The sequence below is a fragment of the Mandrillus leucophaeus genome, unplaced genomic scaffold, assembly GCF_000951045.1.
Source record: "Mandrillus leucophaeus isolate KB7577 unplaced genomic scaffold, Mleu.le_1.0 Scaffold73, whole genome shotgun sequence".
NCBI lineage: Eukaryota > Metazoa > Chordata > Mammalia > Primates > Cercopithecidae > Mandrillus > Mandrillus leucophaeus.
This window is the reverse complement of record NW_012107919.1, coordinates 7,132,189-7,194,723: the sequence shown is the minus strand read 5'-3', so window position 1 is coordinate 7,194,723 and position 62,535 is coordinate 7,132,189. Positions and strand designations below refer to the sequence as shown.

The following is a 62,535-nucleotide window of genomic DNA, read 5'->3' as shown; positions in this document are numbered from 1 at the left end:
TTGGTAAAGCACAGTATTGGGGTGGGAGTTACCCAATTTTCCAGGTGTTGTGTGTCTCAGTTCCCCTGGCTAGGAAAAGGGATTCCCTTTCCCCTTGCACTTCCCAGGTGAGGAGATGCCTTGCCCTGCTTCAGCTTTTGCTGGTTGGGCTGCAGCAGCTGACCAGCACTGATTGTCCGGCACTCCTTAGTGAGATGAACCGGGTACCTCAGTTGAAAATGCAGAAATCACCCATCTTCTGTGTCGCTGGTGCTGGGAGCTGGAGACTGGAGCTGTTCCTATTCGGCCATCTTGCTCCGCCCATGCTAATATTAAACTTAATGGGAATAAATGGAATCATTCCCTTTGTAAGATCAGATGCATGGTAAAATTAAAACAACAGCAGCAGCAATAACAAAAGATATTGGAGGTCATAGCCAATGTAGATGAATAAATAGAAACACATAATTAAAAAATAAAACCATCTTTATTTGAAGAGTGATGGTCACTTTCATAGAATAAACTAAGAAATCTACAAATACCCATATTATACCCATATTATATACCCACTGGAGACAGACTCTGAAGAACCATTTCCTGTTGACCCCTCTACATATTCTGAGACCACACTTATGAAAATTGCATTCATTTGTGTAATTCGAAGCTCTTCTAATTCTTAGAACTAGATCTAAATAAAATCTTTGTCAGTACTTGGTTTTGTCAGTTGTTTGTTACAATTTTAGTCATTCTTGTGAGTGTGCAGTCCTATCTCATTGTGTTTTCATGTGCATTTTTGTTATTAACAATATTAAACATTTTTTCATAAACTTTATCTACTCTTTGTATGTCTTCCTTGGTAAAGTTTCTGCTAGACTCTTTTGCCTATTTTTAAAAATTAAGAGTTTGTTTTCTTAGTATTGAATTTTGAAAATTCTTTATATATTTTGGATATAGTACCTCTAGGAAATACTATTCCCATTTTGACTTTTTATACTGTAACCTTGTCAAATTTATGTATTAGTTCTAGAAGCATTTTTGTAGATTTCTTAATTTATTCTATGAAAGTGACCCTCACTCTGCAAATATAGTTTTGTTTTTTAATTATGTGTTTCTATTTTTTCATCTACATTGGCTATGACCTCCAAAATGATCTTTTGTTATTACTGCTGCTGCTGTTTTAATTTTACCATGGATCTGATCTTACAAAGGGAATGATCCCATTTATTCCCATTATGTTTAATATTAGCTATAAGTTTTTCCTAGATGAGCTTTACCAATTTAAGGACATTTCCTACTAATCCTAGTTTGAAGATTTTTGTGTGTGTGTGTGTGTGTGTGTGTGTGTGTGTGTAAAAAAATTCACTGGGTGGTGAATTTTGTTAAATAATTTTTCATATTTATTGAAATGATCATATAGATTTTTTTCTATATTGTGTTACTATGGTAATATATTCCTGTTTTCAATATGTTAGGTATTGTGTCCATGTTCATGAGTGATGCTGCTCTTTACATTTACTTTCTTGTAGTATTTTTGTTGAATTTTTTTTACAAGGGGAACCCTGATCTCATGAGTTAAGTGGGAAAGTCTTAAATTTCCTTGAGGATTTTGTTTAGAATTGGAATTACTACTTTCTTAAAGTTTTGGGAGGAGTCATTAATGAAACCATATGCACCTGGAGTTCTCTTGGCATAAAACTTTTCAACTGCAAATTCATTTTTAATATGTCTAGCTTTACTCTAATTATCTCTTTCTTCTTTAAGAAGATTTGATAGTTTGTATCTATCAAGAAACTTGTGAAATTTGTTCATTATGGTACCTTATACTGTTAACTGTAGGACCTATAGTTAAGTTCTCTATTTTGTTTCTGGTGTTAGTAATATGTTTCTTCCGTTTTGTTAATGGTTGTTTTTGTTTGTTTGTTTGTTTTTTTTTTTTTTGTTTGTTTTTTTGTTTCCTGAGACAGAGTCTTGCCCTGTTACCCAGGCTGGAGTGCAGTGGCGCCATCTCGGCTCACTGCAAGCTCCGCCTACAGGTGCCCGCCATCAAGCCCAGCTAATTTTTTGTATTTTTAGTAGAAACAGGGTTTCACCATGTTAGCCGGGATGGTTTTGGTCTCCTGAGCTTGCAATTCGCCCGCCTCAGTGTTCCAAAGTGCGGGGATTACAGGCGTGAGCCACTGCGCCTGGTCTTTTTTTTTTTTTTTTTTTTTTTTTTTTTTTTTTAATCGGACTAAAGATTTATCCATTTTATTTATCTCTTCGAAGAATCAAGTCTTGTTTTTATTGATTTTCTCTATTGTGTCTCTGTTTTCAAAAATAAATCCATTCTCCATTACTCCATTAGAGCTGGATGTTGAAGTCTCATACATTATAGTGTGATAATTCTATTTTTAGCAGCCTTATTCTAAGTGTTCTCAAATTGTTTTTCAAAAGTTGGTGGACTTTTTGTTTCCAATTAAAATGATATAGAAGAGATGCTAAAAGTAAATCAGGAAAACTAAATGTGGAATTTGAGTAGATCTACTGAGTCTTAAAGTAAGAGATAGAGAATCATAAATAATTTTGAGATAAACTTGTGTAGCTATGAATTTTTCTCCTCTGTCCTTTATCTGTATAATTTAACAAATGCTATTTTGACTGTAGAACACTATTAGAAATAGGAGAGTAGGCATAATAACTAATACCTGACCACTGCTTTAGAGGTGTTTATAATCAAGCAGGGAAAATGAAATTTAAGAAAATATCTACAATGCAAGGTAGAATGAGGTAACTCCAGTGACAATATATGGATAACCATATTAATAGAATTTAATTTTATTATTTTTGAAAACAGTTTTCCCATGGCTATAATTCACATGAGAATCAAAGAGGATTTAAATATTTTCATTAGAAACTCTAACCTGTTTTTTCTATAATAGGTTAAAAGATACTAGGATTCCAGAGATATGTCTTACTACTTACATGTAAAGAACAGAGACTGGGTGCAGAATTAAGTAAAGAACTAGAGTGTGATAAGGAGAAGCAGTGTGTTCAATGCATTATCTTGATAATGGTTACTCCACTTTGGATGATGTATCTCAGATGAGTGACGTATCAAATAATTGCCTTGCAAAAAACTCTTTTAGACAGAATATACTTATGAAAATATAGGTGGGTCCTGAATTGAAAATGAGTTTATAGTAACCAGTTTGGTTCAGAAACTGTTTTCTGGTTAGTAAATTATAAGATATTTCAGACATGATGCATATGGAATTTATTGCCTATCATTTCATTGTTTCCAAACTTCAGGGAAGGTGAGAATGAGAATCAGTCTTTATGAGATGAAAGTGCTAATATTCCACTCTTAAGAGAAAAAAAAAATCTAACAATTAGAATTTTAGAAAAGTTTATCTAGAACATGTGACCTACCCTGTGGTATCATATTGTTATCATATGATATTCTAAGTGGCAATAGCTTACTGCTATAAGAAATTGTTTGGAAATAGGTTTGCCACTTCAAAGCAATTTCTGTTGTGTTGAAACTAACCATAGCTCTATAAAAGAGACAAATTAGAAAATTAGAGAAATTTAAAAATATATTTAAATATATATTTAATGTATAAAAAAGGAGTATAATAAGTTTACAAAACAAAATAAATAGGAAGTGTGATTGAAATTTCTCTGTTAAAAGATATATATATAGAGAGAGAGTTAACGGCTGGGCGTGGTGGCTCACGCCTGTAATCCCAGCACTTCGGGAGGCCGAGGTGAGTGGATTGCTTGAGGTCGGAGTTTGAGACCAGCCTGACCAACATGGTGAAACCCCATCTCTACTAAAAATACAAAGATTAGCCAGGCAATGGTGGTGCACGTCTGTAATCCCAGCTACTTGGGAGACTGAGGCAGAGGAATCACTTGAACCTGGGAGGCGGAGGTTGCAGTGAGCAGAGATCACATCACTGCACCCCAGCTTGTGAGACACAGTGAGATTCTGTCTCAAAAGAAAAATATATTTAAAAATAGATTAAAAGTATACTTAAAATATTATCAATGCTTATCTCAGGGATGGTAAGATAAGTAATGATTTCATTACTTAGTTGAAGTTATATGTTTATATATATAATTATATATAAGAAGTTGAATTATATATATTCAGCTTCTCTCTATAGATAAACTTTCTAGATATTTAGAATTTTTCTAAAATTGTAAGTATAAAGATAGAATTTTTAAAATTAAACATTAAATAATCAGCAAATTAGTGTAGTAGATTATGTTTTAGAAAAAATTATGGTAAATTTGTCTTCTCAATTTTGAGAGGATTTCAGTATCATAAATTTTATTTACCAGGTGATAATTCTGCAGCAAAGATCTCACTTCTGAATTTATAAATTCTGCCTTCGTGTATTTTGTTCAGCTTCAAATTCTAGTGCTAATTTCACGTCTTCACCTTGATCATAAGTTCCATCTAAATTTACTGAATTTAAGCTCTCTTCAAACCATTCTGGGACATATGCAGTGTTCTATGTGGTCAGCAATGAAAAAATGTTGATCATCTAATCCTTTCCTCTTTCCCAAAAGAATCCTTTTGTCCAGTGGTGTTTCCATTTGACATGTGTACCTAACATTTCCTTCTTCTGGCAATAGCCGTAGATTGAGAAAATGACTTGGCCCAGCTGGAATCAACCAGAATGAGAGTTTGTTGGGAGCTTTCAGGCAAGCACTCTCAAGAAAGATGCAGGAATAGAGAACCTTTATTATTTTGTTTTTTGTGAGGAGTGGATGTGGATTGCAAAGGCATCATCCTCTCACCCACTTAAGAATGAAGTCAGCACACTGAGGAGGGTAGAACCAAGCAATTCGCAGGACATTGAACCAGAGCCACTTGATTAAGTCCGTTTTAACATCAGATCACTTCTCAACTTTCTGTTAAACTGGTGAAAACATTCCTAAATTTTTTAACTAGTATTATTTGAATTTCCTGTCACTTACAGCCAAAAGCCTCCTGAGCAAACAGGTAGAGCCATGCTTAGTGGGGCCCTTGCTTTATGAAGCAGGTAGTTGGATTGCCTCAGAGCCAGCCATGCTACTGACTTTCTTCCTCAATCATTGCTCTCTAAAGCTGGTCTCCTTTTCCGGTTCCCAGGTTTCTTTACTAGAATGATGAAAAAGGATGCTCTATGGGTGTTATTGAAAATACACTTTTCTCCTAGTCATACAAATTGCCAGTCTGAACAACTTTTGGTGATATATATGTGTTACACATCTATTTTATCAGCCATGGGCAATGGTTTAAATGTTTGTCTCCTCCAAAGCGCTGTAAAATGTAATGGCTATTTTAACAGTATTAAGAGTTGGAGCCTTTAAGAGGTGATTTAAGAGGCCATGAGGGCTGTATCCTCATAGGTGGTATTGCTGCCATTATAAAGAAGGATGACCTTCTCTTGCCCTCTCTTGGCCTTTCTGCCTTCTACCATGGGAGCAAGGAGGCCCCTGCCAAATGCTGGCAGCATGATACGGAACTTCCCAGCCTTTAGGATTGTAAACCAATAAATTTCTATCCATCATAAATTACCCAGTCTATATCATGCTGTTATAGCTGCACAAATGGACTAAGACAAAATATTGGTACCAGAAAAGTTGGGTGTTGCTGTGATAGATATATAAACCTGTAGAAGCAGCTTTGGAATCTGGTAATGAGTAGTGACTGAAAGAGTTTTAAAGTGAATGCTGGAAAAGACCTAGATTGCCATGAACAGATAATTAAGGGTGATTCTGGTGAGGGCTCAGAAGGAGAAAATAGTTGTAGGGAAAGCCTGAAACCTCTTAGATATTACATAAATGGTCATGATCAGAATGTTGGTAGAAATGTGGATGGCAAAGGCATTTCTGATGAGGTATCAGATGGAAAGGAAGAGCAAGGTATTGGGAACTGAACCAAAGTCCATCCTTCTCATAAAGTGGCAAAGAACTTGGCTGAATTGTGTCCATTGATTTGGTGGTTTTATACAAGGCAGAATTTAAGACTGATAAAGTAGGATTTCTGGTGAAAGAAATACCTGAGCAGCAAAACGTTCAGGGTGCTTCTTGGCTTCTTTAACCACATAGAGTAAAATATAGGAAGAGAAAAATTAAAGAGTGAATTTATAATTAAAAGGGAATCACAGTGGAATAAAGAAATACCTGAGACTAGGTAATTTGTAAAGTAAAAAGTTGTAACTGGCTGACAGTTCCACAGGCTGTACAGGAATCCTGATGCTGGCATCTGCTCAGCTTCTGGGGAGGCCTCAAGAAACTTACAATCATGGTGGAAGGTCAATGGGAAGCAGGACTTTTACATGGTTGGAGCAGAAGCAAGAGTGTGGGAAGAGGTGTTACACACTTTTAAATGACCACATCTCATGAGAACTCACTCACTATTTTGAGGACAGTACCAAGAGAGATGGTGCTCAACCATTCATATGAATCCATCCCCATGATCCAATCACCTCCCACCAGGCCCTGCTTCTAACATTGGGATTACATTTCTGTATGAGATTTGGGCAGGGACATAGATCCAAGCTATACCACACAGCATGAAGATTTAGGAGACTCTCAGTGACCATTTGATAAGATTAGTACAGATAGAAGAACAAAGCCAGAGACTATTCATCAGGATAATGGGAGAATGACCCCAAAGATGCTTCTGAGATTTCCAGTGTGGCCCCTTCCATCATAGGCCCAGAATGACAAGGCTTGAGGAAATAAACTATGCCAAAAGAGATGTCAAAAGTACACTAAGGACCTTGGGGTACATTGCTCAGAGGTACCTCAAATCTCCACTCCCTGCATTCTGGTACTCTTCATCTACCCCAGCTGTGGCTCAAGCAGGCTCAGGTGTGGCTTGAGCAGCCCTTCTGGAAGTTACAAACTGTAAACCTTGGAAATGTCCATGTGGTACTAATTTTGTGGGGTTCACAGAATCCAAGACCTGCGGGGACATGGCTTCCTCTACCTAGATTTCAATGGATGTCATGGATAGCCTGGAGATTGGGAGAGAGATTTGTGGTAGGAGGGCACTACAGACAACCTCCAATAGGACAGTGCTTACTGGAGCCATGTGGGTGAAGCTGCTCCTGAGACCCTAGAATAGTAAAGCTACCAGTGTGCAACACTAGCCAGGAAGAGCTGCAGGCACAAGAAAACTTGTGAGAACTACTCATTTTGCTGAGCCAAGCAAAGCCATGGAGACAGGGCTTTCCAAGCCCTTGGGGACCCAATCCCTACCCCAGTGAGTGTGGAAAGCTGGACATAGTGTCAAAGATTATTTTCAGGCTTTAGGATTTAGATTGTTCACCCTGTTGGGTTTTGTACATCCTGTGACCTATTTCATTTTTCTTTCCAATTTTTCCCTGGGAAATGGGAAAGTTTATTCCATGTCTGTTAACGGCATTGCGTTTTGGAAGCTCATAACTTGTTTAATTTTATAGGCTCACAACTGGAGGGAAATATGCCTCAGGATGAATTGTGCCTTGACTCTCACATATATCTGATTTGGATGAGACTCTGGACTTAGCTTTTGAGTTAATGCTGGGATGAGTTGAGACTTCTGGGACTGTTGGGATGGAAAGAATGCATTTTGTATGTCCGAAAGACATGAGTTTTGAGAGACCAGGATTGGAAAGCTACAGTTTGAATATTTATCCTCTTTAAAACTCATATTGAACTTTGATTGCCATAATAATGTTATTAACAGGTGACAGTTTAAAGAGGTGATTAGACCAGGAGGGGTCCCTTCATGTGTGGGACTGATGCCATTATAAAATGTCGGGTTTTGGCCCCCTCTTGCCTTCTCCTGGCTCTTCTGCCTTATGTCATGGGAAGGCGCATCAAGAAGTCCCTCACCAGATTCCAGCAGCTGGATATTAAACTTTTCAGCCTCCAAAACTGGGAGTCAATAAATTTCTGTTAAGTATAGGTTACCTAGTCTTTGGTATTTTGTCATAGCACAAAACAAACGAAGACACCATGTTTCCCAAAGAAGCTTTAGAAGACCAAATTGGCATTTACCAATGTTTTCCTCAGGGAGATTGAACTGTACTGTCTCTGACTGTACTGTGGTGTTTATCAATGGAAAGAGTTTATAAAGTAAACTCAAGTGAATACCAGCTCAGTCAGCTGCTAGCTATGTGCCCTGAGCAAGTTATTTTATCTTTCTATGTTTAATAATATTCTTGTAGTGATAATATTACCTATCTCACATAGTTGTTTACAAGTTTAAATGAGTAACATTAAATTTAGCTTCTCAGATTCCAGCACAGGCAATGAACTAAGTGTTTGCTTCCTTTTCTTATTTGCTTATGAGAAAAAAACCCGTGAGTAACTCATCATCTGATTATTCCTCTACCTCAGAAGTGTAAAATCCACAATTCCTACAATCCTTTCAAAATTAGAAGTTCCAACACTTTATTTCTATAATGTATTTTTTATTTTTACACATTGGTGCTCTTATAATTTTTCTGAACTTAAGGCAAATTCCTTGGCACCATCTATGAAGTTTATTTTTTTTCTTGAGGAAATTAAGCAACTCCAAAGGAGTTCTAATGCCTCACAGAGAAGTTTTTCAAGCAGTCTAATTAAACAGAGGTAATCAATAGAGAAAAACCTAATCCTATCACTGCCCTTTTCTCTAGCAATATAAATCAAATTCCCATGGCTCATCTGCATCTGCAAGGTATAAAGATATTACATTTTTTTGGTCTTGTTTTCAAGAATCTAAACCCACCCAAATACTCTGCCTTTCAAGAACATTTTGCATATTTATGTGCAAGTCCTACAGTTTCCATGACTTTGCAGTTTGCTATTAACATTTTGTGTAGACTTTGTCCTAGCTAAAGATATATGAACACATTTTCCATAGAGCCCAAATGCTAGCCAGACCTTCCGTATGCATAAAAGACAGATCTTTCCCTTGGAACTAATTTTCCCCTAAGATATATTGCAGAATGTGCTACATTTTTCCTGGCCAAGAAGAAAACCACATTCTATTCGATATCAAATGAGTAAATTGATACACTAAGAATTTTCAATAATCTTGGGTTTCCAGACCAGTAAAAAAATAGAAGCATTTTCAATTTCTAAAAATCTACTTAGGTTTTCCGTCTGATATGTGAGAAGCTTGAAAGTTCTACTCCATCCTAACAACCAGTACAAAGAAGAACAGGCTGAAAAATAAGCAACTCATTTCAGATTTGACAGAGAAGTAAGGTCATAGTGCCAACCACTGCCCTCAAAATTGGAGGGACAGAGAAGCAAATACAGAGAATCTCAACTTACCTGAGCAAAACCCACAAGCAATGATTTCTGTGTGAACCAGTGCCCAAATAAGAAAACCTAAAATGTAATTGATGAATTGCTAGAAGTTCAGCATGGACAAGTTTGAGAGTTAAAAACTCCAGGGGATCCAGTAATGGAGGGACACATTTTTTTGAGTTTTACCTCCAGGAACTTGACCAGATTCTCACTGTAAATATCAGAGAAAAATCCCTTCATGCTTCCAGCAGAGGGAAGGAACAAAGGATCATTTTAAAATACACCACAGCATTTTTTCCTTCCTCACAAGGGTTGCCCTGGGACGATACCATTTAACCAGAACCTAAACTGTTGGAGTTTTATCGAAGCCTAACTAACCTGGAGGAAAACTCAACTGTAACTCGTTCCAGCCAACATGTTCCATCTGAGGCAGGAATGAGAAGCATACTAAAGTTCACAATCTAGAGGCACAGGCTGACTAATACATTAAGTCCTAATAACAGTACTATAGAATGCTTCCTTTCCCCCATTCCTTAACACCGCATGACTAAAGGCCTATTTACTGCAGTTCCTTTTACCTAGTATATTTATCATGTCCAGCTATAAATGTTAAACGACATTAAAAGGCAAAAAGCTTAGTTTGTAAAAAAAAAATAAGCATCTAAATTAAACTCGGATAGGAGAGATATATTGATATTATCTGGGAATTAAAGAAAAACTTATGATTAATATGCTAAGGATTCCAATGGTTAAAGTAGATAGCATGTAAGAACAGATGGGCAATGTAAGCAAAAAGATGGAAATTCTCAGAGGGAAACAAAAAGAAATGCTAAAGATCAGAATCCCTGTAACAGAAATGGAGAATTTTTTGATGGGCTTATTAGTAGACTGGACAGTGCTGAGGGAAAAAAAAAATCTCTGAGCTTGAGGATATCTCTGAAAATAGAAACTGCTGAAAAATCAAAAAGAAAGAGAAAACCTGAGATAAAGAGCAGAATATCCAAGAACTGAGGGTCAACTAGAAATGGTGTAACACACACATAATGGAAAGCCTAAAAAGAGAAGAAAGAAGAAAAAAATGCAAGACATATTTGAAACAATGATTACTACTTTTTTTTTTTCTCGAAATAAGACCCCAACCTGCAAATCCAGGAAGTTCAGAGAACACCAAGCCAGATAAATGCCAGAAAACTTCATCTAGGCATAATTATTTTCAAGCTATAGAAAATCAGAGATGAAGAAAAAAAATTGTGAAAGGAGCCAGAGGGGAAAAACACCTTACTTATAGGGGCACAGAGATAAGAACTGGATCTGACTTCTTCTCAGAAGCCATGCAAGCAAGAAGAGAGTGGGGTAAAATATTTGAAGAGTTGGAAGAGAAAAACAGTAACATTTAAAAAAACAAAAACAAACAAAAAATAAAACCAAAAAAAAAAAAAAAACACCACCAACCTAGGATTCTGTAGCCTGAAAAAATATTCTTCAAAAGTGAAGAAGAAATAAAAGCTTCTCAGAAAAATAAACACTGAGGAAATGTGTTGTCAGTAGACCTGCCTTGTAAGAAATGTTAAAAGAAGTTCTTTAGGGAGAAGGAAAAATACACAGGTCAGAAACATGGAGCTGTATAAACAAAGACAAATAATCAGAAGAAATAAGTTAATGTAGAATAAAAACCAAAGAAGCAATCCATGAAAAAATGATAAGCTGTATTTTATCTTTTTAAAATATGCTCCATAAAAGACACTGTCAAGATACTAAAAAGAGGAGACACAGGCTAGGAGAAAATATTTCCAAAGCATATATATATAATAAAGTCCTGTTATACAAAATATAGAAACTCTTAAAACTCAACAATAAGAAAATCAGATTTTTAAAATGGGCCAAAAGTCTAAATAGGCACCTTATCCAATAAGACATACAATGGCAAATAAGCATATGAAAAGAGCCTCTACATCATATGCCATCAGAGAAATGTAAATTAAAGCAACATCGTGTATCACTGCATACCTATTACAATGGCCAATATCCAGAACATGGACAACAAATACGGCAAGGATGTGGAACAATAGAAGTCTCTTTCATTGCTGGAAGGAATACAAGATGGTGTAATGACTTTGGAAGACAGTATTGCAGTATCTTACAAGACTAAGCATGCTCTTACCATAAAATACAGCAATTGTGCTCCTCGATATTTACCCAAAGGCGGCAAAAACTTGTATCCACATAAAAACTTGCACATGAATGTTTATAGACCCTTTATTCATAATTGTCAAATCCGGGAAGCAACCAAGATGTCCTTAAGTTGATGAATGTATAAACAAACTGTGATATGCCCAAACAATTATTCAGTGCTTAAAGAAAGTGAGCTATCAAACCTTAAAAAGATGTGGAATAAATTTAAATGCACATTACTAAGTCAAATAAGACAAAATGGGAAGACCACATACTATATGATTTCAACTGTATGACCTTCTGCAATAGGTGAAACTATGGAGATGGTAAAAAGAACAATGATTACCAGGATTAGGGAGGAGGGAAGGATGAATAGGCAGAGCACATAAAAAATTTTTAGGGCAATGAAACTACTCTGTATGATACTATAATGGGGGATACATGTCCTTATGCATTTGTCTAAACCCATAGAATGTACAACACCATGGGTAAACATTAATGTAAGCTTTGGACTTTGGGTGATAAAGATGTGTCAATATAGGTTCATTGTTTGTAAAGACTGTAGTACACCGTTAGGAAATTTGATAATGGGGAGGCTGCTCATGTGTAGGGACAGGGGAAATATGGAAATTCTCTGTACATTCTGCTAAAGTTTGCTATGAACCTAAAACTGCTCTAAAAAATAAACTGTTTAAAAACAAATCTTATTCTGTTACTAGGGCCAGATTAGTGAAAAACAAAAACAGCAACAAAACCAATATTTGAATATCTGTTATGTGCCAGGTGTTGTACTCTGAGCTTTGTGTGCATTTTTCAATTAATCTTTAAAATATTCTGTTAAGTATGCACTATATGTTGTGCCAATCATAGAAGACAAAACTGAAGCTTAATGAGATTAAGAAATTGAACCAAGATGACTGGGCTAGAACATGGAGAAAGGAATTTAACGTACTATGACTAAAATTATATCTAATCTAGAACTAATATTGCTGATTTGGATATGATCTACCATTCCAAAAGATGGGTTGGGTTTATACTTCGGTTTTAAAACATGATCAAATAATTAGTCGATTTCGAGATGCACAAAAGAAATGGATGGTGTTTTGGTTTGGCTCCGCGTCCCCACCCAAACCTCATGTTGAATTGTAATCCCCAGTTAGGCGAGGGACCTAGTGAGAGATGATTGTATCATGGTGTCGGATACCCCCTTGCTGTTCTCATTATAGTGAGTGAGTTCTTTCAAGATCTGGTTGTTTAAAAGTGTGTTTCACTTCCCCGTTGGTGCACTCACGCTTGCGCTCTCTCTCCCCTATTGCCATGTGATGATGTGCTCGTTTCCCCTTTGCCTTCTGCCATGATTGTAAGTTTTCTGGGGAAAAGAGGCTCAAGTATTAGAATGATTATTGGCTTAGATTATCATAAAAGCTGTAAATCTTAAATAAATTGTCACAGAGAAACATCTTTAGCTCTATAAACTATTAGCCAATAATTTGAAAGAGATAGTACTACTTTTCAGGTAAAAGGGAAAGACTTATATTCTGCTTTGTTATCACCAATTCATTTATGTGTTCATATATACACATAAATATGCATTTATGTATATATATTTATAAATATATATAGCAATATTTATATATACTTATAAATATATAAAATATATAGCAATATTTATAATTATCTCTACATTTTTATGTATATATGAATGCATGAATTGGTAATATATATTGTTTCTATATATATTTTTATATAACAAAAACAGATTTATGTTTAAATATATATATTTACTTATATATAAATACATATGTATATAAAACCACTAATCCAGTAAAATCAATTTGAAACCTATCTAGTCGTGTATCTATTTTAGGCAGAGGATTATTGTCAGTCTTGATTACAGAACTATATTTTTGTAACCTATGCAAAATTGACCTTTACTAATCAATGTTATTATAAGAATTACTATGAGATCCCAAAAAACCTAGACTATCTTTTGCACTCTTTTTCTGGTATTAATGTTTTTCTATTGAATCCATAATGTAATAATCAAATAATATCATAATAGAGTCAATCAGATATTGTCTGATATGTATAAAGCATATCTGTGAAGTAAAGCCAAGATATAACTCTAACCAAGAAATATCCTCAACCAATGATTTTCCCATGAATAATACAAGGCAAATATTCTCAGCTTTGGGCTCGTCTTTACTGATAGCTTTAGCATGGCACATGGATTTATATTAGATCAATGCATAGGGACTGTGGTCAAGACCCAGAAAACCTCACTCTTATAATTAAATTTCACATTTGCAAAAAAATGAGACATCTCCAAAAAGTTAACTTCCATCCCACTGTTACATTTTACATTGAGAAAATGAGACCTCCTCCCCTCTCACAAAAGTTAACTGGTCATTCTCCATTCTTTTGCCACCAAACTAATGAATAACAGAGAAAGGGCTGTGACATTATAGGTCATTAATTTATTGGTTTATTAAATAATTTTCAATGAAACAGGTGAAAGCAAGGTTTTAAGAAAATTATGCATATGTTTTAATAGGGGAGGTAAATGTTTTTATAATGTAAATCTAGCCATTATATTACAAATACCATTTCAGAAGAGGGATGTAACTATCTTCCCATGATAAATGAAGATAAAATTTCAATAGAAATAAATACCCCAACCAAATGTTCTCCAACCTGCTAATCCCATACCTATGCTTTCTATTGGCTGCACTCAACCAGAAGCTAGGTGACAAATAAGTTAACTGAAGCAGTCCCTGAGAATTATTCCTCTGGAATAACCCCTCCTGAGGTATGCAGCATGGAGAGGAAGCATGGAATATGGAAGGCAAAGATCAAAACTAGGCATATCCAACGAAAGATCATACTAGAACTGATGAGGTTGTGATATTATCTTATTTCTTACACAAATGTATTTATATTCTTCAATTTATCCTTGAATTTCATGCCTAAGGTGGTACTACTACTTTTCCACAAGCCAGTTTGTCTCCTCTTAAAAAAATGAATATATAATTTTGCATAAAATAGATCCTGATAGAATTCCAGGGGAAGACCATTGCAGTTAGAAAAAGGAATGCTTACTAGCTCTCTTTCCCTTTTCTGCCAATAAGATGGTGGGAACATAGTTTTAACAAAAGATTGCTAAATGAAGAGTACAGTTTTGAAAACCTTACCATGGATTTGGAAAGAGAATGAGCTAGCGGTTAACATTTGGCACATATTCTGAACAATTGTGTCAAAACTGGAATGAGTAGAATGAAAACAGCATCTGCTGCTGCTGATTTGCCTTTCCCCAGAGACTGGGCAACATTTGAACCTGTGATGAAAAGACAACAGGTGTGTCACACAGAATAAATCCCCCAAGCTCTCTGTTAGCCTTTAGGAAAACTACCAGCAAAAATAATAGAGAACCATGTATGAACTATAGGCATATATTGTAAAAACAAACAAAAAATGTATTCACTCGGTTGGCAATGGGCTACCACCTAGATAATTAAGAATGGGTTTAAAGTCAGGAAGGACAATATGTTTTAGTTCTGAGCTTAAGTTGCAAAGCACTAAAATAAAATATATTCCCATGTGGGACTAAAGACTGTGAAAAGTCAAGATGGTAGGAAAAAGAGAAGTGAATTTGCTCACATGAAAATCAACACAGACTTAGACAGTAGTGCACTCTTTCTTGTATAATCTTACGCAGAACTGGAAAACACACCACCATTGCCTTGGCATTTTTCTCTGTTTATTTCAGCTTTTATTTTAGGTTCAAGGGGTACACATGCAAGTTTGTTGCATGGGTACCTTGCATGATGCTGAAGTTTGGGGTATGGATGATCTCATTATCCAGTTAGTGAGGATAGTACCCAATAGGTAGTTTTTCAACCCTTGCACTCTCTCTCCCTCTCCACTCTAACGGTCTGCAGTGTCTGTAATTCCCATCTTTATGTCCATGTGTACTAAATGTTTAGCTGTAACTTACAAATGAGAATATGTGGTATTTGGTTTTCTATTCATGCATTAATTTGCTTAGGATTATGGCCTCCAGATACATCCCTGTTGCTACAAAGGACGTTATTTCATTATTTTTTATGGCTGTGTAGTATTCCATAGTTTATATGTACCACATTTTCTTTATCCAGTCCACCATTAATATGCATCTAGGTTGATTCCATTTCTTTACTATTGGGAATAATACTGTGATTGAGTACAGGTGTCTTTATGGTAGAACAATTTATTTTTCTTTAGGTATATGCCCAGTAATGGCTCTGCTAGGTTGAATGGTAGTTCTGTTTTCAGTTCTTTTGAGAAATCTCCAAAATGCTTTCCACAGTGGCTAAACTAATTTACATTCCACCAGCAATATATAAGTGTTTCCTTTTCTCCCCAACCTCAACATCTGTTATTTTTTTAGTGGGAGGTGGTGTCTCATTGTGGTTTTGATATGCATTTTTCTAATGATTAATTATTTTGAACACGTTTTCAAATGTCTGCTGGCCATATCTATGTCTTCTTTTCAGAAATGTCTGTTTATGTCTTTTGCCCCCTTTTAAATGAGGTCAGCTTTTTTGTTATGTTTGTTTGTTTTTTGCTTCTTGAATTAAGTCCATTATATTAAATAGATTCTGGATATTAGATTTTTGTTGGATGCATAGTTTGTGAATATTTTCCCCCATTATTTAGGTTGTCTTATTACACTGTTGATTGTTTAGTTGTGCAGAAAGGAGCTCTTAAGTTTAATTAGGTTTCACTTTTATTTCAGGTACTTGTTTTGATTGCTTTTGGGGACTTAGTCATAAATTCCTGTCAAGGCTGATGTCCAGAAGGGTATTTTCTACATTTTCTCCTAGTACTTTTATAGTTTTAGCTGTTGCATTTAAATTTTTAATCCACCTTGAATTAATTTTTTGTTGAATTTGCCGAAGATCAGATGGTTGTAGGTGTGTGGCTTTATTTCTGGGTTCTCTATCCTATTCTATTGGTCTATGGGTCTGTTTTTGTACTAATAACATGCTGTTCTAGTTACTGTAGCCTTGTGGTATAGTTTGAAGTTGGGTAGTGTGATACTTCCAGCTTTGTTCTTTTTGCATAGGATTGCTTTGGTTATTCAGGCTCTTTTTTGGTTCCATATGAATTTTAAAATAGTTGTTTCTAATTCTGTGAAAAATGGCATTGGGGATTTGATAGAAATAGCATTGAATCTATAGATTGCTTTGGGCAGTATGGCCATTTAAACAATATTGATTCTTCCAATTCATGAACATAAAATATTGTTCCATTTGTTTGTGTCATCTATGCTTTCTTAGCAGTGTTTTGTAATTGTCATTGCAGATATCTTTCTCCTCATTGGTTAGACGTGTTCCTAGGTGTTTTCTTTCATGGGGGCTATTGAAAATGAGATGGTGTTCTTGATTTGGCTCTCAGCTTAAACATTGTTGGTGAATAGAAATGCTACTGATATTTGCATATTGATTTTGTATCCTGAAACTTTACTGACATTGTTTATCAGTTCCAGGAGCCTTTGGTTCTTTTAGGTATAAAATTATATCATCAGTAAGAAGAGATAATTTGACTTATTTTCCTTTTTGGATACCTTTTGTCTCCTTCTTTTGCCTGATTGTTTGCTCTAAGACTTCCAGTACTATGTTGAACAGGATAAATGAGGGTGGCACACTTTGCTTGTTCCAATTCTGAAGGGGAATGTTTCCAGCTTTTGCCTATTCAGTATGATGTTGGCTGTGAGTTTGTCGTAGATGGCATTTATTGTTTTTAGGTGTTTCCTCAATGCCTAGTTTGTTGACTTTTTTATCATGAAGGATGTTGAATTTTATTGAATGCTTTTTCTGTGTCTGTTGAAATTATCATATGGTTTTTTTTAATTGTTTATGTGGTGAATCACATATATTGATTTCCATATGTTGAACCAACTTTGCATCTCAGGAATAAAGCCTGCTTGATCATGGTGAATTAATTTTTTATGTGGTGCTGCATTCAGTTTGCAAGTATTTTGTTGAGGATTTTTGTGTTTATGTTATCAGGCACATTGGTCTGTAGTGTTCTTTTCTTGTTATGTCTTTGTCAGATTTTGGTATCACATTGATGCTGGCTTTATATAATGAGTTAAAGAGTAGTATCTCCTCATCAAGTTTTTGAAATATTTTCAGTGGATTGGTGCCCACTCTTCTTTGTATGTCTGGTAGAATTCGGTTGTGAATCCATCTGTTCTAGGGCTCTTTTTGGTTGGTAGTGTTTTTGTTTGTTTGTTTTTTGTTTTTATCAAACTCAATATTAGTCTGTTCAGGGTTTCAATTTCTTCCTGATTCAGTCGTAGGAAGCTGTGTGTTTCTAGGCATTTATCCATTTCTTCTATGTCTTTTAGTTTGTGTGCATAAAGTTATTCATAATAATCTCTGAGGATCTTTTGTATTTCTATGCGATAAGGTGTAATGTCTCATTTATCATTTTTTATTGCATTTATATGATTCTTCCCTTTTTTGTTGTTAATCTACCTGGCAATCTATAGATGTTGTTTGTCATTTCAAAGAACCAGCTTTTAGTTCATTGATCCTTTGAATGGAGTTATGGGTCTCAGCTTTATTCAGTTCTGATTTTAATTTAGTTATTTCTTCTATTAGCTTTGAGGTTAGTTCTCATTTTTTCTAGTTCCTCTAAGGATGATGGGGTGATGTTAGATTAATTTGAGATGTTTCTAACTTCTTGATGTAGATGTTTAGTACTATGAATGTTCCTCTTAACACAGCTTTTGGTGCATCCCAGAGATTTTGATACGTTGTGTTTCTGTTTTCCTTTATTTCAAAAAAAAATTATTTCTGCCTTAATTTTGTTCTTCACCCCAAAGTCTTTCAGGAGGAAGTTGTCTAATTTCTATGTATTTATATGTTTTGAGAGATCTTAGTGCTGATTTTTATTTTTATTCTACTGTGATCCAAAAGTATGGTTGATATGATTTTGATTTTTTTGCATTTTATAGATACTTGCCTTTATGATTAGAGCATATGATCCATCATATAGTATGTCCTGTGTACAGATGAGAATAATGCATATTCTGTGGTTGATGAATGGGGCATTCTGTAAATGTCTATGAGGTCCAATTGGTCAAGTGTCAAGTTTAAGTCCAGAATTTCTTTGTTGTCTGTTTCAATGATCTAATTCTGTCAGTAAGGTGTTGAAGTTTCTCGCTATTATTGTGTGACTGTCTAAGCCTTTTTGTGGGTCTAGAAGTACTACTTTTATAAATCACAGTGCTCCAATATTGGGTGTGTATATATTTAGGATAATTAAGTCTTCTTGTAGTATTGAATTGTTTATCATTGGGTAGTGCCTTTCTTTGTCCTTTTTTACCACTGTTGGTTTAAAGTCTGTTTTATCTAGTAGCAAGCCCTGTCCTTTTTATTTTTCTGTTTGTGTGATAGATCTTTCTCCAATTCTTTACTTTGAGCTATGGGCAGTGTTATTTGTGAGATAGTTCTCTTAAAGACAGCAGATGGATGGATTTTTTTTTTTTAATCTGGGCTTGACCATCTTTGCCTGTTAAGTGGGTCATTAAAACTGTTCACATTCTATGTTCTGGGCGATGGACTTTGCATCCCAGAACCATGGCCCAATTTGTCCGTAACCTTGTGGAGAAGACCCCGGCTTTGGTGAACGCTGCTGTGACTTACTCAAAGCCTCGATTGGCCACATTTTGGTACTACGCCAAGGTTGAGCTGGTTCCTCCCACCCCTGCTGAGATCCCTAGAGCTATTCAGAGCCTGAAAAAAATAGTCAATAGTGCTCAGACTGGTAGCTTCAAACAGCTCACAGTTAAGGAAGCTGTGCTGAATGGTTTGGTGGCCACTGAGGTGTTGATGTGGTTTTATGTTGGAGAGATCATAGGCAAGCACGGCATCATTGGCTATGATGTTTGAAGAACAATCTTTAACATCTGGTCATATTTGATTTATTATTTGAGTGTTGTTGGACCATGTGTGATCAGACTGCTATCTGAATAAAATAAGATGTCAAAAAAAAAAAAAAAACTGTTCACATTCCAAGTTAATATTGATATGTGAAATTTTGGTCCTATGATGTTGTTAGCTAGTCATTCTGCAGTCTCTGTTGTATAGTTGCTTTACAGGATCTGAGGGCTATGTACTTAAGTGTCATTTTGTGGTGGCACATACTGTTCTTTCATTTCCATGTTTTAAGAGATCTCTTAAAGATCTCTTGTAGGGCTGGTCTAGTGATAGTAAAGTCTTTTAGCAATTGCTTGTCTGAAAAGGATTTTATTTCTTTTTTACTTAAGAAAGTTAGTTTGGCGGGATATGAAATTATTGGCTGGAATTTAAATCCTGAATCTCTTCTGGCTTATAAGGTCTCTGCTGAGGAGGCAATCGTTAGTCTGACGAGGTTTCCTTTTTCTACCTCTCTATCAAGATTAGAAACATTTTCCTGAACTATTGTTTTGTATAATTTATCCTTCTTTCTCAGGAATGCCAATAATTTGTAGGTTTGCTGGCTTTGCATAATCCCATATTTCTTGGTGATTTAGTTCATTTGTTAAGTTATTTTTCCTGAATTTAGTCTGACTGGGTCAATTTAAAAGACCAGTCTTAAATATCTGAAATTCTTTCTTCTCCTCAGTCCAGCCTATTAATAAAAATTTCAATGTATTTTGAAATTCCTTAAGTGAGTTGTCTATATCCAGTAGCTCTAATTCATTTCTTTTTAAGATGTTTATCTCTTCCTTCATTTTCTGAATTGCTTTAGAAATATCTTTGTGTTGATTTTCAACCTTGTCTTGAATCTCACTGAGCTTCTTTGCAATCTGTGCTTTGAACTCTTGATCTGTCATTTCTGAGTTTCCATTTTTTGTTAGGGACCACTGCTGGAGATCTAGAATGGTCCTTTGGTGGTGTTATAATGATCAGATTTTTTATGGTGCCAGAATTCTTATGCTGGTTCCTTATCACGTGAAGAGGAGTGTATTGGATAGAGTCTTTTGGTTTTACTTCTATAGCCCTATGTACTTTCTGTTGGCAGGTTTTATATTGGGCTGTGTGCTTCAACCTACAGGCCAATAGATGAATCTTGTGACTAAGAGCTAGCTGTGACACTAGCAGATAGGTATGTGCCTCAGCTTTGTTCACTGTGAGTAATTTTCTGTTGTTTCAGGTCAAGGGCTGGACAGTGGAGTGCCTAGTGCCCTGAGCTTCCTGTTCTGTGGGGTTGGGAAGACACCACTGGGCAAATCTGAAGCTCCTGTCTTGCCCATGAATGCCCTAATGTCAAGTGCAGGAACCAGTCCTGATGAGGATGGCTAGGAGAAGCTTCTGTGGAAATGTGCTAAGGTCTTTGCAGGAAGGTCAGGGGGCTGCAATAGCTCCCTGTCCTAGATAGGCAGGAGCTTGATCTGTTTCTCTATCACACCCCTGTTCCAGGGCTTGTGACTCCCAGTTCAGACACACACTGTAGTCTATCTCCAAACCACAGTGTGGCTGAAAACCACAGGAAACACCGGTTTGGTGATTCTATGGGAGTAGATTCAGGGCATAACTTCATCACACAACATGATACAGATTGCTTTATGGTCCACCTCTTCTCCAATGCAATAGTTCTCTTGAAAAGGAGCAGGCTCTATCTTTGGGCACATTGAGTGGGTGTTAGTTGTGGTGGTATTAGCTGGTTGGGTCAGTCTGAATTCAGGCACTGGAGAAAGCGGTCAGGTGCCAGTAGAGTTGCAATGGGGTAAGTGGTTTCCCAGTTTTCAGGCCCCTAGTTGGCCTACTGGACAGTGTGTATAAGTCCTGAAGGGCTGGGCTGGAGTCAGGCTACCCCAGAGTTTGGATGCTGGCTCTGATTGGAAGGGTGGACTGATCTCTGGGTCACCAGATGAACTTTTAGGCTGAAGTCAGGTGGAATGCATAGGTGGTGAGAGCCTGAGAGAATGTCACAGGCAGGTGGGGATTGAGTTTTCAGAAGCGCTCTGGACTGCAGGTGAAACTTTCAGACAGGGGCAGGGCATTCCTTGACTTTCTTTCTGATGATTTTCATGCATTTTGTCAACTTTATGGCAATGCTTACTAAACTATGCATCATTTTCAACATGTCTGCTCTCCTTATTTCAGTGTTACATCTCTAATACCTGCATGCCTAAGTACTGCTCTAAACCAAATCAATCCCTCTCCATCATAATTTGTTAACTTATACTATGCTAATTGTTAAGAATGGCTCAAATATCTCTTATAATATTTATATTGAATATTTATATTGAATATAATATATTGAATATATTATATTATTCCAAAGTCTAAAATCATAAGAAATACATATCTACTTTTATCATTCTTGGCAGCCAGGGAATAACTGACTGTTAGAAGGACTTATATTTTGTATATCTTAGACAACTGTGCTTCTTGATGATACTAATTTTGATACTTCTTTTATTGGTCCTGTCTTAAGGCATGTGGATAATCAAAAAGAATGCTGTTCCTGATTTCTGATTTTTTTATGCTGAATTCTTGCCAGCAAAATTTGACGTGTCATATACTTACCCATCTTTACCCGTTAACTGTAATGTCTTCTCAAAAATTATGTGAAATGGTTTTGTTCCCTTAGTAGATGTGAAGGGGTTAAGCTGACACTATAGAGCCAGCATACCCTCTCAATATTCCCCCAGCATTTGGGTGAAAAAAAGCATTAAATCCAAGTCACAGATTGAAAGCCAATGTACATAAAGGTTCCCCATTGTAATCTTCACATATTGCTAAAAATTAGAAATGAAAAAGAGATGTGAGGTGCAAGGTTTTTTAAGTGAAAATACTTAGATGAATTTGCCATTTTAGCCCACTCAGCCAGCCAAGAGTGAGGGTACTTTTTAGATGTTTATACATTTGTTTGCTCATTTGCTTGTTTGTTCACTTTAAAATATGCTAGATATTTGGATACACAGACACAATAAACTTCTCTCAAGAAACCTGTAGTAATTTAGACTCGTGATTCCAGACTTAAGTTCAAATCCAAACTCTGTCATCAAAATGTATGAGCATTTGGGCAAACACTGGCCTCTCTGGATGGTTCCCATATACGGAAGATCACATTAGATCATCTTAATAAAGTTCCTAGCAGTGGTATCTGGCACATTTTGAGGTTTGTTGATGAGAATTATGATTTTGTGGTAAAGAGTATAAAATCTGAAATGAGGTCATCTCTACCCCTTGTTCTTTAACAAGACAGTTTTCTGCTTTGTGTCTTCAGTTTTTTTCTGTATAAAATGAAGATGATAGTAATATCAATCCCACAGGAAAGTTATGATTACTGAATGAGTTAATATATGCAAAGGACTTAAAATAGTGCTTGACTTGTAATTAATGCTGGTTGAGTGTTTTCTATCTCTGTTAAAAATAAGAATAGTCATTCTCATTATTGTTATTACATATGATCTGTATATAAATGACTATAATACAAAACAGAAAATAGTGATTCCATTAGAGATCTCTAAATAACTATAGGATTTTTAAAAGTAATATTTTAGGCTGAGAAGTGGTAAAAAATTTCCAGGAACTATGATAGTATTAGGCATGCTAAGTTGAGAGGTCAAGAGAAAAACCTATGGATAAATAAAAGCATGTAAACAAAATGATGTGTAAACTGTGGATAGTTCCTTTACTGTACATGGGAAGACATTATGAGTGATGTGGTTACAAACATAGGTTAAAGCAGATCATGAAAGAACTTGAATGCAAGCCATAGGCTATCAATTAATTTGGTCAGCAATGGGAAATCTCTGAGGGCCTGTGGCAAGACCTATCTTGTAGAATAATTTGTAGAGCAAAGAAACAAGAAATAGAAACGCCAGATAGGAGATTTCTGCATATTTCAAGCTAAATGTACAGGAGAACTTCACTAGGTTAGAATCAAAGGGAGATGGAAAGAATGTATGTGTTGAAGTGAATTCCTAAACAAAAGAGTTTGAGTAAGGGTTAGATTGGATTTTTTAAAAATAAAGCAGAAATCAAAATTGGACTTCTCTCATGTCTTCCCTTCTCCACTACCACTTTCCGTTTTTGAGAAAAAGATACAGCTTCTATCTGAGGCATTTGAAAACTTAGATGCTTACACAAAACAGGCAGGTAACCTGGATAAATAAGGAGTGCCAGCCAGAATGAGACTATGGAGAACCTGGGGTCTCATGATCCATCTCAACTGTGAGGTGGTAGTCTTGGGGCTCCAGGCAACTATTGCTATGGAGAAACATTGCCCAGCACTGCCAGTTATTCTGAGTTTTCCAAGAGAACTGGGAAATCTGGATCTTCAAAATGTGAAAACTACCAATTTTTACATGTTGGCAACTACTTTGAAAATTTTAAAAAAGCCTCTCTAGGCCAAACAAAACATGCCTGTGGCCAAATGTAGCATGTGGGTCACCAGTTTGTAAAATCTGACTCTTGTTATCTGGCAAGGTAATGAAGCATTCTGGTTAGTCAACATTCTGACTGAGTTTCCACATACGTTATATAAGGCTTTTGAGCCTTCCAAGAATAGGAATACATCAGCTATGCTGAACATGAAAGTTCTACTTAACATTTACCAAACTTTCCCCTGTTGATTCAAACACTTATTCACTCAACAAGTAATTATTATTTAGCTATGTTTCATATGCAATGATAATAATTTAGGAATATATAAATATGAATGAGATAACCTTGACCTTAAGTAGCTCAGTTTGATGAGGGTATAAACATAGGTCACAGATAGTGAGAGTACAATCAGTTTGACAACTCGGAATCATTTAGTATCTCAATATCATCAGTAGTCATGTAAAAATATGGAGAATGGCATAGTGTTTATCAACTGATAGATATTCTAGAGGTTCTGTTCTAGAACTCTAACTTTCAATACTTGACATTTTCTCAGAAAGACCATGTCAGACTCAAGCTTCTGTACTAGCTCCTGTCATTTCTCAAAATGCTTTTTCTTAAGATACCTCTTTCAAAAATTTGGGAATGGGATCAGTCTTCCAAAGATAAATAATCCCATTCTAAGATTTCTGGCCTTGTGATTTAAATTCCATAGGTCAAAAGTAGGAAGAGGAATCACTCTGGATGGTTTATGGGGAACACTCTATTTCCATTTAATTCATGTCAACAATTTCCCTCCTAAAGCAACCCTGCCTTGCTACCCTGAAGAACAAGGAACACAGAATATTCCCCTGCTAAGGTTAATATTGTTCAGCAACTTGAGAGAAATGATTAAAGAAGTAACTATTAAAATAAGTACGGTATTATTCTGTCTCCTCTAGCATACAATTTCTTTGGCTACATGATGATTTTTAAAAAAATATCAAATTAGTGGCTTAAATGCATTTCTTCTTAGGTACTAGAAGGGAAGACATACATTTAAATATTAAATTTTAGACAAATATTTGGGGAAAAGCTGTAATTGTTTCCCTCTTACTGCAAACTCAGAGACTCTCAACCCTTTCCTCTCAACTACCATCATTTGGTGTCACTAAAACACTGTTCCGAAAGGTCACATTTCAAAAAGAAATCATTACTTTGTTTTTATAACTGATATATCCAAAGATATGGGCAGAACTTTTACAAAGGGATTTATAAGTAAAAAAAAAAAAAAAAGAGTTAAAAGTGTAAAATACTTAGTTCCACTGTATATCAAATAACTATTTTTCTCTTTAGGTGCAGTAGTATACATAACATCATGTACTTTGAGTAGCACAGAGAATAGGAACTGAATGATACAAGATTAATTACTACACTATTGTCATCTCTAGCTAATAACATAGAGATTAACCTTGCTGTTAAAGTCTCTCTGGATGTATTTGTTTGGCTGTGGCATAATTAGGGAGGCATGCAAGTAGAAAAAAAACACACAAAATAAAATTTGTGCCTTGGGAGGAACAGAATTTGTTTATTACTTTGTCACTGCAGGCAACAGGGTGTGAAACCAGCAAGAAATCAAGCCCGTTCTTGACGTCAGTTATTTCTAATTTGGAGCAATTGAGTGCATCTTTGACTTATGTGCCGGGGCTGATCATTGATTAAGCTGCAGGGGTGTTTCCTACAGTGTTCCTTTGGCCTTATTACTGTGACTAGCAATGCGTTGTCAGGTTGCTTTTTGTTTTGTTTTTGTTTTGTTATTTTCCTTCTCCAGAAGACTCTGAATTTAAAATATTCCTGAAATTAGTTACAAGTAAACTTAGTAATTTCCTAAGTATTAAGTACATATTTTCCCTTGATTTTGATCTTTACCTTTGGAGAACCAAATGTCACATTTTAGACGTTTCATAGATACAGAAAACTTTTTTAACATTGTGTGTTCAAGTTTGGATAAATGGTACCAAAGCAATCCTTTGGACAAGCAAAATGAACTTCTCAATCATTACACATTAATCATTAGACTGTTTGTATTTAAATGAAATATTGCTTGAAAGAAAGCAAAAGTGATTCACATCTTTCTTTCACAGTTTAGAGAAGTTAAAGGCCATTTTAATGCTTGATAAAAATGAACAGCCATTATAAAACTTTAAGGAAATGGCCAACATCCTGAGGTTGCCATCCAGAAAAAATTGAAAGAATCTACCTCTCCAATGACCTAATGGAACTCCTGAATTAAAACTCTGTCACTACAGACTCTAATCATATTTGTTATGAGATTATTTTGCTTTAAAGAACAAATTTTCTATTTTAAAAACTTATCAAGAGACCAGACATGGTGGGTCATGGCTGTAATCCCAGCACTTTGGGAGGCCAAGGCAGGAGGATAGCTTGAGCCCAAGACTTTGAGACCAGCTTGGGCAACATGGAGAGATCCCATCTCTACAAATACTTTACAAATCACCTGGGCATGGTGGTGCACCTGTAGTCCCAGATACTGGGGAGGCTGATGCGGGAGGATCGTTTGAGCCCAGGAATTTGAGGCAGCAGTGAGCTATGATAATGCCACTGCACACCAACCTGGGCGACCAAGTAAGACTGCATGTCTAAAACACACACACACACACACACACCCCATCCCAAAGAATTGTATCTGTATTCTAGATGCCAGGTACGGTCTTTCTGACTTTTCAGTATTTAATTAAAATGGCTTGGAGACCCCATTTCACTTTATCTGAGAAGTCTAATATCTTCAAGATTTCTCAGAATATTTTCTTGTTTTGAGATACTAACCCTGCTGGATTCTGTCAGTTGCATGAGACAGCTCTTTCTTCTTTCTGGTTAGTGCCAGCTCAGATGTGAATATTGGCCTCTTTTTGACATTTGTGTAAATCATAGAAAAAAGGTACAGGATGCGTAGAAGATTCTGCTGGGGCTCTGAGATATAGAGTGTTTTCCTTGAGCAGTAAAGAGAACGTAAAATTAAATGTTTATTTTTCATATAATGACTTCCATAATTCTACCACCAGAAATTAATCTACCACAAGAAAGAAATTGCTCTGTAGAAAATTTACCTGTCGGATTTATACTGTACCCTCTCCCATCCTTGCTCCTCTTTTAACAACTTCTATCTAAATTTTATGTATACTTTTTATATGTAGTACTTTAAATATATTATTTAAACTTAAACTCACCTAGCCAGGCAATCCTTTTACTAAAGACGTTTCCCTCCACAAATGCGGCATTGTGCCAGTTGATGTGTATATGGTATATATGTGTGTGTGTGTGTATGTATACATATATAGTGCCAGTTGATATGTTTAATCTGCTATTCATGTCTGGAAATTTCTCTACTGTTTTTGTGAGTTGTGGTATGGGAATTGAAAAATATAGTATTTACATCTTCACTTAGGGCAAGCAACTACACCAATGTAGATAGATAATAAAATGTTAAGATATATAACCTGAAAATAAATAACCTGAGTTGCTAATTCCTTAACTCTTACACACTTAGGTGACTTACCATTCTCTTTCTCAATTCCTCAGGGACCAGCTCCACTACCATTGAGATATAAATATTTTTGGATTCACAAAATAAGTTGATCATTTATTATTGGACAAAGCAAATACAGTTTTTGGTTTTTTTTTTTTTTTTTTTTTTTTTTTTTTTAATTTAGCATCTGATCTTCCATAAGTATAAGACAACTCTACTTACATTCATTCTTTTAATTCATTATAATGAAATTTGGAGAAAGGAAGTATTGCTACAAGATGACCAACTCTTAGGTGGGCTAATAAAATTGCTTAAATATCACAGCAATTAAGTATTAAATCCAGGATTTCAAACCAGCTCTGTTGGACTTTAAGCTCACATAATTCCATTTGGTGATTCTGAGCACAGTCATCCTTACTCCATCTCATTTCCATTGTATTTTAATAAGAGGGCAGAGGTGGAAAATGAGATTTTGCTGAGGCCCTGTTCTTTAACATAAATGTGTTGGGTTAATAAACTAAGTTATTTTTAGGACAGAAAAAAATTGTAAAAACTGCTTTACACGTCACAAGATTAAAGGAGAACAGGAAAACAATGAACAAAGGGTAGGCAGAGTGACAGATGCTGGGACAGATTGTGTATCTTCTCCCCAGCCTCAATCTAGCAAAGAAGTGGGGGAGGGAGAAAATGAAAAGGGGAATGAGAAAAATCAACTCGGATCCAGTTATACATGGGTATTTGAGGTCTCTTCTGGCATAGTTGATGTGCACCTCTCCTAAAAGTACATGGCAAATGTTCCATTATCTGTTGTACAACAGAATATAACAACTGGCTCCTCGCTGGCTCTCTCAACTTTTTTTGTTTTTGTTTTTGAGACAGAGTCTCGCTCTGTCGCCCAGGCTGGAGGGCAGTGGCGCGATCTCTGCTCACTGCAAGCTCCGCCTCCCAGGTTCACGCCATTCTCCTGCCTCAGCCTCCCCAGTAGCTGGGACTATAGGCGCCCGCCACCACGCCCGGCTAATTTTTTTGGTATTTTTAGTAGAGATAGGGTTTCACCGTGTTAGAAAGGATGGTCTCGATCTAGTGACCTCGTGATCTGCCCACCTCAGCCTCCCAAAGTGCTGGGATTACAAGTGTGAGCCACCGTGCCCGGCCAATGTGCTGTTACAATTATCTAAAACAAATTCCATGTTTTCCTTTGTGTCTGCATAAAATGGGCTTAAGATGCGCAGGAAATACAATGTAAACACTTAAAAGCCTTCCCCCATATTCTCACTTCCACATTTGTGAGGTATTTTGAATTTTTCTGCCATTCTTCATGCGGGATACCCCGTAGTTTATATGTGGGTTCTCTTACTTTTTATCGCTTCCTTCTTGCTATGCTTACCAACATGTTTGTTTTTGAAGTCCTCAAAAAGGAAAACAAAACCAAAAACAAAAAAACCATCCCAGAGTATTAATTGAATGAAAGACTAGGAAAAAAATAATTGTAAACAAGACTGAACAGGGTCAATAGGATGTGAAAACATCTGGCTGCAATGTGAAAAGTTTAGTCAATTGATGGGCTCTTTTTAAAAGATATTGTGTTTTTGCTTTTGAATTTTGGGGGCCTGTTTCTGGATTCATCAAATCTATGGGTTGTCCACACTGGCATTGTATAAACTTACCCAATGATTGATTTTGATCTTGTAGATAACTTGCAAAATATGAGGTAACTAGAGCATGATTCATTTTATTTTACCTTTATTTATTTTTTTTTATAGAGACAGGGTCTTTCTCTGTCACCCAGGCTACAGTGCGGCCACACAGTCATAGCTCACTGCAGTTTTGAACTCCTGGGCTCAAGTGTTCCTCCTGCCTCAGCCTCCCAAGTAGCTAGGACTACAGGTACATACCACTACACCTGACTAATTTTCTTTTATCATTTTTTTTTTTTTTTCTTCGAGATGAAGTCTAGCTATGTGGCATAGACAGGTCTGGAACTCCTGACCTCAAGTGATCCTCTTGGGTTTGTCACACAAACTTGAGATTACAGACATGAGCCACTGTGCTTGGCCAACAGCATGCTTTAAATACCTCTAAAGAAGAAGGGAGAATTGATCAGTTGATTACTTGATCATTTGTTATTTTAGAAGTTTTACACTTAATAACCTTATTTCATTTTCCAAAGCAATCAGTGAGAAAAAGCATGTAATATTTTATGCTTGCCACTATACAAAATACTCTAATTACCTAATCTATTGTAATATTTACAATTATGCTATGAAGTAAATGTTATCCACAATTTATGAGTGAAATGTTCAGAGAATTTATGGAATTTCAGCTGCAGATTTAATTAAATTGTGAAGCTAAAGTTGAAATTTCATCTCTGGAATTTAAAAACCTATGCTTTTTTGCACTAGGCCAGTACAGTGCTATAAAATCATGTCTCTGAGTCTACACAAAACTGAATTTACAAAACATTTATCTTTTAGTAATTTAATAAGGATCTTTCCAATACATAGTGGGTGAACAAAAAGCACCTACTTCTCAACAGATGAAATAAGAAAAAAAAACTATGGAATAGCAGTATTTTAATGCATCGCTTATTTCAGCATAATTTAGAATACTCCAACTACATCTGAAGATCTTAAATTAATTATTTGGGTCCTGAGGGTTGAGAGTTTCTGAGAGAGCAAGGTAGAATTAACTTTCATCAAGCACCTGATATATGTGAGGTGGTATCATTTATTTAACTCTTCTTTATAGTCCAGAACCATGAGAAATGCTAAGCATTCTATATTTAATACATCATTTAATATTGATAATAACCCTGTGTGGCATGACACATTAATATTAACCTCATTTTACCGAGTAACAAATTGAAGTTGGTTAGTGGTAAAGGTGAAATTTGAACTCAGATCCTGTTTTTTGAACCTATGTACTTTCTCAAATAAGTGCTGTAAGACACATACAGAGCCAGTAGTACTTCCAAATAAGTGCTGCTTAGAGTAACTGCATAGTTGCTTCTTACACCAGCACATGAGCAGATAATTTTTATCAAAGATTCATTACTTGAGATTTCCATTCATTTATTTAATAAAGTCATTCCTCAGCTAGCAGTAGTATTTGGCCAGGCTTCTGCAGTCTCTCAGCCTCTTTGTGTTTATGGACAGGTCAACCAGTGGAATAATTTTCACTTGACAAGCCCCAGTTTGAACTTGTTTCCTGGATCATTAAGCACATTGGCATGTACATTAACAACCATTTTCTGCCTTGTTGGTTTCCATATATTTCACTCACAAATTAATAGGTACATAAGGAGAACTCAGTTAATGCCTCTTTGCATACCACCACCAGCCTTCTTGGTGGGTGGCAGGTATTGAAGCTGTGATGTTGAAAGAGACTGAAAACAAGCAGAACTAAGACTCAAATCAAGACTGATGTATCTTTTTTGGACCAGATAACTATGCCAATAGAAATGAATCGCAGATTCGTAAAATCAAATTTGCTTTTGATGTTATCAAGATTCCCTATCAAGAACTTTCTAATCAAGGGTTTTTCAACCTCGGCACTATTGACATTTGGAGCTGGATAATTCTTTGTTGTGAGGGCTGCTCTGTGCTTTGCAGGCTGTTTAGCTACATCCCATCCTCTACCCACTAGATGTCAGTAGCACCACCATCCTCTCCCTTGAAAATTAAAATAATAATAATAATAATAACAATGCCTCCAGATATTACCTAATGTCTCCTAGGGCAGCAAAATCACCCTGCTGAGCACCACTCGTCTGTCTTCATCAAGAATTACCTCTTTGTTTTATTCCCCTGGACTCTGGAAGAACAAGTGTTAGACATCATGTTCTTTCTTTTTATTTATTTATTTATATTTATTTAGAGACAGAGTCTCACTCTCTCGCCCGGTTGGAGTGCAGTGGTGCAACCTCGGCTCACTGCAACCTCCACCTCCTGGGTTTAAGCAATTCTCCTGCCTCAGCCTCCCGAGTAGCTGGGATTATAGGCGTGCACAACCACGCCCACCTAATTTTTGTATTTTTAGTGGAGACAGGTTTCACCATGTTGGCTAGGATGGTCTTAATCTCCTGACGTGATCCGCCTGGCTCGGCCTCCCAAAGTGCTGGGATTACAGGTGTGAGCCACTGCGCCGGGCCCTTTCTTTTTGTTAATAGGGAAACTAAAACCTGAGAAGAGAGAGTTGCTTAAGTGGGGAATATTTGATGAGTATATGCTATGTGCCAAGATACTGTAGAAACACTAAGAGGATCCTCATGAGAAAATTCTTCCTACTCTTATTTTTAAAATGAAAAATGTAGGAGACGATCTTGCCCCAAAACTCATATATGCTAAGTTGCCTTGCTAAGACCCAGGTGTGGGAAACCTGGTTTTAATATAGACATACCTCGATATGTATGTTTTAAAATAACTCTAAAGATTTGCAGATGTTTTTATTGAATATTTACTATCTAAAATGAAAGTCGGCTTTGATGGATTCACACGGTCACAGTAGAAAAATATTTCAATTGCCCTCAAGTTCAGGCAAAAGGATATTGAGTTGTCTGCAGTCATAACTTAGTTGTGCTTTTCCAGTAGATACCATTTCTTTCTTTGTTGTTTAGCATGTTTATATCATTGTTATCCTTATCTTTTCCTCCAAGATACTATTTTTCATGGGTCTCAGGTTTCTTCTGCCAGGTCTGGGACGTTTCAATTTATTTAATTTTAGCATCTTTAATATGATCTTATTGCTTGTTTATATAAACATTTCTTAGATATCCTTGCAATTAGGGAAGACAGAAAACCTAATTCAGATCTGGTACTCTACAACACTGAAACCCACTGTACAGATATCTGAGTTCATTAAGTGTTAAATAATTTGATAATTGGCATTTTAAATGCAGTATTTGATGCTGAACTCCTAGTGTTAAAGCATGTTTTAGTACTCTTTGGTGAACTTGTTCAGGGCTTTTGGATGGGCTGGAAATACTGTATTTTACCATTTATAACATATGAAAAGTCAATAGCCAAGACATTTTACAAGAACAGATTAGATATTTTGAGAGATCTCTCTAGTCCTTCTTCTGAAAGTGTGTGGGATTCTTACACTTTTCATGATCTCACAATAACCTCTTTTTTTCCTGAAATTTCCACCTTGGTTAACCTTTACTCTTACCTCAAACTTAATGCCAATGAAGAGTATATGTGGAAGCTTTAAATCATAGATTTCAATTCTTTGACTGCCTTGTCTTCAAGATCAAGGTTTGTGTTCCCTCCCTGGGAATCCAGGAGGGCTTGTGGCTATTTTGACTGATTTGTCAGAAGTGATGTCATATGACTTCTGAGACTAAATCATAGGCCATGTAGTTCCTGCGTTGGTCTCTCGGAAAGCTCATTTCTAGACATTCCCTCTGGAGATGTTCCATCTAAGAAGTCAGGCCCCATTATGTAAGAAACCTAAGCCACATAAAGAGTTCAGGAGTATTGAATCTGGTCAATAGATTATTTAGCTGAGGAAAGCTTTGAGTAACTCGATGACAGGGGGTATACATGTGAGTGAAGAAGCCGACTTAGGTATGGATCCTCCCACTTCAGATGTTTGAACTCATAGCATGTCAGTCACCTTATCTCTTAAACTTTGCAATTCATGTCCCAGATGTTGTGGAGCAAAGTCAAAATATCCCTAGTGTGCTTAATCTGAATCCTGGACCACAGAGTATAATAAAATGGTGTCATTTTATGCTGCTAAGTTTTTGAGTGGTTTGTTATTAGAAATGAATAACTGGACATTGCATATAGCCTGGCCCATTCTCTCTAGATCCTGCTCTCTGATAGAATATGATAGAAAATACCTATGACCATCAGGTATGTCTCATGCATTTTAACCTAGTTAAAAAATAAGAAACTTTTTCTACAAAGTAACCTACTTGTTAAAGATTTCAGGCCGAACATTTATAAAATTTTACTGCAGAGCATTTTAATAAGTAGGACTAGTCACTCCCTTTAGAAATTTCTAAGGATATAGAAAAGAATACAAAAGTAAGTCCTAAGAGATATGAAGAAAACAAAAATGAGAATATGAAGATAGAGAAATGTTTTGAGATTGACAGTATTAAAAATAAAAACTTTCTATTGCAAGTTTTTGATCTGAACAGGTGAAACTTACTTTCACCATCAAGGGGCAGTTGGATTTCAGTTGTATTTTAAAAACTACGCTTTTCAAAGTAATGGTTCCCACAAGGTAGATGTAAATTTTATTTACATTCACATACACAGTGATGGTTAAATATTTGTCTACATGTTACTATGAGGGTGTTTTTTGATGTAACATCTACAATCAGTTGACTTTCAAGATTACCTTCAATAACTTGGGTAGGCCTCATTTAATGAATTGAAGACCTAAAGAGAAAAAAAAAATAAAGCTTTCCAGAGAAGGAATTCTGCCTCAAAAATGTGACTGAAATCCCTGCTTGATTTTCCTGTCTGCTAGCCTGTCTTCAGATTTCAGAATTGCCAGCCCCCTACTCGAGTGAGCTGATTTCTTAAAATCATTACCTCTGTCTCTGTCTCTATCTCCATCTCTCTTTACCTATGTATCAGTCCATTTATCTACCTATCATTATCAGTAGGATATATGTGTGTGAGTGTATGTGTGTATATATATGTATGTGTGTACTGTGGATTCTGTATCTCTGGAGAACCCTAAGCAACAGACACACTTAAATAAAATATACATGTGCATATTTATACACATATGCATATATACACATGTACATACATATACAAGAACTGAAATTAAATAAGTTTGGAAAACACTGAGCTAAGTCAATATCTGTAACAGAAGAATTTCTCTAAAAGTTGCCATTCTTGTCACCATATTTCATCATGTATACAGTGTTTCTCAAACTTGTTTTTGAGAACTCTTGTTGGAACTCTCGTTGCAAAGCATCCTCTAAAACTTGTGTTACATAGAAACATTTTGGACTTCCTGCAATGGATTTGCCACCAGAACACAGGTGTCCTGAGGATGACCCCTAAAAGCCAAATTGGAAAAGAATAGAGTCATATCAGTGTCATCATCACTGGACACACAGATTTGGGCCAGTCCACCACTGCTGGCCATCTGATATACACATGTGGTGGCACTGACAAAAGAACCATTGAAAAAGTTGAAAAAGAGACTGCTGAGATGGAAAAGGCTCCTTCAAGTATGCCTGGGCATTGGATAAATTGAAAACAGAGCGTAAACATACTGCATCATCCCACCTCATCCAACTGACAAGCCCCTTTGCTGCCTCTCCACGATGTTTCTAAAATTGACGATATCGGTACTGTCCCTGTGGGCTCAATGGAGACTGGAGTTCTCAAGCCCAGCACAATGGTCACCTTTGCTTCAGCCAATGTTAAAATTGAAGTAAAATCTGTTGAAATGCACCATGAAGCTCTGAGTGAAGCTTTTCCTGGGGATAATGTGGGCTTCAATGTCAAAAATACGCCTGTCAAAGATGGTCATTGTGGCAAGGTTGCTGGTGATAGCAAAAATGACCCATCAGTGTAAACAGCTGGCCTCACTGCTCAGGTGATTATCCTGAACCAACCAGGCCAAATCAGTGCTGACTGTGAATCTGTACTGGATTGTCACACAACTCACATTGCTTGCAAGGTTGCTGAGCTGAAGGAAAAGATTGATTGCAATTCTGGTAAGAATCTGGAATATGATCCTAAATTATTAAATGCTGATGATGCTGCCATCCTTGATATGGTTCCTGGCAAGTCCATGTGTGTTGAGAGCTTCTCTGACTGGCCTCCTCTGGGTTGTTTTGCTGTTTGTGATATGAGACAGACAGTTGCTACGGGTGTCATCAAAGCAGTGGACAAGAAGGCAAGGTATTGCCAAGGAGCTGGCAATGTCTTGCAGGTCTGTTCAGAAGGCTCAGAAAGCTAAACGAATATTATACCTAATACCTGCCACCCTAGTCTTAGTCATTGGTAGAAAACATTCTCAGAACTGTTTGTTTCAATTCGTCATTTAAATTTAATAGTAACAGACTGGTTAATTATAACAATGCATTGTTAAACCTTCAGAAGGAAAGAATGTTTTGTACCATTTTGATTTTTTCTGGTATGTGGTCATTTTAAGTAATTCATTTTAAAAATCAGTACTTTTTAATGGAAACAACTTGACCAAAAATGTGTCGTAGGGTTTTAAGAACCATTAAAACAAAATTTAATGAGAAAAAAATAAAATAAAAACATTTGGGAAATTCTTGGTTAACATTTGAGGGAAACAGAAAACGTGGAGTGGCTACCACAGGGAGGTGAATGAAGAGTCAAAGAGGGGTAAGTCAAGTGTTTTTTACGAAGCACCCATAACTTAGATATTTTATGTATCACAAATATTGTAAATTGGTTAGTCTACTTTATTTGCTTTCTTTATAGATAAAGTAGATATTGAAATATACAAAGTTTTTGGTGTTAGCAAAAGTTAGAGGTGAAAATCAAGAGGGTATGGAATACTAAATCATTTTAAAATTATGTGTATAAATGGTCAGACCACAGAAAGATTTTCTTCCATTTATCCATACTATTTACCTAGGCCAGAAAACTGGCAATTTTATCTAAATTTCTCCCCCGTGATCTCATATCAGGTGGGTGGCAAAAGCGTATCATTACACTTCTTAATTTCACTGATATCTATATCCTTGCCTCAATCTTTATTGCTTTAAAAGGGTCCAATTATTTCCAAGTTACATTTAAATAATAGCTTCTATGTTTTAATGTTTGTGCCCATGCCCCACCTTGTCCCTGTAATTCATATGTTGAAATTCTAACTTTCACACTGACATTAGGAAGTGTGGCCTTTGGGAGATGATTAGGTCATGAGGGTGGAACATTCATGATTGAGATTATTGCCTTTATAAAAGCATCCCTTGGGAACTGCCCCATCCTTTCCATCATGTGAATACACAGCTGGAAGGCACCATCAATGAACCAGAAACAGGGTCCTCATCAGACATTGATTGTACCTGCCAGTGCCTTGATCATAGACTTCCCTGCCTCCACAGTGGGAGGAATAAATATCTGTTGTTTATAAACCACTCAGTTTATGTATTCTTGCTATAAAAGCCCTAATGAACTAAGACAATAGCCTTACAGGTTCTCCTCAGTTCAATCATCAAAGGATTCTCCTTGCTGTAGGCAACATGATATTCTTAGAAAATGAATAGGATATAATTACTGGGAGGATTAAACCTGTTACTTTAATGATATGATCCAAACTCAGATGGTCCATGATGTAGCTATTAATAAGCCATAGTTCTTCTCACTTTGGATCTTATCATGAAAGTAATGGAACAAATTGAGTTAGGATCTTCCTTCAAATTTATCCTTTACCCTATCCCCACATCAACCCTTAATCCAAACAACCAAATATGATTCTGTTTCCTCACTCTATTTTCTCCAATACTAGATGCCTTGCATATGCTTATCTCATTGCTTAGGATGCCAACCGATAAGCCACTGAGATGCAAAGCAGGAGCCATGTCTAAACATTGTACCTAGACTTAGATGAGTAAAAACAAAGAAAATAGATCTAGACAATTAGAAACCTGGACAATTGCTTCAAACAGAAGATGGGGCATTAAGAAATATATTTCCAATTAAAAATTATACATATATAAGTATATGGGATATTTGTGGCATACTTGGAAGTTTTACTTAATTAGGGTCAAATGCTAATAAGTGATGCTGTATCACCATTTTCTCCTTTATTTTTATAACATTACAATTTTAAATGTAAGTATACTCTGAAGCAAGATGGCATAGTGTATAATTACTGCAATTGAAATAGTTCATGTATACTTATGATAAAAAGGGACAAATATGTCATACTAACAATTTGTATCTTAAAAACCTAAACTTATAATCTTTCTGCTACTGAATCAGTTCTTTTTTCTCACTTAAAAATTTAATTTTCTTATTATGACTTTTTATTTAAAAATTTAAAATATATAAATCCATGTTCATATGTGTATTGAAAAATACTTGTTACATTTTATTTTTGCTTACATCATTCTATGCTTTCACTTATGCAAATGTAATCTTTTTTATTTACAAAACTGGATTGAACAATAATATTACATTGTAAACTGTTATTCTCTAATAAGATATGCTATGTTTATCTTTCCATGACATCACATATTTTTCATGGAATAATTATTCAAGGCTGCATAATATTGCATAATATGAGACTGCTATAATTTAAATAATAAATTTTATATGACTGGGCATTAAATTTACTTTCATTGTTGTATTATTATAAGAAGTAAACTACAGTAAGATCCTTATAGCCACATAATTGTAAAAAACCTTCCTTCCCCCTTTGGGATTGATTTGTACAGGATAAATTGCTAAATAAGAGGTATGCATGTTCAATATACTAATAGTGGGTTGTCACATTTGTCTTCAGAAACACTATAACAGATTTATTTTCATTAACAAGAAAAGAGAATCCCTGTTTCTGCACTATTGCCAAACTTAGCTACCTAACCATTTCTAAAATGATTCTTTAGATTTTTTCAACTTCTATTTGCAACCAAATTCCCTAAGCCCTTGTCTTTTCTATTCTGGTGCTCTTTTATTTAAATAAAAGAAACTTCCACATGGAAAATATGACTTGTAAGAAATAAGTCCAGAAGCAACCAAATAAGCCTAGAATGCAGGAGCAATGAAAGGGAGGCAGCTTCTGCAAAATTTCTAGGAAGGAAATAACAAAAAGATACAAGAACTTAGCTATGTAATTTTAGAGTGCCCATATCTATTATTTTCTTAGCCAGTAAGGTAGTATAACAAAATCAGAGAAGAGTGTGTGATTGTGTTTTTTCATTATGTCAGTCAACATAAATTGCCTGTATTAAAGAAGAATTAGGTTTACAATCATATAAGGAATATGTATGGTAAGATATTAAAATAGAAAATGATAAAATTCTGCAGGGTGTTGAGGTTGGACCTTATGATAGTCAAGTGGATAGAACACTTTAAAAAGTAAAGGAAAAATAATAAATTCAAGTGTCTGATTTTTAAAAATTGGTCACAAAAATGATACATTCACAAACCCTTATTAGCAAGAACTATTTAGGCAAGCTGACATTGACATTCAGCTGATATTGGCAAACACAACAGAAACCTGACTATGGTGCATAGTGGGTTAGAAAACACAAGACTGTCCTTGTGTCCGTTTTTACACCTATGCAGCCTCACTTCACACATTCTCACAATATCCATCTTAATTTAACCAGGCAACCTGTACATTCACATTTCAGGAGTTTCTAGATCACCACAAAGGGCACTACTTTATGGAATGAGTGTAATTATAGCATTCAATTCTTATCATCTACATTTTCCTTTCTAGAAAATACAATTGTTTCATTTCAGTAAAGCCTGCGTGTGAAATGAAGAATAACCCAATGAATTCTTTGTACTCAGGAAACAAATATTACATATAAACTTTTCTTTCCCTTCGGGAATTTCCCAGAATTAAGGAGGGCTTCTACTCTGCCCAGTCAGCTAGGAGAAATGCTTGTCAGTGAAGCAAAAGCAAGACATTTAATTATTTTAACACAAGATGGTAACAGTAAAGGATAAGAAGAAAATACCATCATTAGCTGAGAAGGTAGCACTCTTCCTCCAGCAAGAACTGATCACTCTCATAAAAATATAAATATATTAATCAGGTAAAAAGTATGAGAGAACTGAAAAGGTGGTATCATGTGGTCCTCCATCATTTCTTTAGAAATGCATAATCTTTTCCAGTTAAAGAGTGATCAGGGAAAAGGGACTGAGGCTGGTGTGAAGAGACACAAGGTCAAGACAAAACCTGAGGTTCTTAAACAGGGAGATATTTTCTACGTGTGCTCTAAGGCAACTTCTCACAGCTTTCTCCATTGTTGGAACTGGACTGGAGAGAGAAAGAAATGATTCACTCTAGATTCACACTGAAGAAACCCACTGTGGTTTCACATTAATTAGCAGGTGGTATTTTCCATGGTTAGATAAGAGTGTAACTGTATTTTCTCCACTCTATTCTTTTTATTTTTTAACTCTTTGAAAGTATGCTAAACATCATCCTAGCAATTGTCAAAGCTCTGTATGTGTGGTATATGTATGTGTTTGTGTGTGTGTGTGTGTGTGTGCATGTGCATGCATCTGCCTGCTTGTATGTGTGAGTGTGATGTTACCTGTGTGTAAATATTCTTACAATGACATGGTACTTGACGATTACTATCCTCCATGAGCCATATTTATAGGGAAGATTAATTAAGCAGAAGCCTAACTTTTATAAATAATCTATGTTCCTTTTACAACACGGGTTGTTTAGAGTTGCTGTGTGATCACACATTTGCAGCTTTATTCCTCAGATTTTAATGCTGAAACCAGGCTGTCATTAACACTTGCATTCTCTTATTCTGAGAGAGTGTAACAGTTTGCAGTTTAATTAAAGGGCTATTGGGGGTGGTAACAGTGAGCGAGGTGATGGCGTGGATTCTAGAACATCAGGGTATCCAATAGCCACAAACATATGGTGCTATTTAGGTTGTATCTTTAACCAATTGCAGTTGGCAATCATCAGAATACAAAAGAAGCCAGAAAGGGGAAATAAATGACATCTTTTAAAAAGAGTGAAGGGATTGATTTTTTACATCAGTCACTTGAATGAGTGATTCTCTCCAGAGGATGCAGGGAGGAGGCTCCTCTCTAAATGCTAGGAGTGTCTATGGATTTGAATAATGGATTAGGAAGTGCAAAAACATCACGATTTTCAGATTTCTCCTGCTGAATCAGGACAGCTTGTCCAAAGCATCAGGGAGAAAGCTATTCTTTACCTTGGAAACACTGCAACAGGGGGCCTGAATAATGACTTTGCAATAGGGAGAGAGTCCCCAAAGACCAATGTTGGATGAGACTGAGTTACAATGATCAGAGGTAGTTTGCTCTAGGTGGGTGGGCCTTGGAGCACTTTCCTGATTGTCATTTTTATTCCGTTAGGGTGTGTGTGGGGGCAAGGAACTGCAAATGCAGAATGCTTTGGGGAGAGCAGTGTGAGGAGAGGGCTGGGGGAGGGATCTTAATTATTTCCTTGACTAGATTGTTTAATGGTGCCGTCCTTAGAGACCCCCCATGCTGCCAGCTCATTCCCAGAGTGAATATTACTTTAGTAGATAGAGTTCTGAAGTTTGTATGGCATCTGAATTGAAAAATAGGAAACATTTCTTTAAAAAATAATGACACTCTTCAGACTGCAAGAATTGGGAATTCTGTTAATATCCACTCCTATATCTTAGGAAATAAATACATATTAAGAACATGCTACAGGGACCAATGTAAACAATCAAGGCTCTAACACATTCTTTGAAAAGAAAATATACATATACCTTCACCTTGACCAAATAGGGGAAATGGTGAGCAGAAAGGTCAGCTGTTTGGCAAGAAGAGGAGTAAGTAATTGAGTGGGAGGGGGAGCATAACCAAGTCATTTTCCTCATCAGTGAACAGCACCAAACAGTTGCAGGATGGAAGCCGACAGTGTTTTTAAAACAAAAAGCAGAGTGAGTAGCCATATGTGAGGCTATGTAAACAGGACACTTTTGATCCCAGGAGTTAACAAAGACAGTGCCAGAAAAATGAGTCACTCAAGCACTGCCACAAAAGCCAAGGCTGAGGTTGGGGCTGAGTCATCTCAGAATCAGATCTAAACTCGTGTCCCTGCCTCCTTGTCCAGGTCCCCTGCTTTGGGCAGGTAGAATGAAATCCTAGCTGTGTCTCCTCTCAACATGGACTGGTGGATAAATAAGCCAAAACATTCAGGAGTTTTGAAAATTACTTTAACTGTAACTTTTCTCAATGAATTAGTCAACCCTTCTTTCCAGGTTGGTATCTATATTTGGGGAGAAACTGTACTCAAAATGAAAGCATACTCCAAGGACTCCTCAATAATAAACTCAAGGAATTATCCACATGCACGTCTGGCCAAATCACCATGATTAGGTGAATAAAAATGTCTACAGAGAACACCTTTCCTCTGCCTCCCTCAGGAAGTCCTTGCATCTTGAAGAGCTGACTTTGGTCTCTGACTTCTAAGTTTAATGCTAGGCTTTGTCATCCAATGTGCCTAAGACAAGTCATTGGCTAAGACACACACATGACCTTCAAAGAACTAATAGTTTTTTTGGTAAGATAAGTTAGAGAAACATATAATCTTCAAAGATAACAGTTAAGTAAAAGATTTTATTTTGATTCTGTGAATGAATGTATAGACATTGTTGTAGAAGTGGCAAGGAGAACATTTAAAATAGATACAATATATAAACACATATACACACACACACACACACACACACACACACACCCAAATACAGAAGATTTATGTGTCTGTGTATGTTTAGTCCGAGATGTATTTCAAAAGGAAGATGGATGATCCTGAATCTCTTCAAAATGGGTCGCATTTAGATAGGTAGAAAGAAAGAAGGAAGAGATTCTATTCACATTGAAACACAGGTAAGCCTTCAGTGCAAAGACAATACCTGTCTTAACCCACATTTAAGTAGGATGCAAGGCAGTTAAAAACATTCCTTGAATCCCCATAACTCCTTGCAAACTTTACACATAGACACTCTTGAGGATGGTCAACATATAACACATTAGTAGAAGAATCAGAATTTGCAACCAAGTGTTTCCTGACTTCAAAGCCCACAGTGTTGACACTACATGTACTAGATTAAGGCAGATAATTTGAGAAACTGGCAGCTTCGACTTTCTCAATGACTAAAAAGCATGTAGTAAAGTCAAGTAGGCAACAGACGTGCACATTATTAGAGAATTTTTACATGCTCAGAATTAAAACATAGAATTTTTACTTAAATTTAGAAACAATTTTTAATACATGTGCTTTCATTTGTTCTTTTAATTCCAAAATCAAATACTGTCAACCAGCATAACTTCAATTAGAATTCAATCAAGGCTAAGAATCGCCTCTTTCAGCAAGCCTAATGACTTTCACCTTAGTCTCTACTGTATTAAGATAAGGGAACCCACTATTTTATTTCTAGCCTCTACCTTTGTTTTGCCTTTTTTTTTTCCTTTTTTTTTTTTTTTTTTTAAATTTAAGGGTAAAACACAAACACTTAAATAATTACAAAGACACCATTTCCATAGTTGGTGACATGGATCAAACTGTTTTGTTGGTCAGAAAAAACAATACCTGCATGGGACAGTTAAATGTTCCTTTCTGAGTTGCCCTGTGGAAGTCCCAATGTTTGGTGTGTAAAGAAGCCTCAGGTTGTCAAACAATGCACATGTGAAAAAGTAAGGGTTGCAAATATCTAGTAATGCTAATGTTTTTATAAAATGAGTCCTTGCATTTTTAACATTCTGGAAATGTAGAAAGTAATTTATTCTTTTTCAACATAGAATAATTTTGAATTAATTCACTCATGAAAGATACTCTGTTGAGCATGTAATCCTAAACAAAACAGGCTTCCTGCCTTTAAGTGTTTCTCCAAATTAGAATTTAAAAATATGTCTATATTATGTTTGACATATGATATATGTTGCATATATCAATTAACAGAATTATCATATTTTTACAGATTTTGTATGATATTTGAATTCTAATTTTTTAATAGCCTTGGTAGACTAATGGCTCCCCTGGAGCAATAAAATTGCCTTGGGATAGTTGAGTTGGAGATAAATAATAAACTGTATGAAAATAAATTCTAAAGAAATAGTATAAATAGTTCTGTTCTGTCTAAAGTGAAATAACTATGACCAGCACTCACAGTAGGACAAAAAATATACTTCGGAAACAGAAGTATTTTTTACATTTATATTCTGAAGAATCTTTACTATTAATAGTGACCTACATTTTTATTACCCAAGGCTAAAGATCTCTATCTATGTATCTACCTTTTAACCATATTTCCAGAAAAGTACATATGTAGATATATATGTAAATATATGTAGGAGGTATGAATTTCAGTCCACAATCAGAAGCAGGAGACATCATATTTTTTTTTTTCCCTCTTTAAAGTGGATTTAATACCTCAGAATTCTCACCAGTGAAATATAGGAATTTCACTTTGAGTAATTTTGGGTTATTTTCTTACCAGGATTTAAATATGGAGGTGACTGAAATCTTAATTGATGGAGGCTTTCATTTTAAAAATCGCTCCTGTTACTCTATAAAGCTGTGGTCAATTGGCAGTCCCTGCCCTCTGGCTCTTGAAAACTGCTATTCTTCCAGCTTTGCAACAACATAGATGAACCTGGTGGACGTGATGCTACATGAAATAAAACAGGCAGAGAAAGACAAATACTGTATGAATTCACTTATATGTGAAATTAAAGTCCAACTCATAGAAATGGGGTAGAAGGGTGGTTACAAGGAGTTGGGGAAGTGGGAAAAATGAAAAGAGATTGGTCAAAGGATACAAACTTCTAGATATGTGATAATTTTTGAGACCTAATATGCAGCATAGTGAATACAGTCATCATGTATACAACAATGTATTATATACTTGAAATTTGCTAAGATAATAGATCTTAAGTATTCTCACCACACATACATAAAAGGTAACTATATGAGGTGATGGGTATGTTAATTAGCTTGATTGTGGTAATCCTTTTACAGTATATACATATATCAAAACATCACTTTGTATACTTGAAATATACAGTCATGCATTACTTAGCTACAGACATGCCTTCTGAAACATGTCTTTGATTTTGTCTTTGCGTGAACATCATCATGTGTACTTTCGCAAACCCAGATGGTATAGTCTACTACACACCTATACTATATGGTATAACCTATTGTTCCTAGGCTATAAACCTGTACAACTTTTCACTTTACTGAAGGTTATAGGCAATTGTAACACAATGGTAAGTATTCGTGCATCTAAGCATATCTAACAGAAAGGGTATGATAAAAATATGATATGAAAATCTTATGAGACCACCATTGTATGTGTAGTCTATCATTGGCCAAAACATCTTTATGCAGTACATGGAGTATATAATTTTTATTTGTCAATTATACTTCAATTAAGCTGGAAAAAAAAAGAACAAAACTTCTGATCTAAGCTGGTTCTGAGATGACCCTTAAATAATCTTTCCTATTGGCCTGAGAGTCCATAGCTGTTCCTTTATCTGGGGTGCAGGGATGTGCCACTAGTCTCTGCCACTCTGTCTCTGTCTTCTCCTTAATCTAAGGAGAGGTTAAAACTTCCTTTCTTGGATGGAAGCTTCTACCTCCCTTACTTTCACTATTCAAAACACTTCTTTCCATCCATCCCCCTCATCTTCTCCTTTCTGGGCCTTTAGAAATACAGAAACATTATTAATTTCCTCTGTCATATAAAGAACTTACATGCTATATAATTTGGAAGTTTATTTATCACTAACCCTATTGTGAAAAATATTTGAGGAAGTTTTCTCTATTGAACAATGCCACGCAAGCTATGAATGTACATTAGATCAGTGTACATCTCAGTATGCAATACTTAGAATTTATTTTTAAATATGTTTAACAAGGCAAATCAATTATATTCCAGTCATTTAAAACAAGTATTTATTCCAACAATCACAGTTTTGTTGACTTGAGTTCCTTGTAAACTTTCCTATCATTTCCTTCCCTTCTGCTTCCTGATCAAAGAGATCAGGCACTGGACAAACTCATGTGTTATGTATTTCTTTTTTTTAAATGAATGCTTTGCAATTGAATAGTCCAGATAATTAAAATGATCAAACTTTTTGGTGTCAGATAGATATATCCCTTTTCAAAAATCATTTGATAGTAGATACTAGGCATCTCAAAGACTTACAGTAGAGAAAAGAAAAAGTGGTTATTAAAATAGCCTTGTACAGTCACTATGAACAGAATTTTTAACACAAAAACATACAAGGAGTATGATGTTTACAATCCACAAAGATGCTTTAAATAGAGTATTTCTGTAATGTAACATCTTGTGTTTTCATATTTCCCATCATATTCAAAAATATTCTTCAACATAAAGAAAAAGTCCAATATATTTGCATACTAAGAATTAAGAGTTGAAAACATCAGATAATAAGAAACTGAAATAACAATATACAATATTTTAATTTCAATATATTCTAAAAGTGGGTGTTTATACTTATAAATTGATGTATAAAGAGTTACTATCAAATTCATATTTTAAAAAATAAAAAATACCAATGCTCAGTTTAAATGCTGGCATTATAAGGATTAAGCTGTAATTATTTTCTTGAGGATCTGTGGGTTTTGAAGTGATACATATGCCTATATACAATTATATATAGACAGGGAAAAAGACTAGGCAAAATAGTATAAAAGTATAATGAATCTAGTAATAGCTAAACAATTAAGGCCTTGTTTATACATCTATAGATAAGCAAACTTCACTTTTTAAAATGATATCTTGCTTTCTTTAGAATCACTTATACTCAAGATGATTAAGCATTTTAATTTTTATAGTTATACTTGAATTTTATCCATGTTACACTTCCCTGAAGAAGCAACAGTCTTGGGGAGAGGCATAAGTGGTTTGGAGTTGCTTCAGGCAGCATTTTCCTCATTTATTTGATAAATATTTATTGTGTTAATTACCAAACATACAGTTGTGAATAAGACACAGTTTAATCCCTCACACAATCAAAACCAGGTCACTATTAAATTAACAATGATTATGCTTCAAAGCATATATAGACACAATTTCTTGATATTGAATTAACCAATTGCTTTTCCTGGATCTGCATACTAGGAACACATCAGTACACAGACATTTTATTTCTAGCGGTGATCTTGGCTATACATTAACTCTTTCACTACATATTATGCATATCTTATTGTCTCCATGGTTCTATTATTTAAGGAAACCTAGACGATTCTTCTAAAGGTAACTGGATAATTCAAATAAGAAAATTCAACAAAAGTTGAAAAGGGATATTTTACATTTAAAAATGGGTCATAGTCAGTTTATTGTCTACTCCTAAAGTTCAATTTTAAAAGGTAATTTTTTTCTTATACAGTTTATAATATTTTGAGAATAGAATAGAACAGAATTAGAGGTTGTTAAAGTAAGCTATCACTGTATAACAAACAAAACCAAACTTAACTGTATAAGACAAAAAATCATTTTATTATGCCCATATGTTCTGTGGTTTACGACTTGAGAAAAGGCACAGTGCAGATGTCACTTCTCTGTTCCACAATGTGTGAGTTTTCAGCAGGGAAGACTAAAAGACAGAAGGAGGCATGAAGTCTGGGACTGTAAACATCTGAGGACTTGCCCTCTCATAGGTCTAGATGTTGATGTTGACTCTTGGCAGGAATTTACTGGGGCTGTCAGACAAAAAAGGAACACGAGGTCTTTCCACATTGTCTTCTTCACAGCCTGGTGACCGAATTTCGCGAGTGAGCGTCTGGTCAAAAGTTGTATCTCCTCTTATGACCTAGTCATGTGGTTTCTATCTCGCCACAGACACAGACCTACACAAATACAAAGAGACCAGGGACCCCATATTTTAATAAAAGAATGTGAATGGCACAATGTCAGCATAACATGGAGAATAAGATATTTCGTTGTAGCCACATTGGGAAATCCAATCTCCCACAGAAACACCTGAAAATTAAAGTCTTGTATTCTCCTCAGGTTTTGTTTATGGTTGTGCTTGATTTTTTTGAAAGACTAAAGTACTTAACAACAAGTACTATAGTATAATATTACATGCGTATAATAAATAATTGTATTGTTATTTTACTCTTATTTTAGATTATAGGTGGGAGAATTGCTCCAGAGATGTGATTTTTATGACTCAGTGGATCGTAAACAAATTTAGTAGCTAAAATCTTAAAGAATAGTGTTGTTAAATAATTGAAATTTATATGTTAGAATAAAATCTGAAATATTGGAATACTTTGTACATAATAAGATTTAAGTATCACTTCAGGAAACCTTTGTTTCAAATTTGTGTGTATATGTGTGTGTTTGTGTATTTGGATATGGGTTCAATGTGACTTTCTAGTTTTCAGTCAAAGATGTCTGAACGCCACTTCTCTAGACTATAGGAAGGGGCTTCTAGAAAAAATACTATAAATTGTGAATTAGGAAATGAAGTAATATTATTAACCAACCAAGATTGTTGCATGTAAACTGGATAAAATTTGGCTACTATTTGTTAGTAAAAATTATTTTACTTTTAAAATCAGACCCTTTCTCCTACAGAGATCACAAAAACGGTCTACTGTCTCCTCAGGGTGTCTTAAGTTTAGTGATAAAAAAATTATTTACAGATATATCCATTTTTCTCTTCTTCACTTCTGCATAAGGGAAGAGAGTGATGGAAAAAAGATAAAAGCAACTTAGTGTCTAAAGAGCACTAAAGAACAAGGTTAAAAGGATAGAGAATATAGCCCCTGTTTTATTATTTCTGAAAGCCCATTCCTACTGGATCTATCATTTGCTGGGATATCATAGGACATACTCTTTATATCATTCATAAATGGGGATCTGATGATGTATTTTGTCACTTTGGCCCATAAATGAATCCTGTCCAGAGTTAAAGGGAAAGGGGCATAAATGAATGATACATATAGTTGATAGTGTTCCTAGTAGGCTTTTCCACATGAGAAAACATTTTTTAAAGTAGTCTGTGATAAAAAACATCCAGGTCTAATCTACTCTTCATGCATACATTTGCCTGAGTTCCCTAGATTAAAACTTCCTATTAAGTAGCTGTCTACATTTGGAAATATGTCCAATAAACTGCAAGGCCATGACTTGGAAAGACTCAAGACCTGGTCTTTCCTTAGATGAAATCAACTCTACTCTAAAGCTGATTGCAATTCTGGTACCCTCAGACACAGTAAATATGAATTAGTTAATTATCATTCATATTTTCATGTGTTCAACAGTTCATCAAATGCTTACTAAGTGCCTACTGTGTGACAGGTGTCATACCATACTAGGTAATGTAATAGTAAACAAAACGAGTAATTTTCTTACTCTCATGCAGTTTGCATTGAGAAGTTTAATTGTAGATAATAACTATGAGAAGCAATCTTTCTGTAATATTTCAAGTGTTTTTTCTTATCTCTTTGTGCACATAAATGTTACTGTCTCATATGTTTTGTATCAAAACAGTCATCAAGTCACCAAGAGTGACACTGCATATGTATTCTGATAGATTAAGTTATAGGAATATATTTTTGTTTGTTTATAAAACTTATGAAGTACTTTAAGTGAAATGAGTATCAGCAAGATAGTTGATAATTCTATGGAGAACTTTTTAGCCAAAGCATTAACTCATACATTTTGATTTTATGTCACTAACATCATTTATTGTTGGCACCTAAAGTTTTTGGATTTGTTTCATTGTTCTTTTGAAGAGGAATTATGGGGAGATTCTCAGGTGTATCTTAGTGGTTATTTAAACTTATATAATTTGTATCAAGGGCACTCTTTAATAGAATTTTGTTAAAAGAGAAAGTAGTCCTGCTTCTCAGAATGAATCAATTGCTTTTAGAGTTTATATACAAAATGGGGAGGAATAGTTTTTGAAATAAAATGAATGTATGTGTGTGTGTGTGTAGACAGAGAGAGATTAATCAACTTACTCTTCTTGTGTTTTAGTTCTGAAATTGGTATTGGTATTATTGCTGTTTTTTTCCTCTGGGGAAAAATTACTTAGTACCAATTGTTAAATACGTGTGACTGAAAGTCACATTCAATAAATAGATATTTTTACCCTAACTGATTTCAAATATATCTATAGGATAGTTAATGAACAAGGTGATCATACCAGTTTTCCTAGAAAAGCTCCAACTTATATCAGTATTTTCAGAGTAATTATGAAATTTGTCTTTTTTAATTCTTAAAACCATCCTGATTTGGGCAATGAATCTTACGGTCATCTTACTAGTGAGAGACTGGGGAAGTTAAAAATTTAATGTGAAAAATTAAATTATATATAATTTTATCTTTTGTGCATAAGAGAAGATAGAAATTGCTGATGCTCCACAAAATAATAAATTATCTGAGTTTTAATTGTGAGGAATGTTTTCTACATAGAGACTTCTAGATTGATGCTCTGATCTGCATAATTACCAACATTCATTTTGGTGAAAGCAAGTAACAGTGAGAGGAGAATCATTTGAGGCCAAAATTTTGGGATTGCTGGTCCCAAAAGTTCAATCCTGTAATTAAGTTCATATATAATACCATGTCTTCCTAAACAAAATATTACAAAAACAGAAGTGGCACTGGTGAATCTTAAAACTTCCTAGTCACAAGAAGATATGCTGCATGATGAGATGGTGAGGGTAGGGGAATCAGAACCTAGATTTCAATCCTCACTTTGCCAATGGAAGTGGAGACGGATAACTTTGGAAAATTACTCATCTCTTTTGGGCCTCAGTTTTTACATCTTTTAAATGAAAAAGACTCCACCCAGAGTTTTCAGTCTGTGTGTGTGTGTGTGTGTGTGTGTGTGTGTGTGTGTGTGTAGGGAGGCTGTAGAATATCTAGAATCTCTTTCTTGCAACTATATCTCAGGAGAATTCCTAAAGCAGGGGAAGTTGATTAAAGTGAGCTACATTGATTGAAAGGGAAACAGGGGTACCTGGAACTCTGTCCTATTGGACTTCTCCTTACCTCCTCTGGTGAGTTGTGAGAGCTCTAAGGAGCACAGATTTTTTAATGCTAGAAAAAAATAATAGCTAAAGTGCTTTCTTTATCAAAATTTCCTAGGCACGGAGATTTTACTCTGTGCAAACACTAGTGTTCCACTATGTTATTCAATGGTTCAGTAGGACCTCAACCACCATTCATAACTTTAAAACAATGGTAAGAAATGAACAGTTTTTCAGTGATTAATCATAATGAGGCATTGAGTTTATATAGAACTTATAAACTCACTCTACACTATAGTGTATCTTTTTTTGTACCTCAACAGCAAATATAGATGGTTGAAAGGGAAAAAAGAAAGCATTATTATTTCTGCTTTACAGATGAGGAAACTGAATCTCAAAAGTGCAAAGAAGTATGTGCCCTGACAACCAACCATTGGGTGAAGAATGTAATTCCTATTGTTTCTCTATAAAAAATATCTTATTTCATAATCAAAAGAATAAAAGAATAAATGCAATTATTTGATTGAAGGACCTAAAAAAGATGGAGTTAAATATCTTATTGTTTAGGAAGAGGATAAGTTTCCAAAACCACAAAATCAGTGGCAAAGAAGGAAAGTCATGGGACTTTTAAAATTTCCTCTTGCTGAAAAAGTAACATAACAGAGAAGGTACAGTTGATTGCTAATCAAGTAGATAAGGAAGTCATATGAAGACATACATTATCAGGAAGTCAGTTTTAGTACTATATTACAAAAGATACCATAAGTGGTATCAGTGGTTACTCATTGTGTTTTCTTTTCAAAGTTCCTGCTTCTATGGAAATATAATTTAGCAAGAGAAATATAGCCATACATTGCTGTGATAGGGAAGTGAATATGGGAGAAAATAGAGAGAGAATTAATATTGAAGTGGAAACAACAATGTATCAGAGGACAGAAAGCTTAGATATGTTTTGCTACAGAATAACTCAGTAATTTGAGGACAATGTCTCTAAATTTTTATAAATCTCAGTTTCCTAATCTAAAACATGAAGGTGTTGGACTTAATTTTTACTTCCATTTTAGCGCAAATACTTTCTCAGTTTTGAGTCCTCCTTAAATAACTTGAAATGTCTACTGACATAACTTGGGAGATCCAAGAGAAAATGCCAAGAAGTTTTAACCATGCTGTAGTGACACATATTTGGAAAAATGCATTCACTTCCTTGCAAGTAATATCAGTGATCTACTTGGTGAGATTGAGATGTATCTTCTGTCAGGAAATCTTGCCCACCCTTCATTATGCTTATGCTGGTCAAGCTCTTTTGGTGGCAAATGACAATAAACACAGCACAAAACAAAGTAATCAAGAAAGGGAACCCATTGTCTTACATAACAAAAAATGTCTAATGTAAATATGTTAAGATTTAAAGAGGGAACTCCAATAGTGTCATAAGAACACAGTCTCTATTCTTGATTCTGCTTGTGTCTCTGTGGCATTTATTTTCAGGTTATATAAAGTCTTAACATGACAGCCAAAGTCTTAACTCATGAGTTATTCTAGATTCAGATTTCCCAGAATCTTCCAAGTAGCTCCAGTACAACTCCCCGAATTCACAGAAATTGGAACGTTTTGGCTTTATGCTCTCATCCATTAGTCAATCAATATTGCCTAGGGAATGAATTACCCTAACTAGGCAGGCCTACTACAGAGGTCAATATTAATTTTCATGGACTATACTGTTACTAATCAAGCAGGTGTCAATTTCTTAAATTGATTTAAAATTGCAACAGATCTTTGGGTAGAACTTTTCATAAATAAAGCATTTCCTGCTTTATTTGTCACCATAGCATCTATCATTACCTAATATACATATTTTGATTGGCTGATTGTCTATTCTTTTTCAACTAGACCATAAACTGCATGAGAGCAGGGATTTTTATCCCTGACCTAGAAAAATGTATGATGCTTAAGAGGGGCTCATTAATGAATAACCCTGGGAAGAAACATATATTATTCACAATTTATGGAAAGGACAGAAAGCTGAGGCATAAAAATGTTGAAGTGTCCAAAATTATATATTTATTTAGTAACCAGGAAGTCTGACTAAGGAGATCAGAGACTTCACCATTAGCCTTTATACTAGTTGCCAGTAGATGTTGGTTTTTATACTATGTCTACCATTTGATAGCATTCTGAATTTTATTAGTGACTAAGGGATTCTAGACTTAATGTTTCTACTCTAAAATGAGGTAATATTAGCTCTGCTAACTTCACAGGAATATGAAAATGCTATTCAAATTGTAAATGAGTTTATAACTATGAGCCATTATTGTTTATGTTGGTAAAAATTCAGGTATCATGAGAGGTCTTAATAAAGAGAATTATGTCATTTTGATAAAGGAACAATCCAGCTTCCCTGATAATTAGTTCAAATACTGGTATATTTGATGTTTGCACATCAAAGTTTGAAATGAATATTTAAGCCAAACCAGTATCATTAACTTTCACTTGATTAAGCTCAGACATCCCTAGGTAACTTTCTCAAACTTCTCCCATTCATAGATGACACAGCTGGGTAGAAATTAGTCTCTAAAAATACTTTCACACAACCGGCTTGTTTTCTAGTCACTGTCTGCTTATGTTATGCTCATTCCATCTGTCAATAGATGTGAGTCACACATTCGACCTTTCAGCTTCACTTGCGCACATAAATTTCTTCCAATTTCCTGTGAAACAAACACTTTTAACTCTTTAGGGTTTTGTAATTTGTACACAGGTCATTCAGGGATGATTCAAAGAACAAAGTAAGCCCTTGACTGTGTGACAAATTTGGCTAGAGCATTTTATAACTGGAACAAATTTTCTTTTATTGTTTGACTAATAAATGTAGGTCTATGTAGAGACACAGACATACATATATTTGTTTTTGTATTTTACTTGTATATGCATGAACTAAATCTTCTGGTAGCTTTCTATGATGTAGGATCACTATAAGTAAAACAGTTTAAAGGAGGCCCATGCATGGGCTAAAAATTTCCCATTAAGCCTCCCTCCTTAAGTCAGTATAGTTTTATCTTCTTACAATTCATGTGAAGAAAACTCTTGGATTTTCAAGCGAAAAAGCAAAGTTTATTCCTTTCTAATATTTACCTGTGATCATGGCTGTTATATCAAATTTATCTAATCTTTTTATTTTGACTACACACAAGAAATAAAAAAGATATGTTGGTAGAAACACATCTCTATTTTGAGAAATCGTATTTTGACTGAGCTTAAATTAAAACTTGTTTCATGATTTAACAGAAGCTGCAAAGCTCTCCCCAAAGTCTTTTATGATAGAAAGTACACAATAACTGAATAACAAAATGATAGAATCAACAAAGGTAATAAAAATAAATGTACTCTTATCTCAAAAGCTATTCTTACCCAAGACAAAAGAAGAATAATAAAACCTTTTTCTTCCATTTCCTTCTTGGCTACCAACCTCAGAGCAGCTAAAGTGATAATGGGGGATGTTTCTTTCAGCACTGTGGAAGGGAGCCATACCTGCAAAGCTCCAGGAAAATGGAAAGGAGGTATTCTAGCTTTCTGCCAAAATGTTAAGGACTACTCCTCCAGGCCTATTTCTGTTTTACTTTTTGTCTCTCCTTTTTTTGTTACTTGGCAAATCTATTGTCTTCAGTCAATTTTTCTAAGTGTACTTCCTATTTTATGGATACAGATCTAGGACTATAGAGACAGAGTTACTCAGGGGCAGATCCATGATTACTGGTAGTATAATTGAACCACTTCATCTGAGACCAACTGAGATTATGGTATTTTCCCCTTCACATATTCAAGTGCAGAACCCCAGAGATCCTGATTCACTGACCAGTGCTCATTAGGTTTTGCCACAGTTATTTCTGTGATTAAGTCTGAAATGTAGCAAGAAGGAGAAAAAGGCCAGGAACCTAGGAGTAGCTTATGGCAACTGGGTGCAACAATTGCCTAAAGGCTCCTCTAAACATATAGGACTAGATGAGAGCTGAAGGAAATTTTATTATGGACCAATACATAACAGGCATGGAAAAGTGGAGGCACAATTCATTCCAGTTTTGTTTGCCTGGAAGTGAAAGGAGACAGAGCTCCATGCAGTTTAATAGAACTCTTTGAAATAAGGCAGATCTGAGATTTAATTTAACCACTGCAGCAAAATGATCTTGCACAAATGGCTCAACTATAAATGGGATGAATGGAGGACAAGTGGTAGTAATAAATATCTTGAATTATGAGGATTAAATGATATGGAACACTGTCTGTCTTAGTCACCATTATATTCCCAATTTCTTGGTGCTGCCAAGAAACTCCCCCCAGTTCCCTGAGTTTGGCACATAGTGGGAGCCAGAATTCTACAAGTTGTTCATTTTTACTCTCTCTAAACTTCCTTTTGTTTAAAACTAATGTGTCTTCTTCTTCTTCCAGTTTTATCAATTCATCCTCTTGGGAATGTGTAGAAATGGAAAAGATAACTTATTATTAGGGTATCCCTAATAAATAGGAAATCATAAATAGGAGCACAAAATAATGGAGATGTTCAGGACATCAGAGGAGACATTTAACATGTGACAAGGCAACTAGTCATATGGTCTGTTGTTGTAATTCGATCTTATTAGGGAAAGAGCAATAATATATACCTATATAGCTTGGTCAATAATAAGTTCAAGAAAACCTGAATTTTATTTAAAAGACTAATGAAACATGCTAATCAAAGAACAACTCTCAAGACTCAATCTAAGGAGAAAACTTTCTAGATACAAAATGTGTGTGCAAGGACTTTGTAGCACAGGAAGAGCCAACATCATGCCCACTATGAATTCAGGTTTATCAAGAAGGCATAACCATTAAGAATACCAGCTTCTTTCCTCAGGTCAAACAAAACAAAAAATCCAAGAAGACTTAACCAGAAACTGAAGAAAACAAAAGGTTGGTTGAAAAGAAAACTTCCTAGCAGGACAGTCTATCCAAACCATGACTCTTTCCAAGAAGGTGATTCAGCCAACCTCCCCAGAGGCAAATGAACCCAGGTTTGCACAGAGGAATAGAAAGTACACCATGGTGAACAGTCTGTTCCTCTAAGTCGCTAGGTGTGCCCTGGCTGCACCAGTGAAGGCTTTCCATCTTGATTCTCTGTGATTTTAGGACAAATTGCTTTTGGGGTTCCTGACCCCTGCTGGAATTTGCAAAGTTGCCAGTGGGTGGCTAAATTAGTGGAAAAGAGAAAAGTGAGGAGGCTCCCAAATCAGATTACTGTGTAAATATTAGAGATGCTTCAGAGGGCCCAGTGTATTTGGATGCTGGCTTCTGATTCAAAAAGCAAATTTGCTTGGCAGGTATCTGTGTCTATGGCTTTTGGCCTACTGTCCAGTTGTCAGTGTTGTAAACAAATAACTTTCTAAACTTTATTTGCTGACATCTAAGTCACACTGCAAGATTATTCTCACTAGGCAGTGAGTCAAAGATAGGTAGCAAACAACCTTACCATTTTTACAGCCACTTTCCTTTGGCTACAGCTTCTGAATGACAGGAAAAATATTTAAGATAGTCACTCATATTTCTTTCTCCATCAATTGATATTCTAGGAACTCTATTTACACCCTGTCTGAAACAAGCTGGCATGTGACAGAATAAAGAAAAATGATGCTATTCTAGTAAGGAAAACTACTTCTACAAACTACAAGCAAGAATAGGTCAGAGAAATAGAGATCTTAGTATCAATTATATTGGATTCTTAACCAGAAAACTTTTCCTAAAATTAAGACTAAATAAACCCAAACGAAATCAGATTGGCCTACTGCCAAGGGTAAATGGAAGACTGGACACCCAATCTGAAATTTATCTTTCACATCTTATGTTTTCACTAATCATTTTTGCCAGTGTGTACATTTCAGCAAGATTGCTCCAAAGGTAATTTGGATATATCAAACCCCATTTAGCCTTTATTATCTATATAATGAATGGAACAGCAGTCACAACTAAAAGAATCTCTCAACCAAACAATTAGCAGTAGTGTAGTTGAAATGGCTGGCCCTGTTGCAAGTTTGGGACTATAATCCTAAAATAAGAACATCTAGTGTCTGTAAATGCCTTTTTGTTGTCAAAATGTGTTAACATGCAGTCCTCTCCCATTTTTAAATACAGAGGAAATGAACTGCCAGGGAAGTTCATTGAAATGGCCAAGGAGACACTTACCCAAATGACCAGTACACTCCATCGTGTGGTGGTGTCAGCCCACATAGACATGACTGTTTTTATTTTAACATCATTTTGCAGCCAACCTTTCTGTCATTTGTTTTGTTTTAACACCACATTACCACCCCAGATAATAGAGGTTTCAGACCCTGAGTAGGTAAAATCTCAGAAAGTAATGCAGTATGGTTGCCTTGGGGTCAATTCTTAGTGCACACCACTATTTATCTGTCCATTTATTTGACTGCTCTTAACTCCTGAATCCTTGCTTCCCTCAATAACTTTGTGTAAACAGATCTATGTGTAAATCAAAACTTAGCCACGTAAGAGGAGTTAACTCCTCTGTGTCTTTAAAACGGGTATCATAATAAATAATGTTCATTGTTGTTTTGAGAATTAAACGAGGGATAATGCATTTAGACACATCCCACAGTAAAAGCCTTCCTATTCCTGGCTAACATGGTGAAACCCTGTCTCTACTAAAAATACAAAAAAAATTAGCCAGGCGTGGTGGCGAATGCCTGTAGTCCCAGCTACTCGGGAGGCTGAGGCAGAAGAATGGCGTGAACCTGGGTGGTGGAGCTTGCAGTGAGCCGATATCGTGCCACTGCACTCCAGCCTGGGCAACACAGCAAGACTCCATCTACAAAAAACAAAAAAGTTTTCTTGTTCCACTCATTCCCTATTTTATCTAACCCAGATGCACATCTTTCAAATAAACAGAAATGAGATCTTCCCAAAATATACTGCTTTTCTGCAATCGCCAATGACTGGCTGTATATTGAGGGTCCATCCCTATTAACTTAGATTAGTGCCCACAGCCTAAGGTTTATTGCCCAAACCCTTTGTCACAAAGACATTGCTCTAGAAGACACAGTGTTTTATTATTTTACTGTAAAATTATGTCTCAAAAATGCAAAAGAAAACCGTACCAAATAATAGGTATAATGCACACAATTCTGTAATTAATCCCTTTGTTAACATATAGAACATTGCTGTCAACATAGATGTTCTTTTGAAGGTACAACTCTTTTAGAGACAGTTATGCACATATATGGAGATGAATTCTTATATGGTGGGAAAGACTTAGGTTGTAAAATTACACAGGCCTGGGATTAGTCTTGTTTCTCTCACTTATAAACGGTGTGACTTTGGTCAAGCCACTTTTATCATTAGCATCCACATCTGATAAATGAGAGTGATAAAACTTTTCAGTATAGCTGTGAGGTTGACACATGTATACACATATACACACACAGGTGTGTATAGGTATGTGGGGGAGGGACATATACTTGCTCAATGAATAGTAACTATTACCATTAGTAATCATGCATACTTCAAAGACATTGTGGCTTCAATACATGACAAGTTTACTAACTCTAGTAATTTAAATAATAAACATTTGCATTGGTAAAAATTTGTCTTTACAGTGATTCCAAGTTGGAAGAGTGCTGATTTCTTAAGCAAATGGATATTTAAAATCAGAATATAGAAGACTTATGTAACAAACCTTTAGATATTGCATGTATGCACTGCAAATTGAAAATATTCATTAAGATATACCCAGCAGAGTTTCCAATTGCATTGTACATTATTTACTAAAATATTTAAACGATTTTTAATTAAAATGTTTAAAATTCAGATTTTAAATTAATTGACCAAAATAATAATCTCCAATAATCTGATTTAAAAGTAATTCAGTAAATTATTATAAACATAACATTTCTGTCAGTCTTTTGTAACAACACAATTTTTAAAATATCATGACTAAATCAGCAATTATTAGACTGTCTCTTTATAGATTATATCTTATATCAGAATATTCTAGCACTCCATTCTTGGGAAAACTTATACATAAATTAATACAATGAGAAATGTAGTCCAACTTTCCTAGAATTCTCAGGAATGACATCATCTTTGCTTAATTGACCCTAGCTCCTGTGCCAATAAGAATAAAAGGAAATTTACGTTCCTTTTATGACAGCAAGATTAGAAAAGAGTGAATGGGAATTGTACTTAGTTAATTTGCATTTAGTCCTTTATGTTTTTTTGGGTTTTTTGTTTGTTTTGTTTTTTGAGACAGAGACTCACTTTTGTTGCCCAGGCTGGAGTGCAATGGAGCGATCTCAGCTCACTGCAATCTTTGCCTCCCTGGTTCAAGCAATTCTCTTGCCTCAGTCTCCCAACTAGCTGGGATTACAGGCACCTGTCACCACCATACATGGCTGATTTTTGTATTTTTAGTAGAGATGGAGTTTCACCATGTTGGCCAGGCTGGTCTGAAACTCCTGACCTCAGGTGATCCACCCATCTCAGCCTCCCCAAAGTGCTGGGATTATAGGCGTGAGCCACCATACCCGGCCAATCCTTTGTTTAGTTTTGAGTTTTCCACCTGAAAATAGATACAGGGAAATTTTATTTCCCCACAGCAGTGAATGCATGTGTACTTGTGTTATGTGTTGGGTTTGATTCTTATCTCTGAAACTCTTTCTATCTGATATTGAGTAATTTCTTAATGTCTTTTAGCTTTGTTTTCCTCACCTTTAGATTGAAACAACAATTTCATCCATACCTATGTAATATATTTATATTAATAATAAACTGATAATATATGTAAAACTACTTTTTAAAAAACTATAGTTACTATACTAATGAAAATTACCATTTTCTCATCAAGCCAGAGTTTAGTTAATCCCAATTTTACAAGATGTGATATTCTTGAGTTGGATTATTTTACAAATCCTACTTCACTGTTTACCTTACTTCGGGAATGTCTTTAGAATATAAAAGGAAAAGTTATGTTTATGGATACATACTTTGTGGATTAATGGTTCTAAGAAGAATTTGGCTTTATCTTTTGGTTAGGTCAATCAAATAAGACCTAACCACTCAGGAATGCATTCATTGCGATTCAAAGATTCGCTTCTAAATTAAAATGGGTAATACGGATTGCTTTGACCAAGATTTGCAGCTAAGATTATCCATTAAATCATCTGAAAACAGAGTAAGTGTGGTTACAGCACTAGGCACATGAAGCACATATAGTTCTCTCAAGACAGACTCTGTAACATGCTGTTTCCTCTCCCTGGAATGCTCAAGCTCTTCTTCCGATCAAATGCTGACACACCCTTTGGAGTCCAGTTCAGTTATTCTTTTTTCAATAATGACAGTTCCCCAATTGGAATCAATTTACTGCCTCGCCTCATTCCCCAAACACTGTCTCCCTTTTATATCATTTATACTGCTTGATTCTGACATCTCGAAAATCAGGAATCTAGTCTCGCCCGTTCTTCTGTCCTTCGAGTTATCATAATGTCTTTCATTCTTTCTCACTGTGATGTGAATGCTAGTTCTCCCCAATCATCTGATATCACCTATTTTCTCATATTTTCCACTTGGATATGTGGCTGCCTGGAATAACAACCATATTTCCAAATCTAAATGTGGTCACATAACAAAGTCTATCTGGGTACTAACTTAAGAAGAGCAGAAATGATACAGGAAAATTCTAGATAGTACACCTTAAAGAAAAATATTGCTCACTTCCCTAACTTATTTTCTGTTCCTTATGAGTTATTTTGAAACACCCAGAACAAGTAAACATTCTAGGAATCATTGAGCAATATCATTTAAGGAGACTTGAGCCCTCAACACCATAGAAATACCATCTCAACCTGGGATGCCTACACTTTGACTGTTACATAAGAGAAAAATCCAACTTCTACCATGTTTAAGCTTGTATTGCTTTTGAGTTTCATAACTCATTGCTTTAGACTGTTATGCCCTCTGGGCATTATTCATTGTAATTTGCTCTGTTAGCTTACAGGTCATCTAGGTTTTTGGGTAAAGATAATTTGGGTTACCTGTGTTATTAACATATTTGGTTGAGTTTAAAAGGGTCTCTTTCTTATGGTATAGGATTCCAAAAGAAGATTGTGGAAAGAATGTAATTCACACTTTGATACAGTTTTGGCTATCAATATAAATCTAGGACATATTAGACCTCGTTTTCTTCATTTTCTAATGTTCACATAGGCTGTTCCCATTGTCTGGGAAACTTCCATATTTGGAATTACTTTATATACTATTCATATTTTGATCTCAACTTAAATATTTTGACTTTGGAAAAGTTTTCCCTGACCTTACAGACTTACTAAAAGTTAATATAATATGGTCTCATATTTTATAGCATATATTATTAGCACTACAATTATATCATTCTTTGTGTAACTTTTAATTTAATTATTGATCTTTTACGAGACTATAAGTTCCATGAAGGCAGAAACCATGTCTGCAAAATTTACTGATGTAGCCTAAGGGCCTGGAATAAGGAATATTCTATGTTATCAATAATTATTGAAAAGAAGAATGAAGGAAGGAAAGAAAGAAGGGAGAAGGGAGGAAAGGAAGGAGAGAAAGAGAGAGACAGAAAATCTCCCCAGCCATGAAGAGGAAGAAAACAAGCAGTCATTCTGGAGTCTGATTGTTTAGATTTAAAAATCTCCACTTGAAATACTCATATAATGGAGGAAAATATGTTCTTTAGGAGAGGCATTTGAATCATTGAGACTAATTTTTTCAAATCTCTTCATTCTGGATGAGGAGTTACAGTAGGAAAATAGGTTTCCCTTATTTTTTCATTTTTTAAAATTTTCTTCTAGGTCCAAATTAAAGCTCAAAAACTTTCTATATTTGGAAATCAGTAAGTATTTCCAAAAACTTCTCTATAGTATTTTGGGACATGTGCCCAGGGTCTTCCATTTTCTCTTATTTCTTGAATAATAATTTGCCAGGAGGGATTTGATCAGGCCCACCTCTGGTGCTGACAGCCTGACTGAATTTCCTGGTCCTCTAGGTGGTTTTGGAAATGTCAACTCGAAGGAGCACTGCCAAGTTAGAAAATCACTGCTTATGACTCTACATGCAGATAGGGACAGGTGTCTTCATCTTTCTGCTGGCAGGTTCTGTGCCATGAGAAGTTTCTGTAATAAAAAAAAATAAAGTTTCTTTTGAAATACGGATTTAATTTCCAATACATTTCAAATGAAAGTTATTTGACATAGTTGATACTCCTGCTCATTGATACAGTTTTTTTCACTTGGCTCCCAAGACACCATACTCTGTTTTCTTCCTACCTCACTGGTCACTTCCTCTTAGTTTCTTTTATTCATTAGAATGCCCCATGACTCATTCCTAGGACCTCTTCTTTTTCCTACTGCATTTTCATGAAGATTTCATCTATATTCACAGTTCTGATTACCAGCTATGCTAATGACTCTCTCAATTTTGTGCCTTCAACTCTACTCCATACCCATGTAGCCAACTTGTATACATGACAATTTTATTTGACTATCCATAATCACCACAAATCCACCCTATCAAAAATGACCTTCTATCATACCTCCAGATATGCATCATCTCAGTTGATTCAAATTCAGGATCCTAGTTGGGAGAACAAAAAGTGGCATTTACGAGTGTCAGCTTTGATAGCCCTCTTTCACTGCTAATCCATCAGACCTTCCTGCCTACTCTTCATCGAAATACAGGCACACTTCGTTTATTGCACTTTGCTTTATTTGAATTCACAGATATTGCATTTTTTTCTTCACAAATTGAAGGTTTGTAGCAATCCTAAGGTGAGCATGTTTATCAGTGCCATTTTTTCCAAGAGCATGTGTTCACGTCATGTCTCTTCGTCACATTTTGGTAATTTTCACAATATTTCAAACTTTTTATTATATCGTTTATAGTAATCTATCATCAGGGATCTTTGTTACTGATATAATTATTTTGGAGTGCCACAAACTATGTGCATATGAGAGGTCAGTAAATTTTGTATGTATTCTGACTGCTTCACTGACTGGCTATTCCTCTGTTTGTTTGTTTGTTTGTTTGTTTGTTTTCCCTTTCCTTGGTCCTTCCTATTCCCAGAGACACAATAATATTGAAATTATGACCTTTAATACTCTACAATGACCTATAAGTGTTTAACTGAAAGGAAAAGTTTGATGTCTCGCCTTAGATGAAAAACTGAAAAGTATTAAGCTTAGTGAGAAATACATGTCGAAAGCTGAGATGGGTCAAAATCTAGACCTCTTGTCCCAGTTATCCAAGCTGTGAATGCAAAGTAAGAGTTCTTGAAGGAAATTAAAAGTGCTACTCCAGTGAATACATGAATGTTTAAGAAAGCAAAAAAAAAAAAAAAAAAAAAAAAAAAAAGAGTTATTAAAAATTCAGGACAAATATAAACCACAAAGTAAGACAGGAGAAATACAACATTCCCATAAGCCAAAGAGTAATCTAGAGCAAGGCCCTAAATCTCTTTAATTCTATGAA

General features: G+C 35.5%; 1 protein-coding gene and 1 pseudogene across 1 annotated transcript; both read left to right on the top strand.

Annotated features, from left to right (window-relative positions):
• Window positions 1-19,020: 19,020 nt before the first annotated feature.
• LOC105528734 (ATP synthase subunit g, mitochondrial) lies at window positions 19,021-19,463 on the top strand. The gene has a single exon (XM_011965610.1). The coding sequence runs from the start codon at window positions 19,047-19,049 to the stop codon at window positions 19,356-19,358; it is 312 nt and encodes a 103-aa protein (XP_011821000.1). The 5' UTR covers window positions 19,021-19,046; the 3' UTR covers window positions 19,359-19,463.
• Window positions 19,464-34,558: 15,095 nt separating this feature from the next.
• On the top strand, window positions 34,559-35,341 carry LOC105528744 (annotated as a pseudogene).
• The last annotated feature ends 27,194 nt before the right edge of the window (window positions 35,342-62,535 follow it).

Bases quoted from the DNA above. Each gene is read 5' to 3' on its own strand.
- LOC105528734 (XM_011965610.1), top strand. From the start codon at position 19,047: ATGGCCCAATTTGTCCGTAACCTTGTGGAGAAGACCCCGGCTTTGGTG.